The sequence below is a fragment of the Cinclus cinclus genome, chromosome 5 (assembly GCF_963662255.1).
Source record: "Cinclus cinclus chromosome 5, bCinCin1.1, whole genome shotgun sequence".
Lineage (NCBI taxonomy): Eukaryota > Metazoa > Chordata > Aves > Passeriformes > Cinclidae > Cinclus > Cinclus cinclus.
This window is the reverse complement of record NC_085050.1, coordinates 44,386,681-44,456,585: the sequence shown is the minus strand read 5'-3', so window position 1 is coordinate 44,456,585 and position 69,905 is coordinate 44,386,681.

Sequence of the window (69,905 nt, the reverse complement as noted above, 5' to 3'; positions counted from 1 at the left end):
GCCGCGTTTCAGCACGGAGAGCACCGGAGAGAAATCCTGTGCGTGTGCACACTTTCTCCTCGCTTTTAGATCCACTGCTGCGCTTTTTTCTTGGCAGCGTTCAAAGGGTACAGGTAGCTCTCGCTCAGCAAGAAGGAGAAGGGAACAAACATGAAGGACAAATTTCTACACTGGACTTATTTTTTTTGGTTTTGTTTTCTGCAAGACATCTCTCCGGGACGTGCCTCTATGTAATATGCCACCAAAACTGAAAAGAAGCGTGCGAAGAGCGCGGCGATTGGGCGGCGCTCTGCAGGCTGCAGAAGAAAGACGCTTGCCCCTTGAATGTGGTGGAAAGACAAGTTTCAGAGGGAAGCTCTAGGCCGGCTGGCTGTGCAGTCGCCGTTGTTCTACGCGAAGTGTAGCCGAGAAGCGTACCGTTTCAATTCCGACCACAAGAAAGGAAGAATGGCATAGTATAGAGGGTTTAGAAGAAAAGTGCTCTTGGCGGGTGCGTTTCGGCATGAGCAGTACTTTAGGAGCTCTTCGCTGTGCGTGAAGTACACGACGATTTGCCTCCGCGAGAATGAAAGCAGGACGAGACCCAGAAGACAAAGACGACAGAAGCAGAGGACGAGGCTGGTGTGTGCAGCGTGGCAGCTGCAAGACAAGCTTTGCAGTCGCTGGCCTGCCGGCGGAATTCACGGTCGTGGTCGTCAGGCAGCAGTTCAACGACAGTTACCTGTTTCTCTTCCAGCCCTCTGTGGAAACAACGTTCAGGCTCCGAGATCCAAACACCACTATGAGAGCTGCTGCGGGAAGAAGACAGACAAACAGCGCACACGTGAGTTTGATGTGGCTTACGTGGGGCAAGTCGAAAGTGCAGCTCTGCTCTGGCTTTTACTTCCAGAGCTCCTTTGCTAAGCCAGCAGCTGCCGATAGTTGGGAACTGAGTTGCGAGTGTGCCGAATGTAGACAGCACGCGGGGCGTGAGAACGACGTTACATCGCGGCAGTGTGCTAGGTGTTGTTTCACAGCTGTTTGGAGAACACATACTTGAAGAATGCCGTCTCTCTCTTCTCCAAATGCCCTGCAGCAGTACAAGTAGAAAAAGCAGCGTATCGCCACGTGCAGAAGTGCTTAACAGTTGTGCCTTCCTTCTCCAAGTACCACGAACATTCTCAGCTGACTCCTGTTTTGAGAGAGCTTTTGCTGGCCTTTTGCAATGCCGAACGCAGCTCAAACAAACCCTGTGTTCTGCCGTTTCATTCTCGGCTGTCTCTGAGGCAGCGAGAAGTGAAACCCGGGCGCGGCATTCCGCTTTGCCGCGTTTCAGCACGGAGAGCACCGGAGAGAAATCCTGTGCGTGTGCACACTTTCTCCTCGCTTTTAGATCCACTGCTGCGCTTTTTTCTTGGCAGCGTTCAAAGGGTACAGGTAGCTCTCGCTCAGCAAGAAGGAGAAGGGAACAAACATGAAGGACAAATTTCTACACTGGACTTTTTTTTTTTTTTTTGGTTTTGTTTTCTGCAAGACATCTCTCCGGGACGTGCCTCTATGTAATATGCCACCAAAACTGAAAAGAAGCGTGCGAAGAGCGCGGCGATTGGGCGGCGCTCTGCAGGCTGCAGAAGAAAGACGCTTGCCCCTTGAATGTGGTGGAAAGACAAGTTTCAGAGGGAAGCTCTAGGCCGGCTGGCTGTGCAGTCGCCGTTGTTCTACGCGAAGTGTAGCCGAGAAGCGTACCGTTTCAATTCCGACCACAAGAAAGGAAGAATGGCATAGTATAGAGGGTTTAGAAGAAAAGTGCTCTTGGCGGGTGCGTTTCGGCATGAGCAGTACTTTAGGAGCTCTTCGCTGTGCGTGAAGTACACGACGATTTGCCTCCGCGAGAATGAAAGCAGGACGAGACCCAGAAGACAAAGACGACAGAAGCAGAGGACGAGGCTGGTGTGTGCAGCGTGGCAGCTGCAAGACAAGCTTTGCAGTCGCTGGCCTGCCGGCGGAATTCACGGTCGTGGTCGTCAGGCAGCAGTTCAACGACAGTTACCTGTTTCTCTTCCAGCCCTCTGTGGAAACAACGTTCAGGCTCCGAGATCCAAACACCACTATGAGAGCTGCTGCGGGAAGAAGACAGACAAACAGCGCACACGTGAGTTTGCTGTGGCTTACGTGGGGCAAGTCGAAAGTGCAGCTCTGCTCTGGCTTTTACTTCCAGAGCTCCTTTGCTAAGCCAGCAGCTGCCGATAGTTGGGAACTGAGTTGCGAGTGTGCCGAATGTAGACAGCACGCGGGGCGTGAGAACGACGTTACATCGCGGCAGTGTGCTAGGTGTTGTTTCACAGCTGTTTGGAGAACACATACTTGAAGAATGCCGTCTCTCTCTTCTCCAAATGCCCTGCAGCAGTACAAGTAGAAAAAGCAGCGTATCGCCACGTGCAGAAGTGCTTAACAGTTGTGCCTTCCTTCTCCAAGTACCACGAACATTCTCAGCTGACTCCTGTTTTGAGAGAGCTTTTGCTGGCCTTTTGCAATGCCGAACGCAGCTCAAACAAACCCTGTGTTCTGCCGTTTCATTCTCGGCTGTCTCTGAGGCAGCGAGAAGTGAAACCCGGGCGCGGCATTCCGCTTTGCCGCGTTTCAGCACGGAGAGCACCGGAGAGAAATCCTGTGCGTGTGCACACTTTCTCCTCGCTTTTAGATCCACTGCTGCGCTTTTTTCTTGGCAGCGTTCAAAGGGTACAGGTAGTTCTCGCTCAGCAAGAAGGAGAAGGGAACAAACATGAAGGACAAATTTCTACACTGGACTTTTTTTTTTTGGTTTTGTTTTCTGCAAGACATCTCTCCGGGACGTGCCTCTATGTAATATGCCACCAAAACTGAAAAGAAGCGTGCGAAGAGCGCGGCGATTGGGCGGCGCTCTGCAGGCTGCAGAAGAAAGACGCTTGCCCCTTGAATGTGGTGGAAAGACAAGTTTCAGAGGGAAGCTCTAGGCCGGCTGGCTGTGCAGTCGCCATTGTTCTACGCGAAGTGTAGCCGAGAAGCGTACCGTTTCAATTCCGACCACAAGAAAGGAAGAATGGCATAGTATAGAGGGTTTAGAAGAAAAGTGCTCTTGGCGGGTGCGTTTCGGCATGAGCAGTACTTTAGGAGCTCTTCGCTGTGCGTGAAGTACACGACGATTTGCCTCCGCGAGAATGAAAGCAGGACGAGACCCAGAAGACAAAGACGACAGAAGCAGAGGACGAGGCTGGTGTGTGCAGCGTGGCAGCTGCAAGACAAGCTTTGCAGTCGCTGGCCTGCCGGCGGAATTCACGGTCGTGGTCGTCAGGCAGCAGTTCAACGACAGTTACCTGTTTCTCTTCCAGCCCTCTGTGGAAACAACGTTCAGGCTCCGAGATCCAAACACCACTATGAGAGCTGCTGCGGGAAGAAGACAGACAAACAGCGCACACGTGAGTTTGATGTGGCTTACGTGGGGCAAGTCGAAAGTGCAGCTCTGCTCTGGCTTTTACTTCCAGAGCTCCTTTGCTAAGCCAGCAGCTGCCGATAGTTGGGAACTGAGTTGCGAGTGTGCCGAATGTAGACAGCACGCGGGGCGTGAGAACGACGTTACATCGCGGCAGTGTGCTAGGTGTTGTTTCACAGCTGTTTGGAGAACACATACTTGAAGAATGCCGTCTCTCTCTTCTCCAAATGCCCTGCAGCAGTACAAGTAGAAAAAGCAGCGTATCACCACGTGCAGAAGTGCTTAACAGTTGTGCCTTCCTTCTCCAAGTACCACGAACATTCTCAGCTGACTCCTGTTTTGAGAGAGCTTTTGCTGGCCTTTTGCAATGCCGAACGCAGCTCAAACAAACCCTGTGTTCTGCCGTTTCATTCTCGGCTGTCTCTGAGGCAGCGAGAAGTGAAACCCGGGCGCGGCATTCCGCTTTGCCGCGTTTCAGCACGGAGAGCACCGGAGAGAAATCCTGTGCGTGTGCACACTTTCTCCTCGCTTTTAGATCCACTGCTGCGCTTTTTTCTTGGCAGCGTTCAAAGGGTACAGGTAGTTCTCGCTCAGCAAGAAGGAGAAGGGAACAAACATGAAGGACAAATTTCTACACTGGACTTTTTTTTTTTGGTTTTGTTTTCTGCAAGACATCTCTCCGGGACGTGCCTCTATGTAATATGCCACCAAAACTGAAAAGAAGCGTGCGAAGAGCGCGGCGATTGGGCGGCGCTCTGCAGGCTGCAGAGGAAAGACGCTTGCCCCTTGAATGTGGTGGAAAGACAAGTTTCAGAGGGAAGCTCTAGGCCGGCTGGCTGTGCAGTCGCCGTTGTTCTACGCGAAGTGTAGCCGAGAAGCGTACCGTTTCAATTCCGACCACAAGAAAGGAAGAATGGCATAGTATAGAGGGTTTAGAAGAAAAGTGCTCTTGGCGGGTGCGTTTCGGCATGAGCAGTACTTTAGGAGCTCTTCGCTGTGCGTGAAGTACACGACGATTTGCCTCCGCGAGAATGAAAGCAGGACGAGACCCAGAAGACAAAGACGACAGAAGCAGAGGACGAGGCTGGTGTGTGCAGCGTGGCAGCTGCAAGACAAGCTTTGCAGTCGCTGGCCTGCCGGCGGAATTCACGGTCGTGGTCGTCAGGCAGCAGTTCAACGACAGTTACCTGTTTCTCTTCCAGCCCTCTGTGGAAACAACGTTCAGGCTCCGAGATCCAAACACCACTATGAGAGCTGCTGCGGGAAGAAGACAGACAAACAGCGCACACGTGAGTTTGATGTGGCTTACGTGGGGCAAGTCGAAAGTGCAGCTCTGCTCTGGCTTTTACTTCCAGAGCTCCTTTGCTAAGCCAGCAGCTGCCGATAGTTGGGAACTGAGTTGCGAGTGTGCCGAATGTAGACAGCACGCGGGGCGTGAGAACGACGTTACATCGCGGCAGTGTGCTAGGTGTTGTTTCACAGCTGTTTGGAGAACACATACTTGAAGAATGCCGTCTCTCTCTTCTCCAAATGCCCTGCAGCAGTACAAGTAGAAAAAGCAGCGTATCGCCACGTGCAGAAGTGCTTAACAGTTGTGCCTTCCTTCTCCAAGTACCACGAACATTCTCAGCTGACTCCTGTTTTGAGAGAGCTTTTGCTGGCCTTTTGCAATGCCGAACGCAGCTCAAACAAACCCTGTGTTCTGCCGTTTCATTCTCGGCTGTCTCTGAGGCAGCGAGAAGTGAAACCCGGGCGCGGCATTCCGCTTTGCCGCGTTTCAGCACGGAGAGCACCGGAGAGAAATCCTGTGCGTGTGCACACTTTCTCCTCGCTTTTAGATCCACTGCTGCGCTTTTTTCTTGGCAGCGTTCAAAGGGTACAGGTAGTTCTCGCTCAGCAAGAAGGAGAAGGGAACAAACATGAAGGACAAATTTCTACACTGGACTTTTTTTTTTTGGTTTTGTTTTCTGCAAGACATCTCTCCGGGACGTGCCTCTATGTAATATGCCACCAAAACTGAAAAGAAGCGTGCGAAGAGCGCGGCGATTGGGCGGCGCTCTGCAGGCTGCAGAAGAAAGACGCTTGCCCCTTGAATGTGGTGGAAAGACAAGTTTCAGAGGGAAGCTCTAGGCCGGCTGGCTGTGCAGTCGCCGTTGTTCTACGCGAAGTGTAGCCGAGAAGCGTACCGTTTCAATTCCGACCACAAGAAAGGAAGAATGGCATAGTATAGAGGGTTTAGAAGAAAAGTGCTCTTGGCGGGTGCGTTTCGGCATGAGCAGTACTTTAGGAGCTCTTCGCTGTGCGTGAAGTACACGACGATTTGCCTCCGCGAGAATGAAAGCAGGACGAGACCCAGAAGACAAAGACGACAGAAGCAGAGGACGAGGCTGGTGTGTGCAGCGTGGCAGCTGCAAGACAAGCTTTGCAGTCGCTGGCCTGCCGGCGGAATTCACGGTCGTGGTCGTCAGGCAGCAGTTCAACGACAGTTACCTGTTTCTCTTCCAGCCCTCTGTGGAAACAACGTTCAGGCTCCGAGATCCAAACACCACTATGAGAGCTGCTGCGGGAAGAAGACAGACAAACAGCGCACACGTGAGTTTGCTGTGGCTTACGTGGGGCAAGTCGAAAGTGCAGCTCTGCTCTGGCTTTTACTTCCAGAGCTCCTTTGCTAAGCCAGCAGCTGCCGATAGTTGGGAACTGAGTTGCGAGTGTGCCGAATGTAGACAGCACGCGGGGCGTGAGAACGACGTTACATCGCGGCAGTGTGCTAGGTGTTGTTTCACAGCTGTTTGGAGAACACATACTTGAAGAATGCCGTCTCTCTCTTCTCCAAATGCCCTGCAGCAGTACAAGTAGAAAAAGCAGCGTATCGCCACGTGCAGAAGTGCTTAACAGTTGTGCCTTCCTTCTCCAAGTACCACGAACATTCTCAGCTGACTCCTGTTTTGAGAGAGCTTTTGCTGGCCTTTTGCAATGCCGAACGCAGCTCAAACAAACCCTGTGTTCTGCCGTTTCATTCTCGGCTGTCTCTGAGGCAGCGAGAAGTGAAACCCGGGCGCGGCATTCCGCTTTGCCGCGTTTCAGCACGGAGAGCACCGGAGAGAAATCCTGTGCGTGTGCACACTTTCTCCTCGCTTTTAGATCCACTGCTGCGCTTTTTTCTTGGCAGCGTTCAAAGGGTACAGGTAGTTCTCGCTCAGCAAGAAGGAGAAGGGAACAAACATGAAGGACAAATTTCTACACTGGACTTTTTTTTTTTGGTTTTGTTTTCTGCAAGACATCTCTCCGGGACGTGCCTCTATGTAATATGCCACCAAAACTGAAAAGAAGCGTGCGAAGAGCGCGGCGATTGGGCGGCGCTCTGCAGGCTGCAGAATAAAGACGCTTGCCCCTTGAATGTGGTGGAAAGACAAGTTTCAGAGGGAAGCTCTAGGCCGGCTGGCTGTGCAGTCGCCGTTGTTCTACGCGAAGTGTAGCCGAGAAGCGTACCGTTTCAATTCCGACCACAAGAAAGGAAGAATGGCATAGTATAGAGGGTTTAGAAGAAAAGTGCTCTTGGCGGGTGCGTTTCGGCATGAGCAGTACTTTAGGAGCTCTTCGCTGTGCGTGAAGTACACGACGATTTGCCTCCGCGAGAATGAAAGCAGGACGAGACCCAGAAGACAAAGACGACAGAAGCAGAGGACGAGGCTGGTGTGTGCAGCGTGGCAGCTGCAAGACAAGCTTTGCAGTCGCTGGCCTGCCGGCGGAATTCACGGTCGTGGTCGTCAGGCAGCAGTTCAACGACAGTTACCTGTTTCTCTTCCAGCCCTCTGTGGAAACAACGTTCAGGCTCCGAGATCCAAACACCACTATGAGAGCTGCTGCGGGAAGAAGACAGACAAACAGCGCACACGTGAGTTTGCTGTGGCTTACGTGGGGCAAGTCGAAAGTGCAGCTCTGCTCTGGCTTTTACTTCCAGAGCTCCTTTGCTAAGCCAGCAGCTGCCGATAGTTGGGAACTGAGTTGCGAGTGTGCCGAATGTAGACAGCACGCGGGGCGTGAGAACGACGTTACATCGCGGCAGTGTGCTAGGTGTTGTTTCACAGCTGTTTGGAGAACACATACTTGAAGAATGCCGTCTCTCTCTTCTCCAAATGCCCTGCAGCAGTACAAGTAGAAAAAGCAGCGTATCGCCACGTGCAGAAGTGCTTAACAGTTGTGCCTTCCTTCTCCAAGTACCACGAACATTCTCAGCTGACTCCTGTTTTGAGAGAGCTTTTGCTGGCCTTTTGCAATGCCGAATGCAGCTCAAACAAACCCTGTGTTCTGCCGTTTCATTCTCGGCTGTCTCTGAGGCAGCGAGAAGTGAAACCCGGGCGCGGCATTCCGCTTTGCCGCGTTTCAGCACGGAGAGCACCGGAGAGAAATCCTGTGCGTGTGCACACTTTCTCCTCGCTTTTAGATCCACTGCTGCGCTTTTTTCTTGGCAGCGTTCAAAGGGTACAGGTAGTTCTCGCTCAGCAAGAAGGAGAAGGGAACAAACATGAAGGACAAATTTCTACACTGGACTTTTTTTTTTTGGTTTTGTTTTCTGCAAGACATCTCTCCGGGACGTGCCTCTATGTAATATGCCACCAAAACTGAAAAGAAGCGTGCGAAGAGCGCGGCGATTGGGCGGCGCTCTGCAGGCTGCAGAAGAAAGACGCTTGCCCCTTGAATGTGGTGGAAAGACAAGTTTCAGAGGGAAGCTCTAGGCCGGCTGGCTGTGCAGTCGCCGTTGTTCTACGCGAAGTGTAGCCGAGAAGCGTACCGTTTCAATTCCGACCACAAGAAAGGAAGAATGGCATAGTATAGAGGGTTTAGAAGAAAAGTGCTCTTGGCGGGTGCGTTTCGGCATGAGCAGTACTTTAGGAGCTCTTCGCTGTGCGTGAAGTACACGACGATTTGCCTCCGCGAGAATGAAAGCAGGACGAGACCCAGAAGACAAAGACGACAGAAGCAGAGGACGAGGCTGGTGTGTGCAGCGTGGCAGCTGCAAGACAAGCTTTGCAGTCGCTGGCCTGCCGGCGGAATTCACGGTCGTGGTCGTCAGGCAGCAGTTCAACGACAGTTACCTGTTTCTCTTCCAGCCCTCTGTGGAAACAACGTTCAGGCTCCGAGATCCAAACACCACTATGAGAGCTGCTGCGGGAAGAAGACAGACAAACAGCGCACACGTGAGTTTGCTGTGGCTTACGTGGGGCAAGTCGAAAGTGCAGCTCTGCTCTGGCTTTTACTTCCAGAGCTCCTTTGCTAAGCCAGCAGCTGCCGATAGTTGGGAACTGAGTTGCGAGTGTGCCGAATGTAGACAGCACGCGGGGCGTGAGAACGACGTTACATCGCGGCAGTGTGCTAGGTGTTGTTTCACAGCTGTTTGGAGAACACATACTTGAAGAATGCCGTCTCTCTCTTCTCCAAATGCCCTGCAGCAGTACAAGTAGAAAAAGCAGCGTATCGCCACGTGCAGAAGTGCTTAACAGTTGTGCCTTCCTTCTCCAAGTACCACGAACATTCTCAGCTGACTCCTGTTTTGAGAGAGCTTTTGCTGGCCTTTTGCAATGCCGAACGCAGCTCAAACAAACCCTGTGTTCTGCCGTTTCATTCTCGGCTGTCTCTGAGGCAGCGAGAAGTGAAACCCGGGCACGGCATTCCGCTTTGCCGCGTTTCAGCACGGAGAGCACCGGAGAGAAATCCTGTGCGTGTGCACACTTTCTCCTCGCTTTTAGATCCACTGCTGCGCTTTTTTCTTGGCAGCGTTCAAAGGGTACAGGTAGCTCTCGCTCAGCAAGAAGGAGAAGGGAACAAACATGAAGGACAAATTTCTACACTGGACTTTTTTTTTTTTTTTTTGGTTTTGTTTTCTGCAAGACATCTCTCCGGGACGTGCCTCTATGTAATATGCCACCAAAACTGAAAAGAAGCGTGCGAAGAGCGCGGCGATTGGGCGGCGCTCTGCAGGCTGCAGAAGAAAGACGCTTGCCCCTTGAATGTGGTGGAAAGACAAGTTTCAGAGGGAAGCTCTAGGCCGGCTGGCTGTGCAGTCGCCGTTGTTCTACGCGAAGTGTAGCCGAGAAGCGTACCGTTTCAATTCCGACCACAAGAAAGGAAGAATGGCATAGTATAGAGGGTTTAGAAGAAAAGTGCTCTTGGCGGGTGCGTTTCGGCATGAGCAGTACTTTAGGAGCTCTTCGCTGTGCGTGAAGTACACTACAATTTGCCTCCGCGAGAATGAAAGCAGGACGAGACCCAGAAGACAAAGACGACAGAAGCAGAGGACGAGGCTGGTGTGTGCAGCGTGGCAGCTGCAAGACAAGCTTTGCAGTCGCTGGCCTGCCGGCGGAATTCACGGTCGTGGTCGTCAGGCAGCAGTTCAACGACAGTTACCTGTTTCTCTTCCAGCCCTCTGTGGAAACAACGTTCAGGCTCCGAGATCCAAACACCACTATGAGAGCTGCTGCGGGAAGAAGACAGACAAACAGCGCACACGTGAGTTTGCTGTGGCTTACGTGGGGCAAGTCGAAAGTGCAGCTCTGCTCTGGCTTTTACTTCCAGAGCTCCTTTGCTAAGCCAGCAGCTGCCGATAGTTGGGAACTGAGTTGCGAGTGTGCCGAATGTAGACAGCACGCGGGGCGTGAGAACGACGTTACATCGCGGCAGTGTGCTAGGTGTTGTTTCACAGCTGTTTGGAGAACACATACTTGAAGAATGCCGTCTCTCTCTTCTCCAAATGCCCTGCAGCAGTACAAGTAGAAAAAGCAGCGTATCGCCACGTGCAGAAGTGCTTAACAGTTGTGCCTTCCTTCTCCAAGTACCACGAACATTCTCAGCTGACTCCTGTTTTGAGAGAGCTTTTGCTGGCCTTTTGCAATGCCGAACGCAGCTCAAACAAACCCTGTGTTCTGCCGTTTCATTCTCGGCTGTCTCTGAGGCAGCGAGAAGTGAAACCCGGGTGCGGCATTCCGCTTTGCCGCGTTTCAGCACGGAGAGCACCGGAGAGAAATCCTGTGCGTGTGCACACTTTCTCCTCGCTTTTAGATCCACTGCTGCGCTTTTTTCTTGGCAGCGTTCAAAGGGTACAGGTAGTTCTCACTCAGCAAGAAGGAGAAGGGAACAAACATGAAGGACAAATTTCTACACTGGACTTTTTTTTTTTTTTTTTTTTGGTTTGGTGTTCTGCAAGACATCTCTCCGGGACGTGCCTCTATGTAATATGCCACCAAAACTGAAAAGAAGCGTGCGAAGAGCGCGGCGATTGGGCGGCGCTCTGCAGGCTGCAGAAGAAAGACGCTTGCCCCTTGAATGTGGTGGAAAGACAAGTTTCAGAGGGAAGCTCTAGGCCGGCTGGCTGTGCAGTCGCCGTTGTTCTACGCGAAGTGTAGCCGAGAAGCGTACCGTTTCAATTCCGACCACAAGAAAGGAAGAATGGCATAGTATAGAGGGTTTAGAAGAAAAGTGCTCTTGGCGGGTGCGTTTCGGCATGAGCAGTACTTTAGGAGCTCTTCGCTGTGCGTGAAGTACACGACGATTTGCCTCCGCGAGAATGAAAGCAGGACGAGACCCAGAAGACAAAGACGACAGAAGCAGAGGACGAGGCTGGTGTGTGCAGCGTGGCAGCTGCAAGACAAGCTTTGCAGTCGCTGGCCTGCCGGCGGAATTCACGGTCGTGGTCGTCAGGCAGCAGTTCAACGACAGTTACCTGTTTCTCTTCCAGCCCTCTGTGGAAACAACGTTCAGGCTCCGAGATCCAAACACCACTATGAGAGCTGCTGCGGGAAGAAGACAGACAAACAGCGCACACGTGAGTTTGATGTGGCTTACGTGGGGCAAGTCGAAAGTGCAGCTCTGCTCTGGCTTTTACTTCCAGAGCTCCTTTGCTAAGCCAGCAGCTGCCGATAGTTGGGAACTGAGTTGCGAGTGTGCCGAATGTAGACAGCACGCGGGGCGTGAGAACGACGTTACATCGCGGCAGTGTGCTAGGTGTTGTTTCACAGCTGTTTGGAGAACACATACTTGAAGAATGCCGTCTCTCTCTTCTCCAAATGCCCTGCAGCAGTACAAGTAGAAAAAGCAGCGTATCGCCACGTGCAGAAGTGCTTAACAGTTGTGCCTTCCTTCTCCAAGTACCACGAACATTCTCAGCTGACTCCTGTTTTGAGAGAGCTTTTGCTGGCCTTTTGCAATGCCGAACACAGCTCAAACAAACCCTGTGTTCTGCCGTTTCATTCTCGGCTGTCTCTGAGGCAGCGAGAAGTGAAACCCGGGCACGGCATTCCGCTTTGCCGCGTTTCAGCACGGAGAGCACCGGAGAGAAATCCTGTGCGTGTGCACACTTTCTCCTCGCTTTTAGATCCACTGCTGCGCTTTTTTCTTGGCAGCGTTCAAAGGGTACAGGTAGCTCTCGCTCAGCAAGAAGGAGAAGGGAACAAACATGAAGGACAAATTTCTACACTGGACTTTTTTTTTTTTTTTTTGGTTTTGTTTTCTGCAAGACATCTCTCCGGGACGTGCCTCTATGTAATATGCCACCAAAACTGAAAAGAAGCGTGCGAAGAGCGCGGCGATTGGGCGGCGCTCTGCAGGCTGCAGAAGAAAGACGCTTGCCCCTTGAATGTGGTGGAAAGACAAGTTTCAGAGGGAAGCTCTAGGCCGGCTGGCTGTGCAGTCGCCGTTGTTCTACGCGAAGTGTAGCCGAGAAGCGTACCGTTTCAATTCCGACCACAAGAAAGGAAGAATGGCATAGTATAGAGGGTTTAGAAGAAAAGTGCTCTTGGCGGGTGCGTTTCGGCATGAGCAGTACTTTAGGAGCTCTTCGCTGTGCGTGAAGTACACGACGATTTGCCTCCGCGAGAATGAAAGCAGGACGAGACCCAGAAGACAAAGACGACAGAAGCAGAGGACGAGGCTGGTGTGTGCAGCGTGGCAGCTGCAAGACAAGCTTTGCAGTCGCTGGCCTGCCGGCGGAATTCACGGTCGTGGTCGTCAGGCAGCAGTTCAACGACAGTTACCTGTTTCTCTTCCAGCCCTCTGTGGAAACAACGTTCAGGCTCCGAGATCCAAACACCACTATGAGAGCTGCTGCGGGAAGAAGACAGACAAACAGCGCACACGTGAGTTTGCTGTGGCTTACGTGGGGCAAGTCGAAAGTGCAGCTCTGCTCTGGCTTTTACTTCCAGAGCTCCTTTGCTAAGCCAGCAGCTGCCGATAGTTGGGAACTGAGTTGCGAGTGTGCCGAATGTAGACAGCACGCGGGGCGTGAGAACGACGTTACATCGCGGCAGTGTGCTAGGTGTTGTTTCACAGCTGTTTGGAGAACACATACTTGAAGAATGCCGTCTCTCTCTTCTCCAAATGCCCTGCAGCAGTACAAGTAGAAAAAGCAGCGTATCGCCACGTGCAGAAGTGCTTAACAGTTGTGCCTTCCTTCTCCAAGTACCACGAACATTCTCAGCTGACTCCTGTTTTGAGAGAGCTTTTGCTGGCCTTTTGCAATGCCGAACGCAGCTCAAACAAACCCTGTGTTCTGCCGTTTCATTCTCGGCTGTCTCTGAGGCAGCGAGAAGTGAAACCCGGGCACGGCATTCCGCTTTGCCGCGTTTCAGCACGGAGAGCACCGGAGAGAAACCCTGTGCGTGTGCACACTTTCTCCTCGCTTTTAGATCCACTGCTGCGCTTTTTTCTTGGCAGCGTTCAAAGGGTACAGGTAGCTCTCGCTCAGCAAGAAGGAGAAGGGAACAAACATGAAGGACAAATTTCTACACTGGACTTTTTTTTTTTTTTTTTGGTTTTGTTTTCTGCAAGACATCTCTCCGGGACGTGCCTCTATGTAATATGCCACCAAAACTGAAAAGAAGCGTGCGAAGAGCGCGGCGATTGGGCGGCGCTCTGCAGGCTGCAGAAGAAAGACGCTTGCCCCTTGAATGTGGTGGAAAGACAAGTTTCAGAGGGAAGCTCTAGGCCGGCTGGCTGTGCAGTCGCCGTTGTTCTACGCGAAGTGTAGCCGAGAAGCGTACCGTTTCAATTCCGACCACAAGAAAGGAAGAATGGCATAGTATAGAGGGTTTAGAAGAAAAGTGCTCTTGGCGGGTGCGTTTCGGCATGAGCAGTACTTTAGGAGCTCTTCGCTGTGCGTGAAGTACACGACGATTTGCCTCCGCGAGAATGAAAGCAGGACGAGACCCAGAAGACAAAGACGACAGAAGCAGAGGATGAGGCTGGTGTGTGCAGCGTGGCAGCTGCAAGACAAGCTTTGCAGTCGCTGGCCTGCCGGCGGAATTCACGGTCGTGGTCGTCAGGCAGCAGTTCAACGACAGTTACCTGTTTCTCTTCCAGCCCTCTGTGGAAACAACGTTCAGGCTCCGAGATCCAAACACCACTATGAGAGCTGCTGCGGGAAGAAGACCGACAAACAGCGCACACGTGAGTTTGCTGTGGCTTACGTGGGGCAAGTCGAAAGTGCAGCTCTGCTCTGGCTTTTACTTCCAGAGCTCCTTTGCTAAGCCAGCAGCTGCCGATAGTTGGGAACTGAGTTGCGAGTGTGCCGAATGTAGACAGCACGCGGGGCGTGAGAACGACGTTACATCGCGGCAGTGTGCTAGGTGTTGTTTCACAGCTGTTTGGAGAACACATACTTGAAGAATGCCGTCTCTCTCTTCTCCAAATGCCCTGCAGCAGTACAAGTAGAAAAAGCAGCGTATCGCCACGTGCAGAAGTGCTTAACAGTTGTGCCTTCCTTCTCCAAGTACCACGAACATTCTCAGCTGACTCCTGTTTTGAGAGAGCTTTTGCTGGCCTTTTGCAATGCCGAACGCAGCTCAAACAAACCCTGTGTTCTGCCGTTTCATTCTCGGCTGTCTCTGAGGCAGCGAGAAGTGAAACCCGGGCGCGGCATTCCGCTTTGCCGCGTTTCAGCACGGAGAGCACCGGAGAGAAATCCTGTGCGTGTGCACACTTTCTCCTCGCTTTTAGATCCACTGCTGCGCTTTTTTCTTGGCAGCGTTCAAAGGGTACAGGTAGTTCTCGCTCAGCAAGAAGGAGAAGGGAACAAACATGAAGGACAAATTTCTACACTGGACTTTTTTTTTTTGGTTTTGTTTTCTGCAAGACATCTCTCCGGGACGTGCCTCTATGTAATATGCCACCAAAACTGAAAAGAAGCGTGCGAAGAGCGCGGCGATTGGGCGGCGCTCTGCAGGCTGCAGAAGAAAGACGCTTGCCCCTTGAATGTGGTGGAAAGACAAGTTTCAGAGGGAAGCTCTAGGCCGGCTGGCTGTGCAGTCGCCGTTGTTCTACGCGAAGTGTAGCCGAGAAGCGTACCGTTTCAATTCCGACCACAAGAAAGGAAGAATGGCATAGTATAGAGGGTTTAGAAGAAAAGTGCTCTTGGCGGGTGCGTTTCGGCATGAGCAGTACTTTAGGAGCTCTTCGCTGTGCGTGAAGTACACGACGATTTGCCTCCGCGAGAATGAAAGCAGGACGAGACCCAGAAGACAAAGACGACAGAAGCAGAGGATGAGGCTGGTGTGTGCAGCGTGGCAGCTGCAAGACAAGCTTTGCAGTCGCTGGCCTGCCGGCGGAATTCACGGTCGTGGTCGTCAGGCAGCAGTTCAACGACAGTTACCTGTTTCTCTTCCAGCCCTCTGTGGAAACAACGTTCAGGCTCCGAGATCCAAACACCACTATGAGAGCTGCTGCGGGAAGAAGACAGACAAACAGCGCACACGTGAGTTTGCTGTGGCTTACGTGGGGCAAGTCGAAAGTGCAGCTCTGCTCTGGCTTTTACTTCCAGAGCTCCTTTGCTAAGCCAGCAGCTGCCGATAGTTGGGAACTGAGTTGCGAGTGTGCCGAATGTAGACAGCACGCGGGGCGTGAGAACGACGTTACATCGCGGCAGTGTGCTAGGTGTTGTTTCACAGCTGTTTGGAGAACACATACTTGAAGAATGCCGTCTCTCTCTTCTCCAAATGCCCTGCAGCAGTACAAGTAGAAAAAGCAGCGTATCGCCACGTGCAGAAGTGCTTAACAGTTGTGCCTTCCTTCTCCAAGTACCACGAACATTCTCAGCTGACTCCTGTTTTGAGAGAGCTTTTGCTGGCCTTTTGCAATGCCGAACGCAGCTCAAACAAACCCTGTGTTCTGCCGTTTCATTCTCGGCTGTCTCTGAGGCAGCGAGAAGTGAAACCCGGGCGCGGCATTCCGCTTTGCCGCGTTTCAGCACGGAGAGCACCGGAGAGAAATCCTGTGCGTGTGCACACTTTCTCCTCGCTTTTAGATCCACTGCTGCGCTTTTTTCTTGGCAGCGTTCAAAGGGTACAGGTAGTTCTCGCTCAGCAAGAAGGAGAAGGGAACAAACATGAAGGACAAATTTCTACACTGGACTTTTTTTTTTTGGTTTTGTTTTCTGCAAGACATCTCTCCGGGACGTGCCTCTATGTAATATGCCACCAAAACTGAAAAGAAGCGTGCGAAGAGCGCGGCGATTGGGCGGCGCTCTGCAGGCTGCAGAAGAAAGACGCTTGCCCCTTGAATGTGGTGGAAAGACAAGTTTCAGAGGGAAGCTCTAGGCCGGCTGGCTGTGCAGTCGCCGTTGTTCTACGCGAAGTGTAGCCGAGAAGCGTACCGTTTCAATTCCGACCACAAGAAAGGAAGAATGGCATAGTATAGAGGGTTTAGAAGAAAAGTGCTCTTGGCGGGTGCGTTTCGGCATGAGCAGTACTTTAGGAGCTCTTCGCTGTGCGTGAAGTACACGACGATTTGCCTCCGCGAGAATGAAAGCAGGACGAGACCCAGAAGACAAAGACGACAGAAGCAGAGGATGAGGCTGGTGTGTGCAGCGTGGCAGCTGCAAGACAAGCTTTGCAGTCGCTGGCCTGCCGGCGGAATTCACGGTCGTGGTCGTCAGGCAGCAGTTCAACGACAGTTACCTGTTTCTCTTCCAGCCCTCTGTGGAAACAACGTTCAGGCTCCGAGATCCAAACACCACTATGAGAGCTGCTGCGGGAAGAAGACAGACAAACAGCGCACACGTGAGTTTGCTGTGGCTTACGTGGGGCAAGTCGAAAGTGCAGCTCTGCTCTGGCTTTTACTTCCAGAGCTCCTTTGCTAAGCCAGCAGCTGCCGATAGTTGGGAACTGAGTTGCGAGTGTGCCGAATGTAGACAGCACGCGGGGCGTGAGAACGACGTTACATCGCGGCAGTGTGCTAGGTGTTGTTTCACAGCTGTTTGGAGAACACATACTTGAAGAATGCCGTCTCTCTCTTCTCCAAATGCCCTGCAGCAGTACAAGTAGAAAAAGCAGCGTATCGCCACGTGCAGAAGTGCTTAACAGTTGTGCCTTCCTTCTCCAAGTACCACGAACATTCTCAGCTGACTCCTGTTTTGAGAGAGCTTTTGCTGGCCTTTTGCAATGCCGAACGCAGCTCAAACAAACCCTGTGTTCTGCCGTTTCATTCTCGGCTGTCTCTGAGGCAGCGAGAAGTGAAACCCGGGCGCGGCATTCCGCTTTGCCGCGTTTCAGCACGGAGAGCACCGGAGAGAAATCCTGTGCGTGTGCACACTTTCTCCTCGCTTTTAGATCCACTGCTGCGCTTTTTTCTTGGCAGCGTTCAAAGGGTACAGGTAGTTCTCGCTCAGCAAGAAGGAGAAGGGAACAAACATGAAGGACAAATTTCTACACTGGACCTTTTTTTTTTTGGTTTTGTTTTCTGCAAGACATCTCTCCGGGACGTGCCTCTATGTAATATGCCACCAAAACTGAAAAGAAGCGTGCGAAGAGCGCGGCGATTGGGCGGCGCTCTGCAGGCTGCAGAAGAAAGACGCTTGCCCCTTGAATGTGGTGGAAAGACAAGTTTCAGAGGGAAGCTCTAGGCCGGCTGGCTGTGCAGTCGCCGTTGTTCTACGCGAAGTGTAGCCGAGAAGCGTACCGTTTCAATTCCGACCACAAGAAAGGAAGAATGGCATAGTATAGAGGGTTTAGAAGAAAAGTGCTCTTGGCGGGTGCGTTTCGGCATGAGCAGTACTTTAGGAGCTCTTCGCTGTGCGTGAAGTACACGACGATTGGCCTCCGCGAGAATGAAAGCAGGACGAGACCCAGAAGACAAAGACGACAGAAGCAGAGGACGAGGCTGGTGTGTGCAGCGTGGCAGCTGCAAGACAAGCTTTGCAGTCGCTGGCCTGCCGGCGGAATTCACGGTCGTGGTCGTCAGGCAGCAGTTCAACGACAGTTACCTGTTTCTCTTCCAGCCCTCTGTGGAAACAACGTTCAGGCTCCGAGATCCAAACACCACTATGAGAGCTGCTGCGGGAAGAAGACCGACAAACAGCGCACACGTGAGTTTGCTGTGGCTTACGTGGGGCAAGTCGAAAGTGCAGCTCTGCTCTGGCTTTTACTTCCAGAGCTCCTTTGCTAAGCCAGCAGCTGCCGATAGTTGGGAACTGAGTTGCGAGTGTGCCGAATGTAGACAGCACGCGGGGCGTGAGAACGACGTTACATCGCGGCAGTGTGCTAGGTGTTGTTTCACAGCTGTTTGGAGAACACATACTTGAAGAATGCCGTCTCTCTCTTCTCCAAATGCCCTGCAGCAGTACAAGTAGAAAAAGCAGCGTATCGCCACGTGCAGAAGTGCTTAACAGTTGTGCCTTCCTTCTCCAAGTACCACGAACATTCTCAGCTGACTCCTGTTTTGAGAGAGCTTTTGCTGGCCTTTTGCAATGCCGAACGCAGCTCAAACAAACCCTGTGTTCTGCCGTTTCATTCTCGGCTGTCTCTGAGGCAGCGAGAAGTGAAACCCGGGCACGGCATTCCGCTTTGCCGCGTTTCAGCACGGAGAGCACCGGAGAGAAACCCTGTGCGTGTGCACACTTTCTCCTCGCTTTTAGATCCACTGCTGCGCTTTTTTCTTGGCAGCGTTCAAAGGGTACAGGTAGCTCTCGCTCAGCAAGAAGGAGAAGGGAACAAACATGAAGGACAAATTTCTACACTGGACTTTTTTTTTTTTTTTTTGGTTTTGTTTTCTGCAAGACATCTCTCCGGGACGTGCCTCTATGTAATATGCCACCAAAACTGAAAAGAAGCGTGCGAAGAGCGCGGCGATTGGGCGGCGCTCTGCAGGCTGCAGAAGAAAGACACTTGCCCCTTGAATGTGGTGGAAAGACAAGTTTCAGAGGGAAGCTCTAGGCCGGCTGGCTGTGCAGTCGCCGTTGTTCTACGCGAAGTGTAGCCGAGAAGCGTACCGTTTCAATTCCGACCACAAGAAAGGAAGAATGGCATAGTATAGAGGGTTTAGAAGAAAAGTGCTCTTGGCGGGTGCGTTTCGGCATGAGCAGTACTTTAGGAGCTCTTCGCTGTGCGTGAAGTACACGACGATTTGCCTCCGCGAGAATGAAAGCAGGACGAGACCCAGAAGACAAAGACGACAGAAGCAGAGGACGAGGCTGGTGTGTGCAGCGTGGCAGCTGCAAGACAAGCTTTGCAGTCGCTGGCCTGCCGGCGGAATTCACGGTCGTGGTCGTCAGGCAGCAGTTCAACGACAGTTACCTGTTTCTCTTCCAGCCCTCTGTGGAAACAACGTTCAGGCTCCGAGATCCAAACACCACTATGAGAGCTGCTGCGGGAAGAAGACAGACAAACAGCGCACACGTGAGTTTGCTGTGGCTTACGTGGGGCAAGTCGAAAGTGCAGCTCTGCTCTGGCTTTTACTTCCAGAGCTCCTTTGCTAAGCCAGCAGCTGCCGATAGTTGGGAACTGAGTTGCGAGTGTGCCGAATGTAGACAGCACGCGGGGCGTGAGAACGACGTTACATCGCGGCAGTGTGCTAGGTGTTGTTTCACAGCTGTTTGGAGAACACATACTTGAAGAATGCCGTCTCTCTCTTCTCCAAATGCCCTGCAGCAGTACAAGTAGAAAAAGCAGCGTATCGCCACGTGCAGAAGTGCTTAACAGTTGTGCCTTCCTTCTCCAAGTACCACGAACATTCTCAGCTGACTCCTGTTTTGAGAGAGCTTTTGCTGGCCTTTTGCAATGCCGAACGCAGCTCAAACAAACCCTGTGTTCTGCCGTTTCATTCTCGGCTGTCTCTGAGGCAGCGAGAAGTGAAACCCGGGCACGGCATTCCGCTTTGCCGCGTTTCAGCACGGAGAGCACCGGAGAGAAACCCTGTGCGTGTGCACACTTTCTCCTCGCTTTTAGATCCACTGCTGCGCTTTTTTCTTGGCAGCGTTCAAATGGTACAGGTAGCTCTCGCTCAGCAAGAAGGAGAAGGGAACAAACATGAAGGACAAATTTCTACACTGGACTTTTTTTTTTTGGTTTTGTTTTCTGCAAGACATCTCTCCGGGACGTGCCTCTATGTAATATGCCACCAAAACTGAAAAGAAGCGTGCGAAGAGCGCGGCGATTGGGCGGCGCTCTGCAGGCTGCAGAAGAAAGACGCTTGCCCCTTGAATGTGGTGGAAAGACAAGTTTCAGAGGGAAGCTCTAGGCCGGCTGGCTGTGCAGTCGCCGTTGTTCTACGCGAAGTGTAGCCGAGAAGCGTACCGTTTCAATTCCGACCACAAGAAAGGAAGAATGGCATAGTATAGAGGGTTTAGAAGAAAAGTGCTCTTGGCGGGTGCGTTTCGGCATGAGCAGTACTTTAGGAGCTCTTCGCTGTGCGTGAAGTACACGACGATTTGCCTCCGCGAGAATGAAAGCAGGACGAGACCCAGAAGACAAAGACGACAGAAGCAGAGGATGAGGCTGGTGTGTGCAGCGTGGCAGCTGCAAGACAAGCTTTGCAGTCGCTGGCCTGCCGGCGGAATTCACGGTCGTGGTCGTCAGGCAGCAGTTCAACGACAGTTACCTGTTTCTCTTCCAGCCCTCTGTGGAAACAACGTTCAGGCTCCGAGATCCAAACACCACTATGAGAGCTGCTGCGGGAAGAAGACAGACAAACAGCGCACACGTGAGTTTGCTGTGGCTTACGTGGGGCAAGTCGAAAGTGCAGCTCTGCTCTGGCTTTTACTTCCAGAGCTCCTTTGCTAAGCCAGCAGCTGCCGATAGTTGGGAACTGAGTTGCGAGTGTGCCGAATGTAGACAGCACGCGGGGCGTGAGAACGACGTTACATCGCGGCAGTGTGCTAGGTGTTGTTTCACAGCTGTTTGGAGAACACATACTTGAAGAATGCCGTCTCTCTCTTCTCCAAATGCCCTGCAGCAGTACAAGTAGAAAAAGCAGCGTATCGCCACGTGCAGAAGTGCTTAACAGTTGTGCCTTCCTTCTCCAAGTACCACGAACATTCTCAGCTGACTCCTGTTTTGAGAGAGCTTTTGCTGGCCTTTTGCAATGCCGAACGCAGCTCAAACAAACCCTGTGTTCTGCCGTTTCATTCTCGGCTGTCTCTGAGGCAGCGAGAAGTGAAACCCGGGCACGGCATTCCGCTTTGCCGCGTTTCAGCACGGAGAGCACCGGAGAGAAATCCTGTGCGTGTGCACACTTTCTCCTCGCTTTTAGATCCACTGCTGCGCTTTTTTCTTGGCAGCGTTCAAAGGGTACAGGTAGTTCTCGCTCAGCAAGAAGGAGAAGGGAACAAACATGAAGGACAAATTTCTACACTGGACCTTTTTTTTTTTTTTTTTGGTTTTGTTTTCTGCAAGACATCTCTCCGGGACGTGCCTCTATGTAATATGCCACCAAAACTGAAAAGAAGCGTGCGAAGAGCGCGGCGATTGGGCGGCGCTCTGCAGGCTGCAGAAGAAAGACGCTTGCCCCTTGAATGTGGTGGAAAGACAAGTTTCAGAGGGAAGCTCTAGGCCGGCTGGCTGTGCAGTCGCCGTTGTTCTACGCGAAGTGTAGCCGAGAAGCGTACCGTTTCAATTCCGACCACAAGAAAGGAAGAATGGCATAGTATAGAGGGTTTAGAAGAAAAGTGCTCTTGGCGGGTGCGTTTCGGCATGAGCAGTACTTTAGGAGCTCTTCGCTGTGCGTGAAGTACACGACGATTTGCCTCCGCGAGAATGAAAGCAGGACGAGACCCAGAAGACAAAGACGACAGAAGCAGAGGACGAGGCTGGTGTGTGCAGCGTGGCAGCTGCAAGACAAGCTTTGCAGTCGCTGGCCTGCCGGCGGAATTCACGGTCGTGGTCGTCAGGCAGCAGTTCAACGACAGTTACCTGTTTCTCTTCCAGCCCTCTGTGGAAACAACGTTCAGGCTCCGAGATCCAAACACCACTATGAGAGCTGCTGCGGGAAGAAGACAGACAAACAGCGCACACGTGAGTTTGCTGTGGCTTACGTGGGGCAAGTCGAAAGTGCAGCTCTGCTCTGGCTTTTACTTCCAGAGCTCCTTTGCTAAGCCAGCAGCTGCCGATAGTTGGGAACTGAGTTGCGAGTGTGCCGAATGTAGACAGCACGCGGGGCGTGAGAACGACGTTACATCGCGGCAGTGTGCTAGGTGTTGTTTCACAGCTGTTTGGAGAACACATACTTGAAGAATGCCGTCTCTCTCTTCTCCAAATGCCCTGCAGCAGTACAAGTAGAAAAAGCAGCGTATCGCCACGTGCAGAAGTGCTTAACAGTTGTGCCTTCCTTCTCCAAGTACCACGAACATTCTCAGCTGACTCCTGTTTTGAGAGAGCTTTTGCTGGCCTTTTGCAATGCCGAACGCAGCTCAAACAAACCCTGTGTTCTGCCGTTTCATTCTCGGCTGTCTCTGAGGCAGCGAGAAGTGAAACCCGGGCACGGCATTCCGCTTTGCCGCGTTTCAGCACGGAGAGCACCGGAGAGAAATCCTGTGCGTGTGCACACTTTCTCCTCGCTTTTAGATCCACTGCTGCGCTTTTTTCTTGGCAGCGTTCAAAGGGTACAGGTAGTTCTCGCTCAGCAAGAAGGAGAAGGGAACAAACATGAAGGACAAATTTCTACACTGGACTTTTTTTTTTTGGTTTTGTTTTCTGCAAGACATCTCTCCGGGACGTGCCTCTATGTAATATGCCACCAAAACTGAAAAGAAGCGTGCGAAGAGCGCGGCGATTGGGCGGCGCTCTGCAGGCTGCAGAAGAAAGACGCTTGCCCCTTGAATGTGGTGGAAAGACAAGTTTCAGAGGGAAGCTCTAGGCCGGCTGGCTGTGCAGTCGCCGTTGTTCTACGCGAAGTGTAGCCGAGAAGCGTACCGTTTCAATTCCGACCACAAGAAAGGAAGAATGGCATAGTATAGAGGGTTTAGAAGAAAAGTGCTCTTGGCGGGTGCGTTTCGGCATGAGCAGTACTTTAGGAGCTCTTCGCTGTGCGTGAAGTACACGACGATTTGCCTCCGCGAGAATGAAAGCAGGACGAGACCCAGAAGACAAAGACGACAGAAGCAGAGGACGAGGCTGGTGTGTGCAGCGTGGCAGCTGCAAGACAAGCTTTGCAGTCGCTGGCCTGCCGGCGGAATTCACGGTCGTGGTCGTCAGGCAGCAGTTCAACGACAGTTACCTGTTTCTCTTCCAGCCCTCTGTGGAAACAACGTTCAGGCTCCGAGATCCAAACACCACTATGAGAGCTGCTGCGGGAAGAAGACAGACAAACAGCGCACACGTGAGTTTGCTGTGGCTTACGTGGGGCAAGTCGAAAGTGCAGCTCTGCTCTGGCTTTTACTTCCAGAGCTCCTTTGCTAAGCCAGCAGCTGCCGATAGTTGGGAACTGAGTTGCGAGTGTGCCGAATGTAGACAGCACGCGGGGCGTGAGAACGACGTTACATCGCGGCAGTGTGCTAGGTGTTGTTTCACAGCTGTTTGGAGAACACATACTTGAAGAATGCCGTCTCTCTCTTCTCCAAATGCCCTGCAGCAGTACAAGTAGAAAAAGCAGCGTATCGCCACGTGCAGAAGTGCTTAACAGTTGTGCCTTCCTTCTCCAAGTACCACGAACATTCTCAGCTGACTCCTGTTTTGAGAGAGCTTTTGCTGGCCTTTTGCAATGCCGAACACAGCTCAAACAAACCCTGTGTTCTGCCGTTTCATTCTCGGCTGTCTCTGAGGCAGCGAGAAGTGAAACCTGGGCACGGCATTCCGCTTTGCCGTGTTTCAGCACGGAGAGCACCGGAGAGAAATCCTGTGCGTGTGCACACTTTCTCCTCGCTTTTAGATCCACTGCTGCGCTTTTTTCTTGGCAGCGTTCAAAGGGTACAGGTAGTTCTCGCTCAGCAAGAAGGAGAAGGGAACAAACATGAAGGACAAATTTCTACACTGGACTTTTTTTTTTTTTTTTTGGTTTTGTTTTCTGCAAGACATCTCTCCGGGACGTGCCTCTATGTAATATGCCACCAAAACTGAAAAGAAGCGTGCGAAGAGCGCGGCGATTGGGCGGCGCTCTGCAGGCTGCAGAAGAAAGACGCTTGCCCCTTGAATGTGGTGGAAAGACAAGTTTCAGAGGGAAGCTCTAGGCCGGCTGGCTGTGCAGTCGCCGTTGTTCTACGCGAAGTGTAGCCGAGAAGCGTACCGTTTCAATTCTGACCACAAGAAAGGAAGAATGGCATAGTATAGAGGGTTTAGAAGAAAAGTGCTCTTGGCGGGTGCGTTTCGGCATGAGCAGTACTTTAGGAGCTCTTCGCTGTGCGTGAAGTACACGACGATTTGCCTCCGCGAGAATGAAAGCAGGACGAGACCCAGAAGACAAAGACGACAGAAGCAGAGGACGAGGCTGGTGTGTGCAGCGTGGCAGCTGCAAGACAAGCTTTGCAGTCGCTGGCCTGCCGGCGGAATTCACGGTCGTGGTCGTCAGGCAGCAGTTCAACGACAGTTACCTGTTTCTCTTCCAGCCCTCTGTGGAAACAACGTTCAGGCTCCGAGATCCAAACACCACTATGAGAGCTGCTGCGGGAAGAAGACCGACAAACAGCGCACACGTGAGTTTGCTGTGGCTTACGTGGGGCAAGTCGAAAGTGCAGCTCTGCTCTGGCTTTTACTTCCAGAGCTCCTTTGCTAAGCCAGCAGCTGCCGATAGTTGGGAACTGAGTTGCGAGTGTGCCGAATGTAGACAGCACGCGGGGCGTGAGAACGACGTTACATCGCGGCAGTGTGCTAGGTGTTGTTTCACAGCTGTTTGGAGAACACATACTTGAAGAATGCCGTCTCTCTCTTCTCCAAATGCCCTGCAGCAGTACAAGTAGAAAAAGCAGCGTATCGCCACGTGCAGAAGTGCTTAACAGTTGTGCCTTCCTTCTCCAAGTACCACGAACATTCTCAGCTGACTCCTGTTTTGAGAGAGCTTTTGCTGGCCTTTTGCAATGCCGAACGCAGCTCAAACAAACCCTGTGTTCTGCCGTTTCATTCTCGGCTGTCTCTGAGGCAGCGAGAAGTGAAACCCGGGCACGGCATTCCGCTTTGCCGCGTTTCAGCACGGAGAGCACCGGAGAGAAATCCTGTGCGTGTGCACACTTTCTCCTCGCTTTTAGATCCACTGCTGCGCTTTTTTCTTGGCAGCGTTCAAAGGGTACAGGTAGCTCTCGCTCAGCAAGAAGGAGAAGGGAACAAACATGAAGGACAAATTTCTACACTGGACCTTTTTTTTTTTTTTTTTTGGTTTTGTTTTCTGCAAGACATCTCTCCGGGACGTGCCTCTATGTAATATGCCACCAAAACTGAAAAGAAGCGTGCGAAGAGCGCGGCGATTGGGCGGCGCTCTGCAGGCTGCAGAAGAAAGACGCTTGCCCCTTGAATGTGGTGGAAAGACAAGTTTCAGAGGGAAGCTCTAGGCCGGCTGGCTGTGCAGTCGCCGTTGTTCTACGCGAAGTGTAGCCGAGAAGCGTACCGTTTCAATTCCGACCACAAGAAAGGAAGAATGGCATAGTATAGAGGGTTTAGAAGAAAAGTGCTCTTGGCGGGTGCGTTTCGGCATGAGCAGTACTTTAGGAGCTCTTCGCTGTGCGTGAAGTACACGACGATTTGCCTCCGCGAGAATGAAAGCAGGACGAGACCCAGAAGACAAAGACGACAGAAGCAGAGGACGAGGCTGGTGTGTGCAGCGTGGCAGCTGCAAGACAAGCTTTGCAGTCGCTGGCCTGCCGGCGGAATTCACGGTCGTGGTCGTCAGGCAGCAGTTCAACGACAGTTACCTGTTTCTCTTCCAGCCCTCTGTGGAAACAACGTTCAGGCTCCGAGATCCAAACACCACTATGAGAGCTGCTGCGGGAAGAAGACCGACAAACAGCGCACACGTGAGTTTGCTGTGGCTTACGTGGGGCAAGTCGAAAGTGCAGCTCTGCTCTGGCTTTTACTTCCAGAGCTCCTTTGCTAAGCCAGCAGCTGCCGATAGTTGGGAACTGAGTTGCGAGTGTGCCGAATGTAGACAGCACGCGGGGCGTGAGAACAACGTTACATCGCGGCAGTGTGCTAGGTGTTGTTTCACAGCTGTTTGGAGAACACATACTTGAAGAATGCCGTCTCTCTCTTCTCCAAATGCCCTGCAGCAGTACAAGTAGAAAAAGCAGCGTATCGCCACGTGCAGAAGTGCTTAACAGTTGTGCCTTCCTTCTCCAAGTACCACGAACATTCTCAGCTGACTCCTGTTTTGAGAGAGCTTTTGCTGGCCTTTTGCAATGCCGAACGCAGCTCAAACAAACCCTGTGTTCTGCCGTTTCATTCTCGGCTGTCTCTGAGGCAGCGAGAAGTGAAACCCGGGCACGGCATTCCGCTTTGCCGCGTTTCAGCACGGAGAGCACCGGAGAGAAATCCTGTGCGTGTGCACACTTTCTCCTCGCTTTTAGATCCACTGCTGCGCTTTTTTCTTGGCAGCGTTCAAAGGGTACAGGTAGCTCTCGCTCAGCAAGAAGGAGAAGGGAACAAACATGAAGGACAAATTTCTACACTGGACCTTTTTTTTTTTTTTTTTGGTTTTGTTTTCTGCAAGACATCTCTCCGGGACGTGCCTCTATGTAATATGCCACCAAAACTGAAAAGAAGCGTGCGAAGAGCGCGGCGATTGGGCGGCGCTCTGCAGGCTGCAGAAGAAAGACGCTTGCCCCTTGAATGTGGTGGAAAGACAAGTTTCAGAGGGAAGCTCTAGGCCGGCTGGCTGTGCAGTCGCCGTTGTTCTACGCGAAGTGTAGCCGAGAAGCGTACCGTTTCAATTCCGACCACAAGAAAGGAAGAATGGCATAGTATAGAGGGTTTAGAAGAAAAGTGCTCTTGGCGGGTGCGTTTCGGCATGAGCAGTACTTTAGGAGCTCTTCGCTGTGCGTGAAGTACACGACGATTTGCCTCCGCGAGAATGAAAGCAGGACGAGACCCAGAAGACAAAGACGACAGAAGCAGAGGACGAGGCTGGTGTGTGCAGCGTGGCAGCTGCAAGACAAGCTTTGCAGTCGCTGGCCTGCCGGCGGAATTCACGGTCGTGGTCGTCAGGCAGCAGTTCAACGACAGTTACCTGTTTCTCTTCCAGCCCTCTGTGGAAACAACGTTCAGGCTCCGAGATCCAAACACCACTATGAGAGCTGCTGCGGGAAGAAGACAGACAAACAGCGCACACGTGAGTTTGCTGTGGCTTACGTGGGGCAAGTCGAAAGTGCAGCTCTGCTCTGGCTTTTACTTCCAGAGCTCCTTTGCTAAGCCAGCAGCTGCCGATAGTTGGGAACTGAGTTGCGAGTGTGCCGAATGTAGACAGCACGCGGGGCGTGAGAACAACGTTACATCGCGGCAGTGTGCTAGGTGTTGTTTCACAGCTGTTTGGAGAACACATACTTGAAGAATGCCGTCTCTCTCTTCTCCAAATGCCCTGCAGCAGTACAAGTAGAAAAAGCAGCGTATCGCCACGTGCAGAAGTGCTTAACAGTTGTGCCTTCCTTCTCCAAGTACCACGAACATTCTCAGCTGACTCCTGTTTTGAGAGAGCTTTTGCTGGCCTTTTGCAATGCCGAACGCAGCTCAAACAAACCCTGTGTTCTGCCGTTTCATTCTCGGCTGTCTCTGAGGCAGCGAGAAGTGAAACCCGGGCACGGCATTCCGCTTTGCCGCGTTTCAGCACGGAGAGCACCGGAGAGAAATCCTGTGCGTGTGCACACTTTCTCCTCGCTTTTAGATCCACTGCTGCGCTTTTTTCTTGGCAGCGTTCAAAGGGTACAGGTAGCTCTCGCTCAGCAAGAAGGAGAAGGGAACAAACATGAAGGACAAATTTCTACACTGGACCTTTTTTTTTTTTTTTTTGGTTTTGTTTTCTGCAAGACATCTCTCCGGGACGTGCCTCTATGTAATATGCCACCAAAACTGAAAAGAAGCGTGCGAAGAGCGCGGCGATTGGGCGGCGCTCTGCAGGCTGCAGAAGAAAGACGCTTGCCCCTTGAATGTGGTGGAAAGACAAGTTTCAGAGGGAAGCTCTAGGCCGGCTGGCTGTGCAGTCGCCGTTGTTCTACGCGAAGTGTAGCCGAGAAGCGTACCGTTTCAATTCCGACCACAAGAAAGGAAGAATGGCATAGTATAGAGGGTTTAGAAGAAAAGTGCTCTTGGCGGGTGCGTTTCGGCATGAGCAGTACTTTAGGAGCTCTTCGCTGTGCGTGAAGTACACGACGATTTGCCTCCGCGAGAATGAAAGCAGGACGAGACCCAGAAGACAAAGACGACAGAAGCAGAGGACGAGGCTGGTGTGTGCAGCGTGGCAGCTGCAAGACAAGCTTTGCAGTCGCTGGCCTGCCGGCGGAATTCACGGTCGTGGTCGTCAGGCAGCAGTTCAACGACAGTTACCTGTTTCTCTTCCAGCCCTCTGTGGAAACAACGTTCAGGCTCCGAGATCCAAACACCACTATGAGAGCTGCTGCGGGAAGAAGACCGACAAACAGCGCACACGTGAGTTTGCTGTGGCTTACGTGGGGCAAGTCGAAAGTGCAGCTCTGCTCTGGCTTTTACTTCCAGAGCTCCTTTGCTAAGCCAGCAGCTGCCGATAGTTGGGAACTGAGTTGCGAGTGTGCCGAATGTAGACAGCACGCGGGGCGTGAGAACAACGTTACATCGCGGCAGTGTGCTAGGTGTTGTTTCACAGCTGTTTGGAGAACACATACTTGAAGAATGCCGTCTCTCTCTTCTCCAAATGCCCTGCAGCAGTACAAGTAGAAAAAGCAGCGTATCGCCACGTGCAGAAGTGCTTAACAGTTGTGCCTTCCTTCTCCAAGTACCACGAACATTCTCAGCTGACTCCTGTTTTGAGAGAGCTTTTGCTGGCCTTTTGCAATGCCGAACGCAGCTCAAACAAACCCTGTGTTCTGCCGTTTCATTCTCGGCTGTCTCTGAGGCAGCGAGAAGTGAAACCCGGGCACGGCATTCCGCTTTGCCGCGTTTCAGCACGGAGAGCACCGGAGAGAAATCCTGTGCGTGTGCACACTTTCTCCTCGCTTTTAGATCCACTGCTGCGCTTTTTTCTTGGCAGCGTTCAAAGGGTACAGGTAGCTCTCGCTCAGCAAGAAGGAGAAGGGAACAAACATGAAGGACAAATTTCTACACTGGACCTTTTTTTTTTTTTTTTGGTTTTGTTTTCTGCAAGACATCTCTCCGGGACGTGCCTCTATGTAATATGCCACCAAAACTGAAAAGAAGCGTGCGAAGAGCGCGGCGATTGGGCGGCGCTCTGCAGGCTGCAGAAGAAAGACGCTTGCCCCTTGAATGTGGTGGAAAGACAAGTTTCAGAGGGAAGCTCTAGGCCGGCTGGCTGTGCAGTCGCCGTTGTTCTACGCGAAGTGTAGCCGAGAAGCGTACCGTTTCAATTCCGACCACAAGAAAGGAAGAATGGCATAGTATAGAGGGTTTAGAAGAAAAGTGCTCTTGGCGGGTGCGTTTCGGCATGAGCAGTACTTTAGGAGCTCTTCGCTGTGCGTGAAGTACACGACGATTTGCCTCCGCGAGAATGAAAGCAGGACGAGACCCAGAAGACAAAGACGACAGAAGCAGAGGACGAGGCTGGTGTGTGCAGCGTGGCAGCTGCAAGACAAGCTTTGCAGTCGCTGGCCTGCCGGCGGAATTCACGGTCGTGGTCGTCAGGCAGCAGTTCAACGACAGTTACCTGTTTCTCTTCCAGCCCTCTGTGGAAACAACGTTCAGGCTCCGAGATCCAAACACCACTATGAGAGCTGCTGCGGGAAGAAGACCGACAAACAGCGCACACGTGAGTTTGCTGTGGCTTACGTGGGGCAAGTCGAAAGTGCAGCTCTGCTCTGGCTTTTACTTCCAGAGCTCCTTTGCTAAGCCAGCAGCTGCCGATAGTTGGGAACTGAGTTGCGAGTGTGCCGAATGTAGACAGCACGCGGGGCGTGAGAACGACGTTACATCGCGGCAGTGTGCTAGGTGTTGTTTCACAGCTGTTTGGAGAACACATACTTGAAGAATGCCGTCTCTCTCTTCTCCAAATGCCCTGCAGCAGTACAAGTAGAAAAAGCAGCGTATCGCCACGTGCAGAAGTGCTTAACAGTTGTGCCTTCCTTCTCCAAGTACCACGAACATTCTCAGCTGACTCCTGTTTTGAGAGAGCTTTTGCTGGCCTTTTGCAATGCCGAACGCAGCTCAAACAAACCCTGTGTTCTGCCGTTTCATTCTCGGCTGTCTCTGAGGCAGCGAGAAGTGAAACCCGGGCACGGCATTCCGCTTTGCCGCGTTTCAGCACGGAGAGCACCGGAGAGAAATCCTGTGCGTGTGCACACTTTCTCCTCGCTTTTAGATCCACTGCTGCGCTTTTTTCTTGGCAGCGTTCAAAGGGTACAGGTAGCTCTCGCTCAGCAAGAAGGAGAAGGGAACAAACATGAAGGACAAATTTCTACACTGGACCTTTTTTTTTTTTTTTTTGGTTTTGTTTTCTGCAAGACATCTCTCCGGGACGTGCCTCTATGTAATATGCCACCAAAACTGAAAAGAAGCGTGCGAAGAGCGCGGCGATTGGGCGGCGCTCTGCAGGCTGCAGAAGAAAGACGCTTGCCCCTTGAATGTGGTGGAAAGACAAGTTTCAGAGGGAAGCTCTAGGCCGGCTGGCTGTGCAGTCGCCGTTGTTCTACGCGAAGTGTAGCCGAGAAGCGTACCGTTTCAATTCCGACCACAAGAAAGGAAGAATGGCATAGTATAGAGGGTTTAGAAGAAAAGTGCTCTTGGCGGGTGCGTTTCGGCATGAGCAGTACTTTAGGAGCTCTTCGCTGTGCGTGAAGTACACGACGATTTGCCTCCGCGAGAATGAAAGCAGGACGAGACCCAGAAGACAAAGACGACAGAAGCAGAGGACGAGGCTGGTGTGTGCAGCGTGGCAGCTGCAAGACAAGCTTTGCAGTCGCTGGCCTGCCGGCGGAATTCACGGTCGTGGTCGTCAGGCAGCAGTTCAACGACAGTTACCTGTTTCTCTTCCAGCCCTCTGTGGAAACAACGTTCAGGCTCCGAGATCCAAACACCACTATGAGAGCTGCTGCGGGAAGAAGACCGACAAACAGCGCACACGTGAGTTTGCTGTGGCTTACGTGGGGCAAGTCGAAAGTGCAGCTCTGCTCTGGCTTTTACTTCCAGAGCTCCTTTGCTAAGCCAGCAGCTGCCGATAGTTGGGAACTGAGTTGCGAGTGTGCCGAATGTAGACAGCACGCGGGGCGTGAGAACAACGTTACATCGCGGCAGTGTGCTAGGTGTTGTTTCACAGCTGTTTGGAGAACACATACTTGAAGAATGCCGTCTCTCTCTTCTCCAAATGCCCTGCAGCAGTACAAGTAGAAAAAGCAGCGTATCGCCACGTGCAGAAGTGCTTAACAGTTGTGCCTTCCTTCTCCAAGTACCACGAACATTCTCAGCTGACTCCTGTTTTGAGAGAGCTTTTGCTGGCCTTTTGCAATGCCGAACGCAGCTCAAACAAACCCTGTGTTCTGCCGTTTCATTCTCGGCTGTCTCTGAGGCAGCGAGAAGTGAAACCCGGGCACGGCATTCCGCTTTGCCGCGTTTCAGCACGGAGAGCACCGGAGAGAAATCCTGTGCGTGTGCACACTTTCTCCTCGCTTTTAGATCCACTGCTGCGCTTTTTTCTTGGCAGCGTTCAAAGGGTACAGGTAGTTCTCGCTCAGCAAGAAGGAGAAGGGAACAAACATGAAGGACAAATTTCTACACTGGACTTTTTTTTTTTTTTTTTGGTTTTGTTTTCTGCAAGACATCTCTCCGGGACGTGCCTCTATGTAATATGCCACCAAAACTGAAAAGAAGCGTGCGAAGAGCGCGGCGATTGGGCGGCGCTCTGCAGGCTGCAGAAGAAAGACGCTTGCCCCTTGAATGTGGTGGAAAGACAAGTTTCAGAGGGAAGCTCTAGGCCGGCTGGCTGTGCAGTCGCCGTTGTTCTACGCGAAGTGTAGCCGAGAAGCGTACCGTTTCAATTCCGACCACAAGAAAGGAAGAATGGCATAGTATAGAGGGTTTAGAAGAAAAGTGCTCTTGGCGGGTGCGTTTCGGCATGAGCAGTACTTTAGGAGCTCTTCGCTGTGCGTGAAGTACACGACGATTTGCCTCCGCGAGAATGAAAGCAGGACGAGACCCAGAAGACAAAGACGACAGAAGCAGAGGACGAGGCTGGTGTGTGCAGCGTGGCAGCTGCAAGACAAGCTTTGCAGTCGCTGGCCTGCCGGCGGAATTCACGGTCGTGGTCGTCAGGCAGCAGTTCAACGACAGTTACCTGTTTCTCTTCCAGCCCTCTGTGGAAACAACGTTCAGGCTCCGAGATCCAAACACCACTATGAGAGCTGCTGCGGGAAGAAGACCGACAAACAGCGCACACGTGAGTTTGCTGTGGCTTACGTGGGGCAAGTCGAAAGTGCAGCTCTGCTCTGGCTTTTACTTCCAGAGCTCCTTTGCTAAGCCAGCAGCTGCCGATAGTTGGGAACTGAGTTGCGAGTGTGCCGAATGTAGACAGCACGCGGGGCGTGAGAACGACGTTACATCGCGGCAGTGTGCTAGGTGTTGTTTCACAGCTGTTTGGAGAACACATACTTAAGAATGCCGTCTCTCTCTTCTCCAAATGCCCTGCAGCAGTACAAGTAGAAAAAGCAGCGTATCGCCACGTGCAGAAGTGCTTAACAGTTGTGCCTTCCTTCTCCAAGTACCACGAACATTCTCAGCTGACTCCTGTTTTGAGAGAGCTTTTGCTGGCCTTTTGCAATGCCGAACGCAGCTCAAACAAACCCTGTGTTCTGCCGTTTCATTCTCGGCTGTCTCTGAGGCAGCGAGAAGTGAAACCCGGGCGCGGCATTCCGCTTTGCCGCGTTTCAGCACGGAGAGCACCGGAGAGAAATCCTGTGCGTGTGCACACTTTCTCCTCGCTTTTAGATCCACTGCTGCGCTTTTTTCTTGGCAGCGTTCAAAGGGTACAGGTAGTTCTCGCTCAGCAAGAAGGAGAAGGGAACAAACATGAAGGACAAATTTCTACACTGGACCTTTTTTTTTTTTTTTTTGGTTTTGTTTTCTGCAAGACATCTCTCCGGGACGTGCCTCTATGTAATATGCCACCAAAACTGAAAAGAAGCGTGCGAAGAGCGCGGCGATTGGGCGGCGCTCTGCAGGCTGCAGAAGAAAGACGCTTGCCCCTTGAATGTGGTGGAAAGACAAGTTTCAGAGGGAAGCTCTAGGCCGGCTGGCTGTGCAGTCGCCGTTGTTCTACGCGAAGTGTAGCCGAGAAGCGTACCGTTTCAATTCCGACCACAAGAAAGGAAGAATGGCATAGTATAGAGGGTTTAGAAGAAAAGTGCTCTTGGCGGGTGCGTTTCGGCATGAGCAGTACTTTAGGAGCTCTTCGCTGTGCGTGAAGTACATGACGATTTGCCTCCGCGAGAATGAAAGCAGGACGAGACCCAGAAGACAAAGACGACAGAAGCAGAGGACGAGGCTGGTGTGTGCAGCGTGGCAGCTGCAAGACAAGCTTTGCAGTCGCTGGCCTGCCGGCGGAATTCACGGTCGTGGTCGTCAGGCAGCAGTTCAACGACAGTTACCTGTTTCTCTTCCAGCCCTCTGTGGAAACAACGTTCAGGCTCCGAGATCCAAACACCACTATGAGAGCTGCTGCGGGAAGAAGACCGACAAACAGCGCACACGTGAGTTTGCTGTGGCTTACGTGGGGCAAGTCGAAAGTGCAGCTCTTCTCTGGCTTTTACTTCCAGAGCTCCTTTGCTAAGCCAGCAGCTGCCGATAGTTGGGAACTGAGTTGCGAGTGTGCCGAATGTAGACAGCACGCGGGGCGTGAGAACGACGTTACATCGCGGCAGTGTGCTAGGTGTTGTTTCACAGCTGTTTGGAGAACACATACTTGAAGAATGCCGTCTCTCTCTTCTCCAAATGCCCTGCAGCAGTACAAGTAGAAAAAGCAGCGTATCGCCACGTGCAGAAGTGCTTAACAGTTGTGCCTTCCTTCTCCAAGTACCACGAACATTCTCAGCTGACTCCTGTTTTGAGAGAGCTTTTGCTGGCCTTTTGCAATGCCGAACGCAGCTCAAACAAACCCTGTGTTCTGCCGTTTCATTCTCGGCTGTCTCTGAGGCAGCGAGAAGTGAAACCCGGGCGCGGCATTCCGCTTTGCCGCGTTTCAGCACGGAGAGCACCGGAGAGAAATCCTGTGCGTGTGCACACTTTCTCCTCGCTTTTAGATCCACTGCTGCGCTTTTTTCTTGGCAGCGTTCAAAGGGTACAGGTAGTTCTCGCTCAGCAAGAAGGAGAAGGGAACAAACATGAAGGACAAATTTCTACACTGGACCTTTTTTTTTTTTTTTTTGGTTTGGTTTTCTGCAAGACATCTCTCCGGGACGTGCCTCTATGTAATATGCCACCAAAACTGAAAAGAAGCGTGCGAAGAGCGCGGCGATTGGGCGGCGCTCTGCAGGCTGCAGAAGAAAGACGCTTGCCCCTTGAATGTGGTGGAAAGACAAGTTTCAGAGGGAAGCTCTAGGCCGGCTGGCTGTGCAGTCGCCGTTGTTCTACGCGAAGTGTAGCCGAGAAGCGTACCGTTTCAATTCCGACCACAAGAAAGGAAGAATGGCATAGTATAGAGGGTTTAGAAGAAAAGTGCTCTTGGCGGGTGCGTTTCGGCATGAGCAGTACTTTAGGAGCTCTTCGCTGTGCGTGAAGTACACGACGATTTGCCTCCGCGAGAATGAAAGCAGGACGAGACCCAGAAGACAAAGACGACAGAAGCAGAGGACGAGGCTGGTGTGTGCAGCGTGGCAGCTGCAAGACAAGCTTTGCAGTCGCTGGCCTGCCGGCGGAATTCACGGTCGTGGTCGTCAGGCAGCAGTTCAACGACAGTTACCTGTTTCTCTTCCAGCCCTCTGTGGAAACAACGTTCAGGCTCCGAGATCCAAACACCACTATGAGAGCTGCTGCGGGAAGAAGACAGACAAACAGCGCACACGTGAGTTTGCTGTGGCTTACGTGGGGCAAGTCGAAAGTGCAGCTCTGCTCTGGCTTTTACTTCCAGAGCTCCTTTGCTAAGCCAGCAGCTGCCGATAGTTGGGAACTGAGTTGCGAGTGTGCCGAATGTAGACTAGCACGCGGGGCGTGAGAACGACGTTACATCGCGGCAGTGTGCTAGGTGTTGTTTCACAGCTGTTTGGAGAACACATACTTGAAGAATGCCGTCTCTCTCTTCTCCAAATGCCCTGCAGCAGTACAAGTAGAAAAAGCAGCGTATCGCCACGTGCAGAAGTGCTTAACAGTTGTGCCTTCCTTCTCCAAGTACCACGAACATTCTCAGCTGACTCCTGTTTTGAGAGAGCTTTTGCTGGCCTTTTGCAATGCCGAACGCAGCTCAAACAAACCCTGTGTTCTGCCGTTTCATTCTCGGCTGTCTCTGAGGCAGCGAGAAGTGAAACCCGGGCACGGCATTCCGCTTTGCCGCGTTTCAGCACGGAGAGCACCGGAGAGAAATCCTGTGCGTGTGCACACTTTCTCCTCGCTTTTAGATCCACTGCTGTGCTTTTTTCTTGGCAGCGTTCAAAGGGTACAGGTAGCTCTCGCTCAGCAAGAAGGAGAAGGGAACAAACATGAAGGACAAATTTCTACACTGGACTTTTTTTTTTTGGTTTTGTTTTCTGCAAGACATCTCTCCGGGACGTGCCTCTATGTAATATGCCACCAAAACTGAAAAGAAGCGTGCGAAGAGCGCGGCGATTGGGCGGCGCTCTGCAGGCTGCAGAAGAAAGACGCTTGCCCCTTGAATGTGGTGGAAAGACAAGTTTCAGAGGGAAGCTCTAGGCCGGCTGGCTGTGCAGTCGCCGTTGTTCTACGCGAAGTGTAGCCGAGAAGCGTACCGTTTCAATTCCGACCACAAGAAAGGAAGAATGGCATAGTATAGAGGGTTTAGAAGAAAAGTGCTCTTGGCGGGTGCGTTTCGGCATGAGCAGTACTTTAGGAGCTCTTCGCTGTGCGTGAAGTACACGACGATTTGCCTCCGCGAGAATGAAAGCAGGACGAGACCCAGAAGACAAAGACGACAGAAGCAGAGGACGAGGCTGGTGTGTGCAGCGTGGCAGCTGCAAGACAAGCTTTGCAGTCGCTGGCCTGCCGGCGGAATTCACGGTCGTGGTCGTCAGGCAGCAGTTCAACGACAGTTACCTGTTTCTCTTCCAGCCCTCTGTGGAAACAACGTTCAGGCTCCGAGATCCAAACACCACTATGAGAGCTGCTGCGGGAAGAAGACAGACAAACAGCGCACACGTGAGTTTGCTGTGGCTTACGTGGGGCAAGTCGAAAGTGCAGCTCTGCTCTGGCTTTTACTTCCAGAGCTCCTTTGCTAAGCCAGCAGCTGCCGATAGTTGGGAACTGAGTTGCGAGTGTGCCGAATGTAGACAGCACGCGGGGCGTGAGAACGACGTTACATCGCGGCAGTGTGCTAGGTGTTGTTTCACAGCTGTTTGGAGAACACATACTTGAAGAATGCCGTCTCTCTCTTCTCCAAATGCCCTGCAGCAGTACAAGTAGAAAAAGCAGCGTATCGCCACGTGCAGAAGTGCTTAACAGTTGTGCCTTCCTTCTCCAAGTACCACGAACATTCTCAGCTGACTCCTGTTTTGAGAGAGCTTTTGCTGGCCTTTTGCAATGCCGAACGCAGCTCAAACAAACCCTGTGTTCTGCCGTTTCATTCTCGGCTGTCTCTGAGGCAGCGAGAAGTGAAACCCGGGCACGGCATTCCGCTTTGCCGCGTTTCAGCACGGAGAGCACCGGAGAGAAATCCTGTGCGTGTGCACACTTTCTCCTCGCTTTTAGATCCACTGCTGCGCTTTTTTCTTGGCAGCGTTCAAAGGGTACAGGTAGCTCTCGCTCAGCAAGAAGGAGAAGGGAACAAACATGAAGGACAAATTTCTACACTGGACCTTTTTTTTTTTTTTTTTTGGTTTTGTTTTCTGCAAGACATCTCTCCGGGACGTGCCTCTATGTAATATGCCACCAAAACTGAAAAGAAGCGTGCGAAGAGCGCGGCGATTGGGCGGCGCTCTGCAGGCTGCAGAAGAAAGACGCTTGCCCCTTGAATGTGGTGGAAAGACAAGTTTCAGAGGGAAGCTCTAGGCCGGCTGGCTGTGCAGTCGCCGTTGTTCTACGCGAAGTGTAGCCGAGAAGCGTACCGTTTCAATTCCGACCACAAGAAAGGAAGAATGGCATAGTATAGAGGGTTTAGAAGAAAAGTGCTCTTGGCGGGTGCGTTTCGGCATGAGCAATACTTTAGGAGCTCTTCGCTGTGCGTGAAGTACACGACGATTTGCCTCCGCGAGAATGAAAGCAGGACGAGACCCAGAAGACAAAGACGACAGAAGCAGAGGACGAGGCTGGTGTGTGCAGCGTGGCAGCTGCAAGACAAGCTTTGCAGTCGCTGGCCTGCCGGCGGAATTCACGGTCGTGGTCGTCAGGCAGCAGTTCAACGACAGTTACCTGTTTCTCTTCCAGCCCTCTGTGGAAACAACGTTCAGGCTCCGAGATCCAAACACCACTATGAGAGCTGCTGCGGGAAGAAGACAGACAAACAGCGCACACGTGAGTTTGCTGTGGCTTACGTGGGGCAAGTCGAAAGTGCAGCTCTGCTCTGGCTTTTACTTCCAGAGCTCCTTTGCTAAGCCAGCAGCTGCCGATAGTTGGGAACTGAGTTGCGAGTGTGCCAAATGTAGACAGCACGCGGGGCGTGAGAACGACGTTACATCGCGGCAGTGTGCTAGGTGTTGTTTCACAGCTGTTTGGAGAACACATACTTGAAGAATGCCGTCTCTCTCTTCTCCAAATGCCCTGCAGCAGTACAAGTAGAAAAAGCAGCGTATCGCCACGTGCAGAAGTGCTTAACAGTTGTGCCTTCCTTCTCCAAGTACCACGAACATTCTCAGCTGACTCCTGTTTTGAGAGAGCTTTTGCTGGCCTTTTGCAATGCTGAACGCAGCTCAAACAAACCCTGTGTTCTGCCGTTTCATTCTCGGCTGTCTCTGAGGCAGCGAGAAGTGAAACCCGGGCACGGCATTCCGCTTTGCCGCGTTTCAGCACGGAGAGCACCGGAGAGAAATCCTGTGCGTGTGCACACTTTCTCCTCGCTTTTAGATCCACTGCTGCGCTTTTTTCTTGGCAGCGTTCAAAGGGTACAGGTAGCTCTCGCTCAGCAAGAAGGAGAAGGGAACAAACATGAAGGACAAATTTCTACACTGGACTTTTTTTTTTTTTTTTTTGGTTTTGTTTTCTGCAAGACATCTCTCCGGGACGTGCCTCTATGTAATATGCCACCAAAACTGAAAAGAAGCGTGCGAAGAGCGCGGCGATTGGGCGGCGCTCTGCAGGCTGCAGAAGAAAGACGCTTGCCCCTTGAATGTGGTGGAAAGACAAGTTTCAGAGGGAAGCTCTAGGCCGGCTGGCTGTGCAGTCGCCGTTGTTCTACGCGAAGTGTAGCCGAGAAGCGTACCGTTTCAATTCCGACCACAAGAAAGGAAGAATGGCATAGTATAGAGGGTTTAGAAGAGAAGTGCTCTTGGCGGGTGCGTTTCGGCATGAGCAATACTTTAGGAGCTCTTCGCTGTGCGTGAAGTACACGACGATTTGCCTCCGCGAGAATGAAAGCAGGACGAGACCCAGAAGACAAAGACGACAGAAGCAGAGGACGAGGCTGGTGTGTGCAGCGTGGCAGCTGCAAGACAAGCTTTGCAGTCGCTGGCCTGCCGGCGGAATTCACGGTCGTGGTCGTCAGGCAGCAGTTCAACGACAGTTACCTGTTTCTCTTCCAGCCCTCTGTGGAAACAACGTTCAGGCTCCGAGATCCAAACACCACTATGAGAGCTGCTGCGGGAAGAAGACCGACAAACAGCGCACACGTGAGTTTGCTGTGGCTTACGTGGGGCAAGTCGAAAGTGCAGCTCTGCTCTGGCTTTTACTTCCAGAGCTCCTTTGCTAAGCCAGCAGCTGCCGATAGTTGGGAACTGAGTTGCGAGTGTGCCAAATGTAGACAGCACGCGGGGCGTGAGAACGACGTTACATCGCGGCAGTGTGCTAGGTGTTGTTTCACAGCTGTTTGGAGAACACATACTTGAAGAATGCCGTCTCTCTCTTCTCCAAATGCCCTGCAGCAGTACAAGTAGAAAAAGCAGCGTATCGCCACGTGCAGAAGTGCTTAACAGTTGTGCCTTCCTTCTCCAAGTACCACGAACATTCTCAGCTGACTCCTGTTTTGAGAGAGCTTTTGCTGGCCTTTTGCAATGCTGAACGCAGCTCAAACAAACCCTGTGTTCTGCCGTTTCATTCTCGGCTGTCTCTGAGGCAGCGAGAAGTGAAACCCGGGCACGGCATTCCGCTTTGCCGCGTTTCAGCACGGAGAGCACCGGAGAGAAATCCTGTGCGTGTGCACACTTTCTCCTCGCTTTTAGATCCACTGCTGCGCTTTTTTCTTGGCAGCGTTCAAAGGGTACAGGTAGCTCTCGCTCAGCAAGAAGGAGAAGGGAACAAACATGAAGGACAAATTTCTACACTGGACTTTTTTTTTTTTTTTTTTGGTTTTGTTTTCTGCAAGACATCTCTCCGGGACGTGCCTCTATGTAATATGCCACCAAAACTGAAAAGAAGCGTGCGAAGAGCGCGGCGATTGGGCGGCGCTCTGCAGGCTGCAGAAGAAAGACGCTTGCCCCTTGAATGTGGTGGAAAGACAAGTTTCAGAGGGAAGCTCTAGGCCGGCTGGCTGTGCAGTCGCCGTTGTTCTACGCGAAGTGTAGCCGAGAAGCGTACCGTTTCAATTCCGACCACAAGAAAGGAAGAATGGCATAGTATAGAGGGTTTAGAAGAGAAGTGCTCTTGGCGGGTGCGTTTCGGCATGAGCAATACTTTAGGAGCTCTTCGCTGTGCGTGAAGTACACGACGATTTGCCTCCGCGAGAATGAAAGCAGGACGAGACCCAGAAGACAAAGACGACAGAAGCAGAGGACGAGGCTGGTGTGTGCAGCGTGGCAGCTGCAAGACAAGCTTTGCAGTCGCTGGCCTGCCGGCGGAATTCACGGTCGTGGTCGTCAGGCAGCAGTTCAACGACAGTTACCTGTTTCTCTTCCAGCCCTCTGTGGAAACAACGTTCAGGCTCCGAGATCCAAACACCACTATGAGAGCTGCTGCGGGAAGAAGACCGACAAACAGCGCACACGTGAGTTTGCTGTGGCTTACGTGGGGCAAGTCGAAAGTGCAGCTCTGCTCTGGCTTTTACTTCCAGAGCTCCTTTGCTAAGCCAGCAGCTGCCGATAGTTGGGAACTGAGTTGCGAGTGTGCCAAATGTAGACAGCACGCGGGGCGTGAGAACGACGTTACATCGCGGCAGTGTGCTAGGTGTTGTTTCACAGCTGTTTGGAGAACACATACTTGAAGAATGCCGTCTCTCTCTTCTCCAAATGCCCTGCAGCAGTACAAGTAGAAAAAGCAGCGTATCGCCACGTGCAGAAGTGCTTAACAGTTGTGCCTTCCTTCTCCAAGTACCACGAACATTCTCAGCTGACTCCTGTTTTGAGAGAGCTTTTGCTGGCCTTTTGCAATGCTGAACGCAGCTCAAACAAACCCTGTGTTCTGCCGTTTCATTCTCGGCTGTCTCTGAGGCAGCGAGAAGTGAAACCCGGGCACGGCATTCCGCTTTGCCGCGTTTCAGCATGGAGAGCACCGGAGAGAAATCCTGTGCGTGTGCACACTTTCTCCTCGCTTTTAGATCCACTGCTGCGCTTTTTTCTTGGCAGCGTTCAAAGGGTACAGGTAGCTCTCGCTCAGCAAGAAGGAGAAGGGAACAAACATGAAGGACAAATTTCTACACTGGACTTTTTTTTTTTTTTTTTTGGTTTTGTTTTCTGCAAGACATCTCTCCGGGACGTGCCTCTATGTAATATGCCACCAAAACTGAAAAGAAGCGTGCGAAGAGCGCGGCGATTGGGCGGCGCTCTGCAGGCTGCAGAAGAAAGACGCTTGCCCCTTGAATGTGGTGGAAAGACAAGTTTCAGAGGGAAGCTCTAGGCCGGCTGGCTGTGCAGTCGCCGTTGTTCTACGCGAAGTGTAGCCGAGAAGCGTACCGTTTCAATTCCGACCACAAGAAAGGAAGAATGGCATAGTATAGAGGGTTTAGAAGAAAAGTGCTCTTGGCGGGTGCGTTTCGGCATGAGCAGTACTTTAGGAGCTCTTCGCTGTGCGTGAAGTACACGACGATTTGCCTCCGCAAGAATGAAAGCAGGACGAGACCCAGAAGACAAAGACGACAGAAGCAGAGGACGAGGCTGGTGTGTGCAGCGTGGCAGCTGCAAGACAAGCTTTGCAGTCGCTGGCCTGCCGGCGGAATTCACGGTCGTGGTCGTCAGGCAGCAGTTCAACGACAGTTACCTGTTTCTCTTCCAGCCCTCTGTGGAAACAACGTTCAGGCTCCGAGATCCAAACACCACTATGAGAGCTGCTGCGGGAAGAAGACAGACAAACAGCGCACACGTGAGTTTGCTGTGGCTTACGTGGGGCAAGTCGAAAGTGCAGCTCTGCTCTGGCTTTTACTTCCAGAGCTCCTTTGCTAAGCCAGCAGCTGCCGATAGTTGGGAACTGAGTTGCGAGTGTGCCGAATGTAGACAGCACGCGGGGCGTGAGAACGACGTTACATCGCGGCAGTGTGCTAGGTGTTGTTTCACAGCTGTTTGGAGAACACATACTTGAAGAATGCCGTCTCTCTCTTCTCCAAATGCCCTGCAGCAGTACAAGTAGAAAAAGCAGCGTATCGCCACGTGCAGAAGTGCTTAACAGTTGTGCCTTCCTTCTCCAAGTACCACGAACATTCTCAGCTGACTCCTGTTTTGAGAGAGCTTTTGCTGGCCTTTTGCAATGCTGAACGCAGCTCAAACAAACCCTGTGTTCTGCCGTTTCATTCTCGGCTGTCTCTGAGGCAGCGAGAAGTGAAACCCGGGCGCGGCATTCCGCTTTGCCGCGTTTCAGCACGGAGAGCACCGGAGAGAAATCCTGTGCGTGTGCACACTTTCTCCTCGCTTTTAGATCCACTGCTGCGCTTTTTTCTTGGCAGCGTTCAAAGGGTACAGGTAGCTCTCGCTCAGCAAGAAGGAGAAGGGAACAAACATGAAGGACAAATTTCTACACTGGAGCTTTTTTTTTTTTTTTTTGGTTTTGTTTTCTGCAAGACATCTCTCCGGGACGTGCCTCTATGTAATATGCCACCAAAACTGAAAAGAAGCGTGCGAAGAGCGCGGCGATTGGGCGGCGCTCTGCAGGCTGCAGAAGAAAGACGCTTGCCCCTTGAATGTGGTGGAAAGACAAGTTTCAGAGGGAAGCTCTAGGCCGGCTGGCTGTGCAGTCGCCGTTGTTCTACGCGAAGTGTAGCCGAGAAGCGTACCGTTTCAATTCCGACCACAAGAAAGGAAGAATGGCATAGTATAGAGGGTTTAGAAGAAAAGTGCTCTTGGCGGGTGCGTTTCGGCATGAGCAATACTTTAGGAGCTCTTCGCTGTGCGTGAAGTACACGACGATTTGCCTCCGCGAGAATGAAAGCAGGACGAGACCCAGAAGACAAAGACGACAGAAGCAGAGGACGAGGCTGGTGTGTGCAGCGTGGCAGCTGCAAGACAAGCTTTGCAGTCGCTGGCCTGCCGGCGGAATTCACGGTCGTGGTCGTCAGGCAGCAGTTCAACGACAGTTACCTGTTTCTCTTCCAGCCCTCTGTGGAAACAACGTTCAGGCTCCGAGATCCAAACACCACTATGAGAGCTGCTGCGGGAAGAAGACCGACAAACAGCGCACACGTGAGTTTGCTGTGGCTTACGTGGGGCAAGTCGAAAGTGCAGCTCTGCTCTGGCTTTTACTTCCAGAGCTCCTTTGCTAAGCCAGCAGCTGCCGATAGTTGGGAACTGAGTTGCGAGTGTGCCGAATGTAGACAGCACGCGGGGCGTGAGAACGACGTTACATCGCGGCAGTGTGCTAGGTGTTGTTTCACAGCTGTTTGGAGAACACATACTTGAAGAATGCCGTCTCTCTCTTCTCCAAATGCCCTGCAGCAGTACAAGTAGAAAAAGCAGCGTATCGCCACGTGCAGAAGTGCTTAACAGTTGTGCCTTCCTTCTCCAAGTACCACGAACATTCTCAGCTGACTCCTGTTTTGAGAGAGCTTTTGCTGGCCTTTTGCAATGCCGAACGCAGCTCAAACAAACCCTGTGTTCTGCCGTTTCATTCTCGGCTGTCTCTGAGGCAGCGAGAAGTGAAACCCGGGCACGGCATTCCGCTTTGCCGCGTTTCAGCACGGAGAGCACCGGAGAGAAACCCTGTGCGTGTGCACACTTTCTCCTCGCTTTTAGATCCACTGCTGCGCTTTTTTCTTGGCAGCGTTCAAAGGGTACAGGTAGCTCTCGCTCAGCAAGAAGGAGAAGGGAACAAACATGAAGGACAAATTTCTACACTGGACCTTTTTTTTTTTTTTTTTTGGTTTTGTTTTCTGCAAGACATCTCTCCGGGACGTGCCTCTATGTAATATGCCACCAAAACTGAAAAGAAGCGTGCGAAGAGCGCGGCGATTGGGCGGCGCTCTGCAGGCTGCAGAAGAAAGACGCTTGCCCCTTGAATGTGGTGGAAAGACAAGTTTCAGAGGGAAGCTCTAGGCCGGCTGGCTGTGCAGTCGCCGTTGTTCTACGCGAAGTGTAGCCGAGAAGCGTACCGTTTCAATTCCGACCACAAGAAAGGAAGAATGGCATAGTATAGAGGGTTTAGAAGAAAAGTGCTCTTGGCGGGTGCGTTTCGGCATGAGCAATACTTTAGGAGCTCTTCGCTGTGCGTGAAGTACACGACGATTTGCCTCCGCGAGAATGAAAGCAGGACGAGACCCAGAAGACAAAGACGACAGAAGCAGAGGACGAGGCTGGTGTGTGCAGCGTGGCAGCTGCAAGACAAGCTTTGCAGTCGCTGGCCTGCCGGCGGAATTCACGGTCGTGGTCGTCAGGCAGCAGTTCAACGACAGTTACCTGTTTCTCTTCCAGCCCTCTGTGGAAACAACGTTCAGGCTCCGAGATCCAAACACCACTATGAGAGCTGCTGCGGGAAGAAGACCGACAAACAGCGCACACGTGAGTTTGCTGTGGCTTACGTGGGGCAAGTCGAAAGTGCAGCTCTGCTCTGGCTTTTACTTCCAGAGCTCCTTTGCTAAGCCAGCAGCTGCCGATAGTTGGGAACTGAGTTGCGAGTGTGCCGAATGTAGACAGCACGCGGGGCGTGAGAACGACGTTACATCGCGGCAGTGTGCTAGGTGTTGTTTCACAGCTGTTTGGAGAACACATACTTGAAGAATGCCGTCTCTCTCTTCTCCAAATGCCCTGCAGCAGTACAAGTAGAAAAAGCAGCGTATCGCCACGTGCAGAAGTGCTTAACAGTTGTGCCTTCCTTCTCCAAGTACCACGAACATTCTCAGCTGACTCCTGTTTTGAGAGAGCTTTTGCTGGCCTTTTGCAATGCCGAACGCAGCTCAAACAAACCCTGTGTTCTGCCGTTTCATTCTCGGCTGTCTCTGAGGCAGCGAGAAGTGAAACCCGGGCACGGCATTCCGCTTTGCCGCGTTTCAGCACGGAGAGCACCGGAGAGAAACCCTGTGCGTGTGCACACTTTCTCCTCGCTTTTAGATCCACTGCTGCGCTTTTTTCTTGGCAGCGTTCAAAGGGTACAGGTAGCTCTCGCTCAGCAAGAAGGAGAAGGGAACAAACATGAAGGACAAATTTCTATACTGGACTTTTTTTTTTTTTTTTTTTTGGTTTTGTTTTCTGCAAGACATCTCTCCGGGACGTGCCTCTATGTAATATGCCACCAAAACTGAAAAGAAGCGTGCGAAGAGCGCGGCGATTGGGCGGCGCTCTGCAGGCTGCAGAAGAAAGACGCTTGCCCCTTGAATGTGGTGGAAAGACAAGTTTCAGAGGGAAGCTCTAGGCCGGCTGGCTGTGCAGTCGCCGTTGTTCTACGCGAAGTGTAGCCGAGAAGCGTACCGTTTCAATTCCGACCACAAGAAAGGAAGAATGGCATAGTATAGGGGGTTTAGAAGAAAAGTGCTCTTGGCGGGTGCGTTTCGGCATGAGCAGTACTTTAGGAGCTCTTCGCTGTGCGTGAAGTACACGACGATTTGCCTCCGCGAGAATGAAAGCAGGACGAGACCCAGAAGACAAAGACGACAGAAGCAGAGGACGAGGCTGGTGTGTGCAGCGTGGCAGCTGCAAGACAAGCTTTGCAGTCGCTGGCCTGCCGGCGGAATTCACGGTCGTGGTCGTCAGGCAGCAGTTCAACGACAGTTACCTGTTTCTCTTCCAGCCCTCTGTGGAAACAACGTTCAGGCTCCGAGATCCAAACACCACTATGAGAGCTGCTGCGGGAAGAAGACAGACAAACAGCGCACACGTGAGTTTGATGTGGCTTACGTGGGGCAAGTCGAAAGTGCAGCTCTGCTCTGGCTTTTACTTCCAGAGCTCCTTTGCTAAGCCAGCAGCTGCCGATAGTTGGGAACTGAGTTGCGAGTGTGCCGAATGTAGACAGCACGCGGGGCGTGAGAACGACGTTACATCGCGGCAGTGTGCTAGGTGTTGTTTCACAGCTGTTTGGAGAACACATACTTGAAGAATGCCGTCTCTCTCTTCTCCAAATGCCCTGCAGCAGTACAAGTAGAAAAAGCAGCGTATCGCCACGTGCAGAAGTGCTTAACAGTTGTGCCTTCCTTCTCCAAGTACCACGAACATTCTCAGCTGACTCCTGTTTTGAGAGAGCTTTTGCTGGCCTTTTGCAATGCCGAACGCAGCTCAAACAAACCCTGTGTTCTGCCGTTTCATTCTCGGCTGTCTCTGAGGCAGCGAGAAGTGAAACCCGGGCACGGCATTCCGCTTTGCCGCGTTTCAGCACGGAGAGCACCGGAGAGAAATCCTGTGCGTGTGCACACTTTCTCCTCGCTTTTAGATCCACTGCTGCGCTTTTTTCTTGGCAGCGTTCAAAGGGTACAGGTAGCTCTCGCTCAGCAAGAAGGAGAAGGGAACAAACATGAAGGACAAATTTCTACACTGGACTTTTTTTTTTTTTTTTTTTTGGTTTGGTTTTCTGCAAGACATCTCTCCGGGACGTGCCTCTATGTAATATGCCACCAAAACTGAAAAGAAGCGTGCGAAGAGCGCGGCGATTGGGCGGCGCTCTGCAGGCTGCAGAAGAAAGACGCTTGCCCCTTGAATGTGGTGGAAAGACAAGTTTCAGAGGGAAGCTCTAGGCCGGCTGGCTGTGCAGTCGCCGTTGTTCTACGCGAAGTGTAGCCGAGAAGCGTACCGTTTCAATTCCGACCACAAGAAAGGAAGAATGGCATAGTATAGGGGGTTTAGAAGAAAAGTGCTCTTGGCGGGTGCGTTTCGGCATGAGCAGTACTTTAGGAGCTCTTCGCTGTGCGTGAAGTACACGACGATTTGCCTCCGCGAGAATGAAAGCAGGACGAGACCCAGAAGACAAAGACGACAGAAGCAGAGGACGAGGCTGGTGTGTGCAGCGTGGCAGCTGCAAGACAAGCTTTGCAGTCGCTGGCCTGCCGGCGGAATTCACGGTCGTGGTCGTCAGGCAGCAGTTCAACGACAGTTACCTGTTTCTCTTCCAGCCCTCTGTGGAAACAACGTTCAGGCTCCGAGATCCAAACACCACTATGAGAGCTGCTGCGGGAAGAAGACCGACAAACAGCGCACACGTGAGTTTGCTGTGGCTTACGTGGGGCAAGTCGAAAGTGCAGCTCTGCTCTGGCTTTTACTTCCAGAGCTCCTTTGCTAAGCCAGCAGCTGCCGATAGTTGGGAACTGAGTTGCGAGTGTGCCGAATGTAGACAGCACGCGGGGCGTGAGAACGACGTTACATCGCGGCAGTGTGCTAGGTGTTGTTTCACAGCTGTTTGGAGAACACATACTTGAAGAATGCCGTCTCTCTCTTCTCCAAATGCCCTGCAGCAGTACAAGTAGAAAAAGCAGCGTATCGCCACGTGCAGAAGTGCTTAACAGTTGTGCCTTCCTTCTCCAAGTACCACGAACATTCTCAGCTGACTCCTGTTTTGAGAGAGCTTTTGCTGGCCTTTTGCAATGCCGAACGCAGCTCAAACAAACCCTGTGTTCTGCCGTTTCATTCTCGGCTGTCTCTGAGGCAGCGAGAAGTGAAACCCGGGCACGGCATTCCGCTTTGCCGCGTTTCAGCACGGAGAGCACCGGAGAGAAACCCTGTGCGTGTGCACACTTTCTCCTCGCTTTTAGATCCACTGCTGCGCTTTTTTCTTGGCAGCGTTCAAAGGGTACAGGTAGCTCTTGCTCAGCAAGATGGAGAAGGGAACAAACATGAAGGACAAATTTCTACACTGGACTTTTTTTTTTTTTTTTTTTTGGTTTTGTTTTCTGCAAGACATCTCTCCGGGACGTGCCTCTATGTAATATGCCACCAAAACTGAAAAGAAGCGTGCGAAGAGCGCGGCGATTGGGCGGCGCTCTGCAGGCTGCAGAAGAAAGACGCTTGCCCCTTGAATGTGGTGGAAAGACAAGTTTCAGAGGGAAGCTCTAGGCCGGCTGGCTGTGCAGTCGCCGTTGTTCTACGCGAAGTGTAGCCGAGAAGCGTACCGTTTCAATTCCGACCACAAGAAAGGAAGAATGGCATAGTATAGAGGGTTTAGAAGAAAAGTGCTCTTGGCGGGTGCGTTTCGGCATGAGCAATACTTTAGGAGCTCTTCGCTGTGCGTGAAGTACACGACGATTTGCCTCCGCGAGAATGAAAGCAGGACGAGACCCAGAAGACAAAGACGACAGAAGCAGAGGACGAGGCTGGTGTGTGCAGCGTGGCAGCTGCAAGACAAGCTTTGCAGTCGCTGGCCTGCCGGCGGAATTCACGGTCGTGGTCGTCAGGCAGCAGTTCAACGACAGTTACCTGTTTCTCTTCCAGCCCTCTGTGGAAACAACGTTCAGGCTCCGAGATCCAAACACCACTATGAGAGCTGCTGCGGGAAGAAGACAGACAAACAGCGCACACGTGAGTTTGCTGTGGCTTACGTGGGGCAAGTCGAAAGTGCAGCTCTGCTCTGGCTTTTACTTCCAGAGCTCCTTTGCTAAGCCAGCAGCTGCCGATAGTTGGGAACTGAGTTGCGAGTGTGCCGAATGTAGACAGCACGCGGGGCGTGAGAACGACGTTACATCGCGGCAGTGTGCTAGGTGTTGTTTCACAGCTGTTTGGAGAACACATACTTGAAGAATGCCGTCTCTCTCTTCTCCAAATGCCCTGCAGCAGTACAAGTAGAAAAAGCAGCGTATCGCCACGTGCAGAAGTGCTTAACAGTTGTGCCTTCCTTCTCCAAGTACCACGAACATTCTCAGCTGACTCCTGTTTTGAGAGAGCTTTTGCTGGCCTTTTGCAATGCCGAACGCAGCTCAAACAAACCCTGTGTTCTGCCGTTTCATTCTCGGCTGTCTCTGAGGCAGCGAGAAGTGAAACCCGGGCACGGCATTCCGCTTTGCCGCGTTTCAGCACGGAGAGCACCGGAGAGAAACCCTGTGCGTGTGCACACTTTCTCCTCGCTTTTAGATCCACTGCTGCGCTTTTTTCTTGGCAGCGTTCAAAGGGTACAGGTAGCTCTCGCTCAGCAAGATGGAGAAGGGAACAAACATGAAGGACAAATTTCTACACTGGACTTTTTTTTTTTTTTTTTTTTGGTTTGGTTTTCTGCAAGACATCTCTCCGGGACGTGCCTCTATGTAATATGCCACCAAAACTGAAAAGAAGCGTGCGAAGAGCGCGGCGATTGGGCGGCGCTCTGCAGGCTGCAGAAGAAAGACGCTTGCCCCTTGAATGTGGTGGAAAGACAAGTTTCAGAGGGAAGCTCTAGGCCGGCTGGCTGTGCAGTCGCCGTTGTTCTACGCGAAGTGTAGCCGAGAAGCGTACCGTTTCAATTCCGACCACAAGAAAGGAAGAATGGCATAGTATAGGGGGTTTAGAAGAAAAGTGCTCTTGGCGGGTGCGTTTCGGCATGAGCAGTACTTTAGGAGCTCTTCGCTGTGCGTGAAGTACACGACGATTTGCCTCCGCGAGAATGAAAGCAGGACGAGACCCAGAAGACAAAGACGACAGAAGCAGAGGACGAGGCTGGTGTGTGCAGCGTGGCAGCTGCAAGACAAGCTTTGCAGTCGCTGGCCTGCCGGCGGAATTCACGGTCGTGGTCGTCAGGCAGCAGTTCAACGACAGTTACCTGTTTCTCTTCCAGCCCTCTGTGGAAACAACGTTCAGGCTCCGAGATCCAAACACCACTATGAGAGCTGCTGCGGGAAGAAGACAGACAAACAGCGCACACGTGAGTTTGATGTGGCTTACGTGGGGCAAGTCGAAAGTGCAGCTCTGCTCTGGCTTTTACTTCCAGAGCTCCTTTGCTAAGCCAGCAGCTGCCGATAGTTGGGAACTGAGTTGCGAGTGTGCCGAATGTAGACAGCACGCGGGGCGTGAGAACGACGTTACATCGCGGCAGTGTGCTAGGTGTTGTTTCACAGCTGTTTGGAGAACACATACTTGAAGAATGCCGTCTCTCTCTTCTCCAAATGCCCTGCAGCAGTACAAGTAGAAAAAGCAGCGTATCGCCACGTGCAGAAGTGCTTAACAGTTGTGCCTTCCTTCTCCAAGTACCACGAACATTCTCAGCTGACTCCTGTTTTGAGAGAGCTTTTGCTGGCCTTTTGCAATGCCGAACGCAGCTCAAACAAACCCTGTGTTCTGCCGTTTCATTCTCGGCTGTCTCTGAGGCAGCGAGAAGTGAAACCCGGGCACGGCATTCCGCTTTGCCGCGTTTCAGCACGGAGAGCACCGGAGAGAAATCCTGTGCGTGTGCACACTTTCTCCTCGCTTTTAGATCCACTGCTGCGCTTTTTTCTTGGCAGCGTTCAAAGGGTACAGGTAGCTCTCGCTCAGCAAGAAGGAGAAGGGAACAAACATGAAGGACAAATTTCTACACTGGACTTTTTTTTTTTTTTTTTTTGGTTTGGTTTTCTGCAAGACATCTCTCCGGGACGTGCCTCTATGTAATATGCCACCAAAACTGAAAAGAAGCGTGCGAAGAGCGCGGCGATTGGGCGGCGCTCTGCAGGCTGCAGAAGAAAGACGCTTGCCCCTTGAATGTGGTGGAAAGACAAGTTTCAGAGGGAAGCTCTAGGCCGGCTGGCTGTGCAGTCGCCGTTGTTCTACGCGAAGTGTAGCCGAGAAGCGTACCGTTTCAATTCCGACCACAAGAAAGGAAGAATGGCATAGTATAGGGGGTTTAGAAGAAAAGTGCTCTTGGCGGGTGCGTTTCGGCATGAGCAGTACTTTAGGAGCTCTTCGCTGTGCGTGAAGTACACGACGATTTGCCTCCGCGAGAATGAAAGCAGGACGAGACCCAGAAGACAAAGACGACAGAAGCAGAGGACGAGGCTGGTGTGTGCAGCGTGGCAGCTGCAAGACAAGCTTTGCAGTCGCTGGCCTGCCGGCGGAATTCACGGTCGTGGTCGTCAGGCAGCAGTTCAACGACAGTTACCTGTTTCTCTTCCAGCCCTCTGTGGAAACAACGTTCAGGCTCCGAGATCCAAACACCACTATGAGAGCTGCTGCGGGAAGAAGACAGACAAACAGCGCACACGTGAGTTTGATGTGGCTTACGTGGGGCAAGTCGAAAGTGCAGCTCTGCTCTGGCTTTTACTTCCAGAGCTCCTTTGCTAAGCCAGCAGCTGCCGATAGTTGGGAACTGAGTTGCGAGTGTGCCGAATGTAGACAGCACGCGGGGCGTGAGAACGACGTTACATCGCGGCAGTGTGCTAGGTGTTGTTTCACAGCTGTTTGGAGAACACATACTTGAAGAATGCCGTCTCTCTCTTCTCCAAATGCCCTGCAGCAGTACAAGTAGAAAAAGCAGCGTATCGCCACGTGCAGAAGTGCTTAACAGTTGTGCCTTCCTTCTCCAAGTACCACGAACATTCTCAGCTGACTCCTGTTTTGAGAGAGCTTTTGCTGGCCTTTTGCAATGCCGAACGCAGCTCAAACAAACCCTGTGTTCTGCCGTTTCATTCTCGGCTGTCTCTGAGGCAGCGAGAAGTGAAACCCGGGCACGGCATTCCGCTTTGCCGCGTTTCAGCACGGAGAGCACCGGAGAGAAATCCTGTGCGTGTGCACACTTTCTCCTCGCTTTTAGATCCACTGCTGCGCTTTTTTCTTGGCAGCGTTCAAAGGGTACAGTTAGCTCTCGCTCAGCAAGAAGGAGAAGGGAACAAACATGAAGGACAAATTTCTACACTGGACTTTTTTTTTTTTTTTTTTTTGGTTTGGTTTTCTGCAAGACATCTCTCCGGGACGTGCCTCTATGTAATATGCCACCAAAACTGAAAAGAAGCGTGCGAAGAGCGCGGCGATTGGGCGGCGCTCTGCAGGCTGCAGAAGAAAGACGCTTGCCCCTTGAATGTGGTGGAAAGACAAGTTTCAGAGGGAAGCTCTAGGCCGGCTGGCTGTGCAGTCGCTGTTGTTCTACGCGAAGTGTAGCCGAGAAGCGTACCGTTTCAATTCCGACCACAAGAAAGGAAGAATGGCATAGTATAGGGGGTTTAGAAGAAAAGTGCTCTTGGCGGGTGCGTTTCGGCATGAGCAGTACTTTAGGAGCTCTTCGCTGTGCGTGAAGTACACGACGATTTGCCTCCGCGAGAATGAAAGCAGGACGAGACCCAGAAGACAAAGACGACAGAAGCAGAGGACGAGGCTGGTGTGTGCAGCGTGGCAGCTGCAAGACAAGCTTTGCAGTCGCTGGCCTGCCGGCGGAATTCACGGTCGTGGTCGTCAGGCAGCAGTTCAACGACAGTTACCTGTTTCTCTTCCAGCCCTCTGTGGAAACAACGTTCAGGCTCCGAGATCCAAACACCACTATGAGAGCTGCTGCGGGAAGAAGACCGACAAACAGCGCACACGTGAGTTTGCTGTGGCTTACGTGGGGCAAGTCGAAAGTGCAGCTCTGCTCTGGCTTTTACTTCCAGAGCTCCTTTGCTAAGCCAGCAGCTGCCGATAGTTGGGAACTGAGTTGCGAGTGTGCCGAATGTAGACAGCACGCGGGGCGTGAGAACGACGTTACATCGCGGCAGTGTGCTAGGTGTTGTTTCACAGCTGTTTGGAGAACACATACTTGAAGAATGCCGTCTCTCTCTTCTCCAAATGCCCTGCAGCAGTACAAGTAGAAAAAGCAGCGTATCGCCACGTGCAGAAGTGCTTAACAGTTGTGCCTTCCTTCTCCAAGTACCACGAACATTCTCAGCTGACTCCTGTTTTGAGAGAGCTTTTGCTGGCCTTTTGCAATGCCGAACGCAGCTCAAACAAACCCTGTGTTCTGCCGTTTCATTCTCGGCTGTCTCTGAGGCAGCGAGAAGTGAAACCCGGGCACGGCATTCCGCTTTGCCGCGTTTCAGCACGGAGAGCACCGGAGAGAAATCCTGTGCGTGTGCACACTTTCTCCTCGCTTTTAGATCCACTGCTGCGCTTTTTTCTTGGCAGCGTTCAAAGGGTACAGGTAGCTCTCGCTCAGCAAGAAGGAGAAGGGAACAAACATGAAGGACAAATTTCTACACTGGACTTTTTTTTTTTTTTTTTTTGGTTTGGTTTTCTGCAAGACATCTCTCCGGGACGTGCCTCTATGTAATATGCCACCAAAACTGAAAAGAAGCGTGCGAAGAGCGCGGCGATTGGGCGGCGCTCTGCAGGCTGCAGAAGAAAGACGCTTGCCCCTTGAATGTGGTGGAAAGACAAGTTTCAGAGGGAAGCTCTAGGCCGGCTGGCTGTGCAGTCGCTGTTGTTCTACGCGAAGTGTAGCCGAGAAGCGTACCGTTTCAATTCCGACCACAAGAAAGGAAGAATGGCATAGTATAGGGGGTTTAGAAGAAAAGTGCTCTTGGCGGGTGCGTTTCAGCATGAGCAGTACTTTAGGGGCTCTTCGCTGTGCGTGAAGTACACGACGATTTGCCTCCGCGAGAATGAAAGCAGGACGAGACCCAGAAGACAAAGACGACAGAAGCAGAGGACGAGGCTGGTGTGTGCAGCGTGGCAGCTGCAAGACAAGCTTTGCAGTCGCTGGCCTGCCGGCGGAATTCACGGTCGTGGTCGTCAGGCAGCAGTTCAACGACAGTTACCTGTTTCTCTTCCAGCCCTCTGTGGAAACAACGTTCAGGCTCCGAGATCCAAACACCACTATGAGAGCTGCTGCGGGAAGAAGACCGACAAACAGCGCACACGTGAGTTTGCTGTGGCTTACGTGGGGCAAGTCGAAAGTGCAGCTCTGCTCTGGCTTTTACTTCCAGAGCTCCTTTGCTAAGCCAGCAGCTGCCGATAGTTGGGAACTGAGTTGCGAGTGTGCCGAATGTAGACAGCACGCGGGGCGTGAGAACGACGTTACATCGCGGCAGTGTGCTAGGTGTTGTTTCACAGCTGTTTGGAGAACACATACTTGAAGAATGCCGTCTCTCTCTTCTCCAAATGCCCTGCAGCAGTACAAGTAGAAAAAGCAGCGTATCGCCACGTGCAGAAGTGCTTAACAGTTGTGCCTTCCTTCTCCAAGTACCACGAACATTCTCAGCTGACTCCTGTTTTGAGAGAGCTTTTGCTGGCCTTTTGCAATGCCGAACGCAGCTCAAACAAACCCTGTGTTCTGCCGTTTCATTCTCGGCTGTCTCTGAGGCAGCGAGAAGTGAAACCCGGGCACGGCATTCCGCTTTGCCGCGTTTCAGCACGGAGAGCACCGGAGAGAAACCCTGTGCGTGTGCACACTTTCTCCTCGCTTTTAGATCCACTGCTGCGCTTTTTTCTTGGCAGCGTTCAAAGGGTACAGGTAGCTCTCGCTCAGCAAGATGGAGAAGGGAACAAACATGAAGGACAAATTTCTACACTGGACTTTTTTTTTTTTTTTTTTTTGGTTTTGTTTTCTGCAAGACATCTCTCCGGGACGTGCCTCTATGTAATATGCCACCAAAACTGAAAAGAAGCGTGCGAAGAGCGCGGCGATTGGGCGGCGCTCTGCAGGCTGCAGAAGAAAGACGCTTGCCCCTTGAATGTGGTGGAAAGACAAGTTTCAGAGGGAAGCTCTAGGCCGGCTGGCTGTGCAGTCGCCGTTGTTCTACGCGAAGTGTAGCCGAGAAGCGTACCGTTTCAATTCCGACCACAAGAAAGGAAGAATGGCATAGTATAGGGGGTTTAGAAGAAAAGTGCTCTTGGCGGGTGCGTTTCGGCATGAGCAGTACTTTAGGAGCTCTTCGCTGTGCGTGAAGTACACGACGATTTGCCTCCGCGAGAATGAAAGCAGGACGAGACCCAGAAGACAAAGACGACAGAAGCAGAGGACGAGGCTGGTGTGTGCAGCGTGGCAGCTGCAAGACAAGCTTTGCAGTCGCTGGCCTGCCGGCGGAATTCACGGTCGTGGTCGTCAGGCAGCAGTTCAACGACAGTTACCTGTTTCTCTTCCAGCCCTCTGTGGAAACAACGTTCAGGCTCCGAGATCCAAACACCACTATGAGAGCTGCTGCGGGAAGAAGACAGACAAACAGCGTACACGTGAGTTTGATGTGGCTTACGTGGGGCAAGTCGAAAGTGCAGCTCTGCTCTGGCTTTTACTTCCAGAGCTCCTTTGCTAAGCCAGCAGCTGCCGATAGTTGGGAACTGAGTTGCGAGTGTGCCGAATGTAGACAGCACGCGGGGCGTGAGAACGACGTTACATCGCGGCAGTGTGCTAGGTGTTGTTTCACAGCTGTTTGGAGAACACATACTTGAAGAATGCCGTCTCTCTCTTCTCCAAATGCCCTGCAGCAGTACAAGTAGAAAAAGCAGCGTATCGCCACGTGCAGAAGTGCTTAACAGTTGTGCCTTCCTTCTCCAAGTACCACGAACATTCTCAGCTGACTCCTGTTTTGAGAGAGCTTTTGCTGGCCTTTTGCAATGCCGAACGCAGCTCAAACAAACCCTGTGTTCTGCCGTTTCATTCTCGGCTGTCTCTGAGGCAGCGAGAAGTGAAACCCGGGCACGGCATTCCGCTTTGCCGCGTTTCAGCACGGAGAGCACCGGAGAGAAATCCTGTGCGTGTGCACACTTTCTCCTCGCTTTTAGATCCACTGCTGCGCTTTTTTCTTGGCAGCGTTCAAAGGGTACAGGTAGCTCTCGCTCAGCAAGAAGGAGAAGGGAACAAACATGAAGGACAAATTTCTACACTGGACTTTTTTTTTTTTTTTTTTTTGGTTTGGTTTTCTGCAAGACATCTCTCCGGGACGTGCCTCTATGTAATATGCCACCAAAACTGAAAAGAAGCGTGCGAAGAGCGCGGCGATTGGGCGGCGCTCTGCAGGCTGCAGAAGAAAGACGCTTGCCACTTGAATGTGGTGGAAAGACAAGTTTCAGAGGGAAGCTCTAGGCCGGCTGGCTGTGCAGTCGCTGTTGTTCTACGCGAAGTGTAGCCGAGAAGCGTACCGTTTCAATTCCGACCACAAGAAAGGAAGAATGGCATAGTATAGGGGGTTTAGAAGAAAAGTGCTCTTGGCGGGTGCGTTTCGGCATGAGCAGTACTTTAGGAGCTCTTCGCTGTGCGTGAAGTACACGACGATTTGCCTCCGCGAGAATGAAAGCAGGACGAGACCCAGAAGACAAAGACGACAGAAGCAGAGGACGAGGCTGGTGTGTGCAGCGTGGCAGCTGCAAGACAAGCTTTGCAGTCGCTGGCCTGCCGGCGGAATTCACGGTCGTGGTCGTCAGGCAGCAGTTCAACGACAGTTACCTGTTTCTCTTCCAGCCCTCTGTGGAAACAACGTTCAGGCTCCGAGATCCAAACACCACTATGAGAGCTGCTGCGGGAAGAAGACCGACAAACAGCGCACATGTGAGTTTGCTGTGGCTTACGTGGGGCAAGTCGAAAGTGCAGCTCTGCTCTGGCTTTTACTTCCAGAGCTCCTTTGCTAAGCCAGCAGCTGCCGATAGTTGGGAACTGAGTTGCGAGTGTGCCGAATGTAGACAGCACGCGGGGCGTGAGAACGACGTTACATCGAGGCAGTGTGCTAGGTGTTGTTTCACAGCTGTTTGGAGAACACATACTTGAAGAATGCCGTCTCTCTCTTCTCCAAATGCCCTGCAGCAGTACAAGTAGAAAAAGCAGCGTATCGCCACGTGCAGAAGTGCTTAACAGTTGTGCCTTCCTTCTCCAAGTACCACGAACATTCTCAGCTGACTCCTGTTTTGAGAGAGCTTTTGCTGGCCTTTTGCAATGCCGAACGCAGCTCAAACAAACCCTGTGTTCTGCCGTTTCATTCTCGGCTGTCTCTGAGGCAGCGAGAAGTGAAACCCGGGCACGGCATTCCGCTTTGCCGCGTTTCAGCACGGAGAGCACCGGAGAGAAATCCTGTGCGTGTGCACACTTTCTCCTCGCTTTTAGATCCACTGCTGCGCTTTTTTCTTGGCAGCGTTCAAAGGGTACAGGTAGCTCTCGCTCAGCAAGAAGGAGAAGGCAACAAACATGAAGGACAAATTTCTACACTGGACTTTTTTTTTTTTTTTTTTTTGGTTTGGTTTTCTGCAAGACATCTCTCCGGGACGTGCCTCTATGTAATATGCCACCAAAACTGAAAAGAAGCGTGCGAAGAGCGCGGCGATTGGGCGGCGCTCTGCAGGCTGCAGAAGAAAGACGCTTGCCCCTTGAATGTGGTGGAAAGACAAGTTTCAGAGGGAAGCTCTAGGCCGGCTGGCTGTGCAGTCGCCGTTGTTCTACGCGAAGTGTAGCCGAGAAGCGTACCGTTTCAATTCCGACCACAAGAAAGGAAGAATGGCATAGTATAGAGGGTTTAGAAGAAAAGTGCTCTTGGCGGGTGCGTTTCGGCATGAGCAATACTTTAGGAGCTCTTCGCTGTGCGTGAAGTACACGACGATTTGCCTCCGCGAGAATGAAAGCAGGACGAGACCCAGAAGACAAAGACGACAGAAGCAGAGGACGAGGCTGGTGTGTGCAGCGTGGCAGCTGCAAGACAAGCTTTGCAGTCGCTGGCCTGCCGGCGGAATTCACGGTCGTGGTCGTCAGGCAGCAGTTCAACGACAGTTACCTGTTTCTCTTCCAGCCCTCTGTGGAAACAACGTTCAGGCTCCGAGATCCAAACACCACTATGAGAGCTGCTGCGGGAAGAAGACAGACAAACAGCGCACACGTGAGTTTGCTGTGGCTTACGTGGGGCAAGTCGAAAGTGCAGCTCTGCTCTGGCTTTTACTTCCAGAGCTCCTTTGCTAAGCCAGCAGCTGCCGATAGTTGGGAACTGAGTTGCGAGTGTGCCGAATGTAGACAGCACGCGGGGCGTGAGAACGACGTTACATCGCGGCAGTGTGCTAGGTGTTGTTTCACAGCTGTTTGGAGAACACATACTTGAAGAATGCCGTCTCTCTCTTCTCCAAATGCCCTGCAGCAGTACAAGTAGAAAAAGCAGCGTATCGCCACGTGCAGAAGTGCTTAACAGTTGTGCCTTCCTTCTCCAAGTACCACGAACATTCTCAGCTGACTCCTGTTTTGAGAGAGCTTTTGCTGGCCTTTTGCAATGCCGAACGCAGCTCAAACAAACCCTGTGTTCTGCCGTTTCATTCTCGGCTGTCTCTGAGGCAGCGAGAAGTGAAACCCGGGCACGGCATTCCGCTTTGCCGCGTTTCAGCACGGAGAGCACCGGAGAGAAACCCTGTGCGTGTGCACACTTTCTCCTCGCTTTTAGATCCACTGCTGCGCTTTTTTCTTGGCAGCGTTCAAAGGGTACAGGTAGCTCTCGCTCAGCAAGATGGAGAAGGGAACAAACATGAAGGACAAATTTCTACACTGGACTTTTTTTTTTTTTTTTTTTTGGTTTTGTTTTCTGCAAGACATCTCTCCGGGACGTGCCTCTATGTAATATGCCACCAAAACTGAAAAGAAGCGTGCGAAGAGCGCGGCGATTGGGCGGCGCTCTGCAGGCTGCAGAAGAAAGACGCTTGCCCCTTGAATGTGGTGGAAAGACAAGTTTCAGAGGGAAGCTCTAGGCCGGCTGGCTGTGCAGTCGCCGTTGTTCTACGCAAAGTGTAGCCGAGAAGCGTACCGTTTCAATTCCGACCACAAGAAAGGAAGAATGGCATAGTATAGAGGGTTTAGAAGAAAAGTGCTCTTGGCGGGTGCGTTTCGGCATGAGCAGTACTTTAGGAGCTCTTCGCTGTGCGTGAAGTACACGACGATTTGCCTCCGCGAGAATGAAAGCAGGACGAGACCCAGAAGACAAAGACAACAGAAGCAGAGGACGAGGCTGGTGTGTGCAGCGTGGCAGCTGCAAGACAAGCTTTGCAGTCGCTGGCCTGCCGGCGGAATTCACGGTCGTGGTCGTCAGGCAGCAGTTCAACGACAGTTACCTGTTTCTCTTCCAGCCCTCTGTGGAAACAACGTTCAGGCTCCGAGATCCAAACACCACTATGAGAGCTGCTGCGGGAAGAAGACCGACAAACAGCGCACACGTGAGTTTGATGTGGCTTACGTGGGGCAAGTCGAAAGTGCAGCTCTGCTCTGGCTTTTACTTCCAGAGCTCCTTTGCTAAGCCAGCAGCTGCCGATAGTTGGGAACTGAGTTGCGAGTGTGCCGAATGTAGACAGCACGCGGGGCGTGAGAACGACGTTACATCGCGGCAGTGTGCTAGGTGTTGTTTCACAGCTGTTTGGAGAACACATACTTGAAGAATGCCGTCTCTCTCTTCTCCAAATGCCCTGCAGCAGTACAAGTAGAAAAAGCAGCGTATCGCCACGTGCAGAAGTGCTTAACAGTTGTGCCTTCCTTCTCCAAGTACCACGAACATTCTCAGCTGACTCCTGTTTTGAGAGAGCTTTTGCTGGCCTTTTGCAATGCCGAACGCAGCTCAAACAAACCCTGTGTTCTGCCGTTTCATTCTCGGCTGTCTCTGAGGCAGCGAGAAGTGAAACCCGGGCACGGCATTCCGCTTTGCCGCGTTTCAGCACGGAGAGCACCGGAGAGAAATCCTGTGCGTGTGCACACTTTCTCCTCGCTTTTAGATCCACTGCTGCGCTTTTTTCTTGGCAGCGTTCAAAGGGTACAGGTAGCTCTCGCTCAGCAAGAAGGAGAAGGGAACAAACATGAAGGACAAATTTCTACACTGGACTTTTTTTTTTTTTTTTTTTTGGTTTTGTTTTCTGCAAGACATCTCTCCGGGACGTGCCTCTATGTAATATGCCACCAAAACTGAAAAGAAGCGTGCGAAGAGCGCGGCAATTGGGCGGCGCTCTGCAGGCTGCAGAAGAAAGACGCTTGCCCCTTGAATGTGGTGGAAAGACAAGTTTCAGAGGGAAGCTCTAGGCCGGCTGGCTGTGCAGTCGCCGTTGTTCTACGCGAAGTGTAGCCGAGAAGCGTACCGTTTCAATTCCGACCACAAGAAAGGAAGAATGGCATAGTATAGAGGGTTTAGAAGAAAAGTGCTCTTGGCGGGTGCGTTTCGGCATGAGCAATACTTTAGGAGCTCTTCGCTGTGCGTGAAGTACACGACAATTTGCCTCCGCGAGAATGAAAGCAGGACGAGACCCAGAAGACAAAGACGACAGAAGCAGAGGACGAGGCTGGTGTGTGCAGCGTGGCAGCTGCAAGACAAGCTTTGCAGTCGCTGGCCTGCCGGCGGAATTCACGGTCGTGGTCGTCAGGCAGCAGTTCAACGACAGTTACCTGTTTCTCTTCCAGCCCTCTGTGGAAACAACGTTCAGGCTCCGAGATCCAAACACCACTATGAGAGCTGCTGCGGGAAGAAGACAGACAAACAGCGCACACGTGAGTTTGCTGTGGCTTACGTGGGGCAAGTCGAAAGTGCAGCTCTGCTCTGGCTTTTACTTCCAGAGCTCCTTTGCTAAGCCAGCAGCTGCCGATAGTTGGGAACTGAGTTGCGAGTGTGCCGAATGTAGACAGCACGCGGGGCGTGAGAACGACGTTACATCGCGGCAGTGTGCTAGGTGTTGTTTCACAGCTGTTTGGAGAACACATACTTGAAGAATGCCGTCTCTCTCTTCTCCAAATGCCCTGCAGCAGTACAAGTAGAAAAAGCAGCGTATCGCCACGTGCAGAAGTGCTTAACAGTTGTGCCTTCCTTCTCCAAGTACCACGAACATTCTCAGCTGACTCCTGTTTTGAGAGAGCTTTTGCTGGCCTTTTGCAATGCCGAACGCAGCTCAAACAAACCCTGTGTTCTGCCGTTTCATTCTCGGCTGTCTCTGAGGCAGCGAGAAGTGAAACCCGGGCACGGCATTCCGCTTTGCCGCGTTTCAGCACGGAGAGCACCGGAGAGAAATCCTGTGCGTGTGCACACTTTCTCCTCGCTTTTAGATCCACTGCTGCGCTTTTTTCTTGGCAGCGTTCAAAGGGTACAGGTAGCTCTCGCTCAGCAAGAAGGAGAAGGGAACAAACATGAAGGACAAATTTCTACACTGGACTTTTTTTTTTTTTTTTTTTTGGTTTTGTTTTCTGCAAGACATCTCTCCGGGACGTGCCTCTATGTAATATGCCACCAAAACTGAAAAGAAGCGTGCGAAGAGCGCGGCGATTGGGCGGCGCTCTGCAGGCTGCAGAAGAAAGACGCTTGCCCCTTGAATGTGGTGGAAAGACAAGTTTCAGAGGGAAGCTCTAGGCCGGCTGGCTGTGCAGTCGCTGTTGTTCTACGCGAAGTGTAGCCGAGAAGCGTACCGTTTCAATTCCGACCACAAGAAAGGAAGAATGGCATAGTATAGGGGGTTTAGAAGAAAAGTGCTCTTGGCGGGTGCGTTTCGGCATGAGCAGTACTTTAGGAGCTCTTCGCTGTGCGTGAAGTACACGACGATTTGCCTCCGCGAGAATGAAAGCAGGACGAGACCCAGAAGACAAAGACGACAGAAGCAGAGGACGAGGCTGGTGTGTGCAGCGTGGCAGCTGCAAGACAAGCTTTGCAGTCGCTGGCCTGCCGGCGGAATTCACGGTCGTGGTCGTCAGGCAGCAGTTCAACGACAGTTACCTGTTTCTCTTCCAGCCCTCTGTGGAAACAACGTTCAGGCTCCGAGATCCAAACACCACTATGAGAGCTGCTGCGGGAAGAAGACCGACAAACAGCGCACACGTGAGTTTGCTGTGGCTTACGTGGGGCAAGTCGAAAGTGCAGCTCTGCTCTGGCTTTTACTTCCAGAGCTCCTTTGCTAAGCCAGCAGCTGCCGATAGTTGGGAACTGAGTTGCGAGTGTGCCGAATGTAGACAGCACGCGGGGCGTGAGAACGACGTTACATCGAGGCAGTGTGCTAGGTGTTGTTTCACAGCTGTTTGGAGAACACATACTTGAAGAATGCCGTCTCTCTCTTCTCCAAATGCCCTGCAGCAGTACAAGTAGAAAAAGCAGCGTATCGCCACGTGCAGAAGTGCTTAACAGTTGTGCCTTCCTTCTCCAAGTACCACGAACATTCTCAGCTGACTCCTGTTTTGAGAGAGCTTTTGCTGGCCTTTTGCAATGCCGAACGCAGCTCAAACAAACCCTGTGTTCTGCCGTTTCATTCTCGGCTGTCTCTGAGGCAGCGAGAAGTGAAACCCGGGCACGGCATTCCGCTTTGCCGCGTTTCAGCACGGAGAGCACCGGAGAGAAATCCTGTGCGTGTGCACACTTTCTCCTCGCTTTTAGATCCACTGCTGCGCTTTTTTCTTGGCAGCGTTCAAAGGGTACAGGTAGCTCTCGCTCAGCAAGAAGGAGAAGGGAACAAACATGAAGGACAAATTTCTACACTGGACTTTTTTTTTTTTTTTTTTTTGGTTTGGTTTTCTGCAAGACATCTCTCCGGGACGTGCCTCTATGTAATATGCCACCAAAACTGAAAAGAAGCGTGCGAAGAGCGCGGCGATTGGGCGGCGCTCTGCAGGCTGCAGAAGAAAGACGCTTGCCCCTTGAATGTGGTGGAAAGACAAGTTTCAGAGGGAAGCTCTAGGCCGGCTGGCTGTGCAGTCGCTGTTGTTCTACGCGAAGTGTAGCCGAGAAGCGTACCGTTTCAATTCCGACCACAAGAAAGGAAGAATGGCATAGTATAGGGGGTTTAGAAGAAAAGTGCTCTTGGCGGGTGCGTTTCAGCATGAGCAGTACTTTAGGAGCTCTTCGCTGTGCGTGAAGTACACGACGATTTGCCTCCGCGAGAATGAAAGCAGGACGAGACCCAGAAGACAAAGACGACAGAAGCAGAGGACGAGGCTGGTGTGTGCAGCGTGGCAGCTGCAAGACAAGCTTTGCAGTCGCTGGCCTGCCGGCGGAATTCACGGTCGTGGTCGTCAGGCAGCAGTTCAACGACAGTTACCTGTTTCTCTTCCAGCCCTCTGTGGAAACAACGTTCAGGCTCCGAGATCCAAACACCACTATGAGAGCTGCTGCGGGAAGAAGACCGACAAACAGCGCACACGTGAGTTTGCTGTGGCTTACGTGGGGCAAGTCGAAAGTGCAGCTCTGCTCTGGCTTTTACTTCCAGAGCTCCTTTGCTAAGCCAGCAGCTGCCGATAGTTGGGAACTGAGTTGCGAGTGTGCCGAATGTAGACAGCACGCGGGGCGTGAGAACGACGTTACATCGCGGCAGTGTGCTAGGTGTTGTTTCACAGCTGTTTGGAGAACACATACTTGAAGAATGCCGTCTCTCTCTTCTCCAAATGCCCTGCAGCAGTACAAGTAGAAAAAGCAGCGTATCGCCACGTGCAGAAGTGCTTAACAGTTGTGCCTTCCTTCTCCAAGTACCACGAACATTCTCAGCTGACTCCTGTTTTGAGAGAGCTTTTGCTGGCCTTTTGCAATGCCGAACGCAGCTCAAACAAACCCTGTGTTCTGCCGTTTCATTCTCGGCTGTCTCTGAGGCAGCGAGAAGTGAAACCCGGGCACGGCATTCCGCTTTGCCGCGTTTCAGCACGGAGAGCACCGGAGAGAAATCCTGTGCGTGTGCACACTTTCTCCTCGCTTTTAGATCCACTGCTGCGCTTTTTTCTTGGCAGCGTTCAAAGGGTACAGGTAGCTCTCGCTCAGCAAGATGGAGAAGGGAACAAACATGAAGGACAAATTTCTACACTGGACTTTTTTTTTTTTTTTTTTGGTTTTGTTTTCTGCAAGACATCTCTCCGGGACGTGCCTCTATGTAATATGCCACCAAAACTGAAAAGAAGCGTGCGAAGAGCGCGGCGATTGGGCGGCGCTCTGCAGGCTGCAGAAGAAAGACGCTTGCCCCTTGAATGTGGTGGAAAGACAAGTTTCAGAGGGAAGCTCTAGGCCGGCTGGCTGTGCAGTCGCCGTTGTTCTACGCGAAGTGTAGCCGAGAAGCGTACCGTTTCAATTCCGACCACAAGAAAGGAAGAATGGCATAGTATAGAGGGTTTAGAAGAAAAGTGCTCTTGGCGGGTGCGTTTCGGCATGAGCAGTACTTTAGGAGCTCTTCGCTGTGCGTGAAGTACACGACGATTTGCCTCCGCGAGAATGAAAGCAGGACGAGACCCAGAAGACAAAGACGACAGAAGCAGAGGACGAGGCTGGTGTGTGCAGCGTGGCAGCTGCAAGACAAGCTTTGCAGTCGCTGGCCTGCCGGCGGAATTCACGGTCGTGGTCGTCAGGCAGCAGTTCAACGACAGTTACCTGTTTCTCTTCCAGCCCTCTGTGGAAACAACGTTCAGGCTCCGAGATCCAAACACCACTATGAGAGCTGCTGCGGGAAGAAGACCGACAAACAGCGCACACGTGAGTTTGATGTGGCTTACGTGGGGCAAGTCGAAAGTGCAGCTCTGCTCTGGCTTTTACTTCCAGAGCTCCTTTGCTAAGCCAGCAGCTGCCGATAGTTGGGAACTGAGTTGCGAGTGTGCCGAATGTAGACAGCACGCGGGGCGTGAGAACGACGTTACATCGCGGCAGTGTGCTAGGTGTTGTTTCACAGCTGTTTGGAGAACACATACTTGAAGAATGCCGTCTCTCTCTTCTCCAAATGCCCTGCAGCAGTACAAGTAGAAAAAGCAGCGTATCGCCACGTGCAGAAGTGCTTAACAGTTGTGCCTTCCTTCTCCAAGTACCACGAACATTCTCAGCTGACTCCTGTTTTGAGAGAGCTTTTGCTGGCCTTTTGCAATGCCGAACGCAGCTCAAACAAACCCTGTGTTCTGCCGTTTCATTCTCGGCTGTCTCTGAGGCAGCGAGAAGTGAAACCCGGGCGCGGCATTCCGCTTTGCCGCGTTTCAGCACGGAGAGCACCGGAGAGAAACCCTGTGCGTGTGCACACTTTCTCCTCGCTTTTAGATCCACTGCTGCGCTTTTTTCTTGGCAGCGTTCAAAGGGTACAGGTAGCTCTCGCTCAGCAAGATGGAGAAGGGAACAAACATGAAGGACAAATTTCTACACTGGACTTTTTTTTTTTTTTTTTTTGGTTTGGTTTTCTGCAAGACATCTCTCCGGGACATGCCTCTATGTAATATGCCACCAAAACTGAAAAGAAGCGTGCGAAGAGCGCGGCGATTGGGCGGCGCTCTGCAGGCTGCAGAAGAAAGACGCTTGCCCCTTGAATGTGGTGGAAAGACAAGTTTCAGAGGGAAGCTCTAGGCCAGCTGGCTGTGCAGTCGCCGTTGTTCTACGCGAAGTGTAGCCGAGAAGCGTACCGTTTCAATTCCGACCACAAGAAAGGAAGAATGGCATAGTATAGAGGGTTTAGAAGAAAAGTGCTCTTGGCGGGTGCGTTTCGGCATGAGCAGTACTTTAGGAGCTCTTCGCTGTGCGTGAAGTACACGACGATTTGCCTCCGCGAGAATGAAAGCAGGACGAGACCCAGAAGACAAAGACGACAGAAGCAGAGGACGAGGCTGGTGTGTGCAGCGTGGCAGCTGCAAGACAAGCTTTGCAGTCGCTGGCCTGCCGGCGGAATTCACGGTCGTGGTCGTCAGGCAGCAGTTCAACGACAGTTACCTGTTTCTCTTCCAGCCCTCTGTGGAAACAACGTTCAGGCTCCGAGATCCAAACACCACTATGAGAGCTGCTGCGGGAAGAAGACAGACAAACAGCGCACACGTGAGTTTGCTGTGGCTTACGTGGGGCAAGTCGAAAGTGCAGCTCTGCTCTGGCTTTTACTTCCAGAGCTCCTTTGCTAAGCCAGCAGCTGCCGATAGTTGGGAACTGAGTTGCGAGTGTGCCGAATGTAGACAGCACGCGGGGCGTGAGAACAACGTTACATCGCGGCAGTGTGCTAGGTGTTGTTTCACAGCTGTTTGGAGAACACATACTTGAAGAATGCCGTCTCTCTCTTCTCCAAATGCCCTGCAGCAGTACAAGTAGAAAAAGCAGCGTATCGCCACGTGCAGAAGTGCTTAACAGTTGTGCCTTCCTTCTCCAAGTACCACGAACATTCTCAGCTGACTCCTGTTTTGAGAGAGCTTTTGCTGGCCTTTTGCAATGCCGAACGCAGCTCAAACAAACCCTGTGTTCTGCCGTTTCATTCTCGGCTGTCTCTGAGGCAGCGAGAAGTGAAACCCGGGCACGGCATTCCGCTTTGCCGCGTTTCAGCACGGAGAGCACCGGAGAGAAACCCTGTGCGTGTGCACACTTTCTCCTCGCTTTTAGATCCACTGCTGCGCTTTTTTCTTGGCAGCGTTCAAAGGGTACAGGTAGCTCTCGCTCAGCAAGAAGGAGAAGGGAACAAACATGAAGGACAAATTTCTACACTGGACCTTTTTTTTTTTTTTTTTGGTTTTGTTTTCTGCAAGACATCTCTCCGGGACGTGCCTCTATGTAATATGCCACCAAAACTGAAAAGAAGCGTGCGAAGAGCGCGGCGATTGGGCGGCGCTCTGCAGGCTGCAGAAGAAAGACGCTTGCCCCTTGAATGTGGTGGAAAGACAAGTTTCAGAGGGAAGCTCTAGGCCGGCTGGCTGTGCAGTCGCCGTTGTTCTACGCGAAGTGTAGCCGAGAAGCGTACCGTTTCAATTCCGACCACAAGAAAGGAAGAATGGCATAGTATAGAGGGTTTAGAAGAAAAGTGCTCTTGGCGGGTGCGTTTCGGCATGAGCAATACTTTAGGAGCTCTTCGCTGTGCGTGAAGTACACGACGATTTGCCTCCGCGAGAATGAAAGCAGGACGAGACCCAGAAGACAAAGACGACAGAAGCAGAGGACGAGGCTGGTGTGTGCAGCGTGGCAGCTGCAAGACAAGCTTTGCAGTCGCTGGCCTGCCGGCGGAATTCACGGTCGTGGTCGTCAGGCAGCAGTTCAACGACAGTTACCTGTTTCTCTTCCAGCCCTCTGTGGAAACAACGTTCAGGCTCCGAGATCCAAACACCACTATGAGAGCTGCTGCGGGAAGAAGACCGACAAACAGCGCACACGTGAGTTTGCTGTGGCTTACGTGGGGCAAGTCGAAAGTGCAGCTCTGCTCTGGCTTTTACTTCCAGAGCTCCTTTGCTAAGCCAGCAGCTGCCGATAGTTGGGAACTGAGTTGCGAGTGTGCCGAATGTAGACAGCACGCGGGGCGTGAGAACGACGTTACATCGCGGCAGTGTGCTAGGTGTTGTTTCACAGCTGTTTGGAGAACACATACTTGAAGAATGCCGTCTCTCTCTTCTCCAAATGCCCTGCAGCAGTACAAGTAGAAAAAGCAGCGTATCGCCACGTGCAGAAGTGCTTAACAGTTGTGCCTTCCTTCTCCAAGTACCACGAACATTCTCAGCTGACTCCTGTTTTGAGAGAGCTTTTGCTGGCCTTTTGCAATGCCGAACGCAGCTCAAACAAACCCTGTGTTCTGCCGTTTCATTCTCGGCTGTCTCTGAGGCAGCGAGAAGTGAAACCCGGGCACGGCATTCCGCTTTGCCGCGTTTCAGCACGGAGAGCACCGGAGAGAAACCCTGTGCGTGTGCACACTTTCTCCTCGCTTTTAGATCCACTGCTGCGCTTTTTTCTTGGCAGCGTTCAAAGGGTACAGGTAGCTCTCGCTCAGCAAGAAGGAGAAGGGAACAAACATGAAGGACAAATTTCTATACTGGACTTTTTTTTTTTTTTTTTTTTGGTTTTGTTTTCTGCAAGACATCTCTCCGGGACGTGCCTCTATGTAATATGCCACCAAAACTGAAAAGAAGCGTGCGAAGAGCGCGGCGATTGGGCGGCGCTCTGCAGGCTGCAGAAGAAAGACGCTTGCCCCTTGAATGTGGTGGAAAGACAAGTTTCAGAGGGAAGCTCTAGGCCGGCTGGCTGTGCAGTCGCCGTTGTTCTACGCGAAGTGTAGCCGAGAAGCGTACCGTTTCAATTCCGACCACAAGAAAGGAAGAATGGCATAGTATAGAGGGTTTAGAAGAAAAGTGCTCTTGGCGGGTGCGTTTCGGCATGAGCAATACTTTAGGAGCTCTTCGCTGTGCGTGAAGTACACGACGATTTGCCTCCGCGAGAATGAAAGCAGGACGAGACCCAGAAGACAAAGACGACAGAAGCAGAGGACGAGGCTGGTGTGTGCAGCGTGGCAGCTGCAAGACAAGCTTTGCAGTCGCTGGCCTGCCGGCGGAATTCACGGTCGTGGTCGTCAGGCAGCAGTTCAACGACAGTTACCTGTTTCTCTTCCAGCCCTCTGTGGAAACAACGTTCAGGCTCCGAGATCCAAACACCACTATGAGAGCTGCTGCGGGAAGAAGACAGACAAACAGCGCACACGTGAGTTTGATGTGGCTTACGTGGGGCAAGTCGAAAGTGCAGCTCTGCTCTGGCTTTTACTTCCAGAGCTCCTTTGCTAAGCCAGCAGCTGCCGATAGTTGGGAACTGAGTTGCGAGTGTGCCGAATGTAGACAGCACGCGGGGCGTGAGAACGACGTTACATCGCGGCAGTGTGCTAGGTGTTGTTTTCACAGCTGTTTGGAGAACACATACTTGAAGAATGCTGTCTCTCTCTTCTCCAAATGCCCTGCAGCAGTACAAGTAGAAAAAGCAGCGTATCGCCACGTGCAGAAGTGCTTAACAGTTGTGCCTTCCTTCTCCAAGTACCACGAACATTCTCAGCTGACTCCTGTTTTGAGAGAGCTTTTGCTGGCCTTTTGCAATGCCGAACGCAGCTCAAACAAACCCTGTGTTCTGCCGTTTCATTCTCGGCTGTCTCTGAGGCAGCGAGAAGTGAAACCCGGGCACGGCATTCCGCTTTGCCGCGTTTCAGCACGGAGAGCACCGGAGAGAAACCCTGTGCGTGTGCACACTTTCTCCTCGCTTTTAGATCCACTGCTGCGCTTTTTTCTTGGCAGCGTTCAAAGGGTACAGGTAGCTCTCGCTCAGCAAGATGGAGAAGGGAACAAACATGAAGGACAAATTTCTACACTGGACTTTTTTTTTTTTTTTTTTTGGTTTGGTTTTCTGCAAGACATCTCTCCGGGACGTGCCTCTATGTAATATGCCACCAAAACTGAAAAGAAGCGTGCGAAGAGCGCGGCGATTGGGCGGCGCTCTGCAGGCTGCAGAAGAAAGACGCTTGCCCCTTGAATGTGGTGGAAAGACAAGTTTCAGAGGGAAGCTCTAGGCCGGCTGGCTGTGCAGTCGCCGTTGTTCTACGCGAAGTGTAGCCGAGAAGCGTACCGTTTCAATTCCGACCACAAGAAAGGAAGAATGGCATAGTATAGAGGGTTTAGAAGAAAAGTGCTCTTGGCGGGTGCGTTTCGGCATGAGCAGTACTTTAGGAGCTCTTCGCTGTGCGTGAAGTACACGACGATTTGCCTCCGCGAGAATGAAAGCAGGACGAGACCCAGAAGACAAAGACGACAGAAGCAGAGGACGAGGCTGGTGTGTGCAGCGTGGCAGCTGCAAGACAAGCTTTGCAGTCGCTGGCCTGCCGGCGGAATTCACGGTCGTGGTCGTCAGGCAGCAGTTCAACGACAGTTACCTGTTTCTCTTCCAGCCCTCTGTGGAAACAACGTTCAGGCTCCGAGATCCAAACACCACTATGAGAGCTGCTGCGGGAAGAAGACAGACAAACAGCGCACACGTGAGTTTGATGTGGCTTACGTGGGGCAAGTCGAAAGTGCAGCTCTGCTCTGGCTTTTACTTCCAGAGCTCCTTTGCTAAGCCAGCCGCTGCCGATAGTTGGGAACTGAGTTGCGAGTGTGCCGAATGTAGACAGCACGCGGGGCGTGAGAACGACGTTACATCGCGGCAGTGTGCTAGGTGTTGTTTCACAGCTGTTTGGAGAACACATACTTGAAGAATGCCGTCTCTCTCTTCTCCAAATGCCCTGCAGCAGTACAAGTAGAAAAAGCAGCGTATCGCCACGTGCAGAAGTGCTTAACAGTTGTGCCTTCCTTCTCCAAGTACCACGAACATTCTCAGCTGACTCCTGTTTTGAGAGAGCTTTTGCTGGCCTTTTGCAATGCCGAACGCAGCTCAAACAAACCCTGTGTTCTGCCGTTTCATTCTCGGCTGTCTCTGAGGCAGCGAGAAGTGAAACCCGGGCACGGCATTCCGCTTTGCCGTGTTTCAGCATGGAGAGCACCGGAGAGAAATCCTGTGCGTGTGCACACTTTCTCCTCGCTTTTAGATCCACTGCTGCGCTTTTTTCTTGGCAGCGTTCAAAGGGTACAGGTAGCTCTCGCTCAGCAAGAAGGAGAAGGGAACAAACATGAAGGACAAATTTCTACACTGGACTTTTTTTTTTTTTTTTTTTGGTTTGGTTTTCTGCAAGACATCTCTCCGGGACGTGCCTCTATGTAATATGCCACCAAAACTGAAAAGAAGCGTGCGAAGAGCGCGGCGATTGGGCGGCGCTCTGCAGGCTGCAGAAGAAAGACGCTTGCCCCTTGAATGTGGTGGAAAGACAAGTTTCAGAGGGAAGCTCTAGGCCGGCTGGCTGTGCAGTCGCCGTTGTTCTACGCGAAGTGTAGCCGAGAAGCGTACCGTTTCAATTCCGACCACAAGAAAGGAAGAATGGCATAGTATAGAGGGTTTAGAAGAGAAGTGCTCTTGGCGGGTGCGTTTCGGCATGAGCAATACTTTAGGAGCT